The sequence below is a fragment of the Rutidosis leptorrhynchoides genome, chromosome 3 (genome assembly GCF_046630445.1).
Source record: "Rutidosis leptorrhynchoides isolate AG116_Rl617_1_P2 chromosome 3, CSIRO_AGI_Rlap_v1, whole genome shotgun sequence".
Taxonomy (NCBI): Eukaryota; Viridiplantae; Streptophyta; class Magnoliopsida; order Asterales; family Asteraceae; genus Rutidosis; species Rutidosis leptorrhynchoides.
The window spans coordinates 582619651-582691739 of record NC_092335.1 but is presented as its reverse complement, the minus strand read 5'-3'; the positions used below and the strand labels follow the sequence as shown (position 1 = coordinate 582691739).

The 72089-nt window shown below is 33.7% G+C and overlaps 1 protein-coding gene across 1 annotated transcript; it reads right to left on the bottom strand.

Moving 5' to 3' along the window:
• Positions 1-39956: 39956 nt before the first annotated feature.
• LOC139898711 (zeatin O-glucosyltransferase-like) lies at positions 39957-41606 on the bottom strand. Its single transcript, XM_071881470.1, has one exon. It carries the CDS (start codon positions 41526-41528, stop codon positions 40146-40148), a length of 1383 nt encoding a protein of 460 aa, XP_071737571.1. The 5' UTR covers positions 41529-41606; the 3' UTR covers positions 39957-40145.
• Positions 41607-72089: the final 30483 nt, after the last annotated feature.

Here is a 72089-nt window from a genome sequence, read left to right as displayed (position 1 = left end):
ACATGTCCGTCCGTTCGAGTAGGTCAATGGTGTATTTGTGTTGGCTAAGAAACAGCCCTTGTGTAGATGGAAGGACTTCAATGCCCAAGAAGTACGACAAAGTGCCTAGATCTTTAAGAGCAAACTTCTGAGATAGACAAGTAACAATGTCATCCAGCGCACGTTGATCGGGAATCGTTAGGACAATATCATCAACATACACTATTAGATAAATAGAAGCTGCCCTCGAGTTGTTAATAAAAAGAGACGCATCCGCCAGCGAACATTTGAAACCAAAACCAAGAAGAAAAGATGTCAATTCAGTGTACCACGCTCTTGGAGCTTGACGAAGACCATATATAGCTTTGCGGAGTTTGCAAACATGGGACGGAAAGGCCGAGTCCGTGAAGCCCAGGGGTTGAGCCATGTAGACATCCTCATGAAGAGTACCATTGAGAAATGCGTTGTTGATATCCAGTTTCCGAAGAGACCAGTTGTTACTAACCTCAAGTGACAAAACAGTTCGGATGGTGGCAGGTTTAACTAGAGGACTGAACGTTTCGGTATAGTCAATACCGAGGCGTTGTTGGAACCCCTTGGAAACTAGACGGGCCTTGTAGCGTTCAATTGAACCATCCAATTTATATTTAATCCAGAATATCCAACGGCATTTACCAATATTTCGAGCAGTACTAGCAGGCACAAGATCTCAAGTGTTAAGTTTATGTGTAGTGACCCGAACTTTTCCATGTTTATATATATATTAAATAAAATTGTTATTTACATGATTAAGTGTTTCCAACATGTTAAGCAATCAAACTTGTTAAGACTTGATTAATTGAAATAGGTTTCATATAGACAATTGACCACCCAAGTTGACCGGTGATTCACGAACGTTAAAACTTGTAAAAACTATATGATGACATATATATGGATATATATATATAGTTAACATGATATTATGATAAGTAAACATATCATTAAGTATATTAACAATGAACTACATATGTAAAAGCAAGACTACTAACTTAATGATTTTGAAACGAGACATATATGTAACGATTATCGTTGTAACGACATTTAATGTATATATATCATATTAAGATATATTCATACATCATATTATCATGATAATATAATAATTTAAAATCTCATTTGATATTATAAGCATTGGGTTAACAACATTTAACAAGATCGTTAACCTAAAGGTTTCAAAACAACACTTACATGTAACGACTAACGATGACTTAACGACTCAGTTAAAATGTATATACATGTAGTGTTTTAATATGTATTCATACACTTTTGAAAGACTTCAAGACACTTATCAAAATACTTCTACTTAACAAAAATGCTTACAATTACATCCTCGTTCAGTTTCATCAACAATTCTACTCGTATGCACCCGTATTCGTACTCATACAATACACAGCTTTTAGATGTATTTACTATTGGTATATACACTCCAATGATCAGCTCTTAGCAGCCCATGTGAGTCACCTAACACATGTGGGAACCATCATTTGGCAACTAGCATGAAATATCTCATAAAATTACAAAAATATGAGTAATCATTCATGACTTATTTACATGAAAACAAAATTACATATCCTTTATATCTAATCCATACACCAATGACCAAAAACACCTAAAAACACTTTTATTCTTCAATTTTCTTCATCTAATTTATCTCTCTCAAGTTCTATCTTCAAGTTCTAAGTGTTCTTCATAAATTCTTCAAGTTCTAGTTTCATAAAATCAAGAATACTTCCAAGTTTGCTAGCTTACTTCCAATCTTGTAGAGTGATCATCCAACCTCAAGAAATCTTTCTTATTTACAGTAATATATCTTTCTAATACAAGATAATACTCATATTCAAACTTTGATTCAATTTCTATAACTATAACAATCTTATTTCGAGTGGAAATCTTACTTGAACTTGTTTTTCGTGTCATGATTCTGCTTCAAGAACTTTCAAGCCATCCAAGGATTCTTTGAAGCTAGATCCATTTTTCTTATTTCCAGTAGCTTTATCCAGAAAACTTGAGTTAGTAATGATTTTTATAACATCATTCGATTCATACATATAAAGCTATCTTATTCGAAGGTTTAAACTTGTAATCACTAGAACATAGTTTAGTTAATTCTAAACTTGTTCGCAAACAAAAGTTAATCCTTCTAACTTGACTTTTAAAATCAATTAAACACATGTTCTATATCTATATGATATGCTAACTTAATGATTTAAAACCTGGAAACACGAAGAACACTGTAAAACCGGACATACGCCGTCGTAGTAACACCGCGGGCTGTTTTGGGTTAGTTAATTAAAAACTATGATAAATTTTGATTTAAAAGTTGTTCTTCTGGGAAAATGATTTTTCTTATGAACATGAAACTATATCCAAAAATCATGGTTAAACTCAAAGTGGAAGTATGTTTTCTAAAATGGTCATCTAGACGTCGTTCTTTCGACTGAAATGACTACCTTTACAAAAACGACTTGTAACTTATATTTCCGACTATAAACCTATACTTTTTCTGTTTAGATTCATAAAATATACTTCAATATGAAACCATAGCAATTTGATTCACTCAAAACGGATTTAAAATGAAGAAGTTATGGGTAAAACAAGATTGGATAATTTTTCTTGTTGTAGCAACGTGAAAATTGGTAACAAATCTATATTAATCATATCCTAGCTAACTTATATTGTATTATACATGTATTCTAATATATTTTGTAATCTTGGGATACCATAGACACGTATACAAATGTTTTGACATATCATATCGACCCATGTGTATATATTATTTGGAACAACCATAGACACTCTATATGCAGTAATGAGGGAGTTAGCTATACAGGGTTGAGGTTGATTCCAAAAATATATATACTTTGAGTTGTGATCTAGCCTGAGACGTGTATACACTGGGTCGTGGATTGATTCAAGATAATATATATCAATTTTTTTCTGTACATCTAACGTTGGACAACTAGTTGTAGGTTACTAACGAGGACAGCTGACTTAATAAACTTAAAACATCAAAATGTATTAAAAGTGTTGTAAATATATTTTGAATATACTTTGATATATATATGTACATATTTGTTATAGGTTCGTGAATCGACCAGTGGCCAAGTCTTACTTCTCGACGAAGTAAAAATCTGTGAAAGTGAGTTATAGTCCCACTTTTAAAATCTAATATTTTTGGGATGAGAATACATGCAGGTTTTATAAATGATTTACAAAATAGACACAAGTACGTGAAACTACATTCTATGGTTGAATTATCGAAATCGAATATGCCCCTAAGTCTGGTAATCTAAGAATTAGGGAACAGATACCCTAATTGACGCGAATCCTAAAGATAGATCTATTGGGCCTAACAAACTCCATCCAAAGTACCGGATGCTTTAGTACTTCGAAATTTATATCATATCCGAAGGGTGTCCCGGAATGATTGGGATATTCTTATATATGCATCTTGTTAATGTCGGTTACCAGGTGTTCGCCATATGAATGATTTTTATCTCTATGTATGGGATGCGTATTGAAATATGAAATCTTGTGGTCTATTGTTACGATTTGATATATATATAGGTTAAACCTATAACTCACCAACATTTTTGTTGACGTTTAAAGCATGTTTATTCTCAGGTGAATACTAAGAGCTTCCGTTGTTGCATACTAAAATAAGGACAAGATTTGGAGTCCATGTTTGTATGATATTGTGTAAAAACTGCATTCAAGAAACATATGTTGATGTAATATATTTCTATTGTAAACCATTATGTAATGGTCGTGTGTAAACAGTATATTTTAGATTATCATTATTTGATAATCTACGTAATGCTTTTGAAACCTTTATTGATAAAATAAAGGTTATGGTTGTTTTAAAAATGAATGCAGTCTTTGAAAAACGTCTCATATAGAGGTCAAAACCTCGCAATGAAATCAATTAATATGGAACGTTTATAATCAATATGAACGGGACATTTCATTATGTAGAGCACATAACTCACTAACCATAGCCTTTTTCCATTGTGGATCACGCAATGCTTGGACAACACTCGTCGGTTCAAGGGTGCAGGAGTTTATGGTGGTGGAGTTAGCATATTTGGGATTCGGTTTGTATATGTGATTTTTGGAGCGTGTGGTAATAGTAGAAGTGGTGGCGAGCGTAGGGATGGCTGGAGGTGTGTCTACGGCACGATTCGGAGTTGTGGAAGTGAGAGTGGGCGAGATAGGAGTGAGATTGATGGTTGGAGGTGTGTCGTCAACAGGAGACAAAGTAGAGGGCTCGGTGTGAGTGGTGGAGGAGGTAGATGGCGATGGATAAGGTGGCGGTGTAGGAGGCTCAATGGACAGAGAAGGTACAATTGGTACTTGGAGAGAGCACCAATGATCAGAGGAGGGTAGTGATAGAGTAGCGGAAGTGTTCGAAAGTGATGGGTATGGAAAAAAGTGTTCGACATGGCGAGAAGTGTAGATTTTTGTGGTTTTGGGGTCAAGACAGTGATAAGCACTCTGAGTTGACGAGTACCCAATGAAGACACATGGTAATGATCGGTTGTCGAGTTTATGGGAGGTGTAAGGTCGAAGCCAAGGGTAGCATAGGCACCCGAAGCTACGAAGTTTTAGGTAATTGGGTGATGTTCCAAATAACGATTCAAAGGGTGATTTGTTGGATAAAGTGGCATTGGGAAGATGGTTAATGAGGTACGAGGCCGTGGAGAATGCTACGGACCAGAAGGACGTGGGTAGTTTGGCATGAGTGCGAATGGAGAGACCGGTTTTGACAATATGCCAATGTCATCGTTCAGCGAAGCTATTGTGTTCGGGAGTATGTGGGGGGAGGTTTTGTGAGAGATGCCACTAGTAGCCAAAAATTCTCTCAAGGCAATAAACTCACCACCATTGTCAGAAAAGAAGGTTTTAATGGACCGAGAAAAGAATTTTTAGATGAGAGATTTAAAACGAATAAACACGTCTTTAGTATCAGATTTCTTTTTAAGTGGGTAAAGCCATATATAGTGTGTGTAATGATCAACAAATATAATATAATTTTTGTAACCATCGAAAGAGTAAACTGGAGACGTCCAAACATCAGAATAAATGAGATCAAGTGGTGCAATAGATTGTAAAGAGTTATTTCCAAACGATAATTTGTGACTTTTATTGCTACAGCAAGCATTACAATGAAATGAACTAGAATTTGAAAACCTAAGATCTAAAGATGAAACAATGGACTTGCAAATCTATTGTGTTGGATGACCTAACCGATGATGCCAGTCGGAAATAGTAGCACGTACGTATGAGTATGCACAAATAGAGTTGACTGCATCGGAGATAGGATAGGTTCCATTTTTAGGTATGCCCGAGAGAAGAGTGTTGCCCGTCATGCGATCCTTCACAACAAAACAATCAGAGTCAAATGTGATTAGTAAGTGATTGTCAAGACAAAGTTGATAAACAGAGATGAGATCACGTTGTATATTAGGAGCATATAACACATTAGATAAAGAAATAGACTTGTGAGGTGTTTTGATAGTACTGTTACCAACTCGGGTAATGGATAACCCCTTACCATCGCCAATGATTATCTCATCGGTACCATCATATGGGTGATGCAAGGAGAGATTGGCGAGATCTTGTGTCACGTGATGAGACGCTCCAGTGTCTAGAAGCCAATGAGGAGTAGACTTCGAAGCTTGCACCGTAGCCACATTCACTTATGGACAGTTGACCCGATGAACCGGTGGATTAATAGATGGGTGGCTCTCCGCAAAAACTGGACACTTTTGAAAGGAATGACCTTTAGCATTACACCATTGACATTTACTAAGGAAAGGACGAGATCCTGTGAATGATGAGGCAGACTTGGACGATGGCTGAGTGCGAGGTGGATGGTAAACCGCCGGTGAGTTGGTCCACTGTTGGGTCCGAGTGAAAGTCGGATTGGCCGTGATTGGAAGAGCCGCTGGTAGGAATTGTTGTTTGATGGCCAACTCCTGATTCAACAATTTCTCATGAAGTTCTTCAAACAAAATAGCTTTGTCACGAGCATTTACCCCAACAATAACACATTGATAAGACTCATCCAAACCCTCTAGGATACGATCGGTGATGTCTTCGGGGTCGATGTTCGTACCAAGCATAGTGAGGTGATCGGTGCAGGCTTTAACCGCTTGCATATATTCCGTTATTGACTGTGGACCTTTGGTTAGTTGTTTGAGACGTAGTTTGAGTTGTTTAATGTGACCACGGGATGAGCTCGCATAAGTAGACGCAAGTGTGTCCCATATGGCCTTGGTAGTAGTTGTCAAGGACACCAAAGGCACGCTGTGCGAGACAAGGGTGCCGATAAGAGCACCAAAAAGTAGTCTATCTTGGTGAACCCACGTAGTATACGCGGGATCTGGGGTAGAACCAGAATTGTCAGCGGTTGGAATCGTGGCAGGAGGTGCCGGGTGTGTACCGTCTACGAACTTGAATAGTCCATAGCCATCTAGCGTCACTTGGACTTGCAACTTCCAGGAGATATAATTAACCGAGGTGAGTTTAATTATATTCGAGAGAGAGACAATGATTATCGGACTTTTAGGATCAATTTCATTAGGAATGGTGTGAGAAGACACGGTGATCGAAAGTTTGATCGGAGATGGGTTCCAGTGATCGGAGATCGGCTAAAGAGTGGGCCGAAAAAAAACTGATACCATATAGAAGGTGTAAACCGTATTACTTTCATTGAATAGAACAATTACAATATATAGGAGATTACAAGGAACTAACTACAAGGAAATAGGATCTACAACATAACAAACACCTATAACTAAGGAAAGGATATAAACTAAATAAATACAAATATTATCTTTTCCTAACAATATTGAATGATAAGAAGGCACGATTTTCACAACTCACAGTATTAAATATTTCGAATGCTTTATCTAAGGGTTTCAATAGTATTGGGAAAAGCTACAAAGCTTCTTGCCGGGTTGAGTGAGACAACATTCAAAAGTTTAAGGATTCACATCCGGACCCTTCGGCTAGTTTTATTTATAGTCTTATAGATGCGGAGGGTAAGGAAAACAAGAAGAATAAGAAAAATGATGTTGCCGATGATGATATTGGTAGTCTTCGGGATCTTGATAACGATATTCTTTTTGGTACCGGAATGCAAAAGTCCCTCGTTCTAAAATTCCATCTCATATTCGCTAACTTGAAACCATGTTTCGTTTTGTAGCCGTCACACCCATTTTTATTTTCTTCTCCACTGTATCATCTTTATTCATCGTCAGTTTGGTGTTGGTGCTTTCTTTGCCTTCTCCAGCCACGGGCATCTCATAGGTGTCTTGGCTCTATTCCTCTGTCTTATTTTTTAGGATATCATAATTCTGTTGTGACCTCGACATCATTTATTTCTTTTTCGGCGATCTATGCCACTCTCCACCACCGTTCTCGAGGTGGGAGTGGTGTTGGGTCTTTGGATCTCTCTGAAATTGGTGACATTGACGTGGATTCAGAATTTTTAGATATCATTTTTTGCTCTCATGTTGTGTATTCCGACCAGTAACCACCCTCGTTATTGCGATGGGTGTTTGGTTGAGTTTTTAGTTGACTGACGGGCTTTTCTTGTTTTGATGGCCACTGATTCCATCTATTCTCCTCGATGATGCTTTCGATCTAGGTTATAGCCAGAGCTTTATTTTTTGGCTTCCGGTTCTTTAAGCGGACGTTCTCTCGACCGCCGGTGATCATTAATTATCTCTCCTCGTAAGGATTTGGGTGTTGAAGGTTGTCTCTTTTGGGGGAAAATTTGTGCTCTCTTACCGAAATATTCTGCTCCGGTTTCTTTTATGCTCGGGTTCCATGAGGCGAGTTCCTTAGTTGAACTCTGGATCTTGTGGTGGAAGGTTGTTGGTGTTTTTTAGGGTTGGTTATTCAGCTCTTGGTGGTGTTTTGGAGGTGTGGTAATTTTTTTCGCCCTTTTCTTGCCGATTAATGTTTTAACTTGTTGGATGTCGGGGTCTTTGATGTGTTCTCTAAGGTGTGTATGAAACGGCTATCAGTTTTATATTTATTTACTACAGGCAATCACCTAAATTAAACTAAAACACAAAAGGCAAGTATACCTATCGTGTAATAATATAGCTAAGGTAAAGTCCGGGAGGTTGATCCGTGGACACTATTATTGGGTGTCTTACTAGGTCAAATTAGTTAATTAAGTAGTTAAACTAGATATAGTAATTATAGGTAACTTTGGGGGGATTTACCGTTTAATGACCGGTTTGTCGATTTTATATTTTAAGCGTACAGATAAATGACGATAATTAAAGTGCGTAAAATAAATAACAATATTAAAATGACAATAAATAAAATTGCGAGTAAATGAAAGTACGATGAGAAATACAATAAAAGAATTATGCTTATTTAAACATCCGTAATCATGATGTTTGACGTTTTGATTTTAATTTATTATGATGGGTTAATTGTCCTTTGTCCTGGATTTATTTGATACCTATATGGTTTTTTGCCCATAATAGTTCATCGGTCATAATTATAAAATGATCGTCAAATTAACCTTATACCCGAAGTCAAATATTCCAACTAATTGGGGATTCAAACTGTAACAAAGTCTTAATACTTTGTTAATAATTACACCAGGTTATCGACTGTGTGTAATCCAAGGTCTTAATACTTTGTTAACAATTACACCAATTACCCTTGTATGTAATCCACCCTTGTTTTAATTAGTCCATGATTATTAATTTACCCACTTGGCCAGAATGAATAATAAATTACCCAACCCAATTGATTAATTAAATGATTGTAAAAGATGTCGTATAAACGTCACTAAATAGGACATGCATAATCATTTAATAATTATTAGATTAACTAATTTGAAGATAGGTTCGACAGACTCCAAAGAGTTGTCATTCGATTAGAAAATACCCCCCATCTATTAATGGTCCATGGTCCAATGTCCACAAGTGTCGGTCTTTTGTCCATACCCTAATTATGGTACAAAATCCAATAACCCAATCTTTAATATTTAGTCCAACATCATGATTACTTCGGCTCAAATAAGCATAATAATAATTTAGTTACGAGAAATTAATTTAAAAAGGAAAAACATAGCTTACAGTGATTATTTATCGCGTAGCGTTACACGGACAGAATTCTGACTTAAAACCCGTAAAACATTCTTACAATAACCCAATTATTATTAAACTTAAATTAAAATTATAATTATAATTATATATATTATGTTTACAGAGAAAAGAAAAGAGAAAAAGGTGTGTCTTTCTTCATTCTCCGTAGTCTCGTTTTATAGGCAAATGTTGATTTGAAATTTTCACTTATGACCCCTTAACTATGCTCAATTAACAACTTTTTATTATTTATTATTATTCTTATTATGAATTATTTAAATATTATATTATATTCTTGTGCATAGTTGACTTGTACTTTCAGCTCCGTTGCGTCGAGCGTTGAAAGTTGGTTCATGTCTCGGTTCCGAATTTTCGAACGCCTTTTCGTATAATTTAATATCTTGTACTTTGCATTTTGCGGCTTGTACGTTTGTAATTTTTAGACGTTTCTCATCAATATATTGAACCACTTGGATTGTACTTTGTACATTTGAGCTTTTTGGTCGTTTGCGTCTTCAAATCGTCGAATCTGCCTTTTGTCTTCACCTTTTATTATTTAAACAAATATCACTTGTAAATAGAACAATTGCAACTAAAATCTTGTCTTTCTTGAGGGATAATGCTATGAAATATGTGTTCGTTTTTAGCATTATCAGTCTTTTTGGTTCGACTGTTGGTTTGCTTCCCTGTGACGTTCTCTTGCTTTAGAGCATGACTGTGGAGTGTTTCTTTGAAGGATGTCTTTTTCAGCAGCTCTCTGGTGGGTTTCTGGCAGTTCCGTTGTGGTCGCGAGCAGTGTTCTCCCACTTGGCTCCCTTAATTTTTCCGATTCCTGCAGGTTTAGGGTCTCCGATGTCGTCTTCGTGGCCTTTAGACCCGTTGGAATGGTTTAGTATAGTGGCATTGTGCTCTTCTTGTTATTATAGCTCTAGTCAAGTTTTAGTTTCTAGCGTAATGATTGTTTCACCTTGTTGGTGGGTCATTTTGCTTAGGTCGTGTTTGACTATTGCTCGATAGTTGGTTTTTCACTATATCGCTTGTATATTTGTTAATCTTCGAATATTTTGTAATGTTATTATATTTTTTTCAAAAAAAAGTTTATATATTTATTTAGAATAATTTAATTCACCTTTGTTAATTTATAGTTTATACTCCAATTTTTTATATGAGAATAAAAAAAACACAAGGTTTCACAACCTACCGACCATAACTCCTGTCAACACTCGCATCTCTACAAAACTTCGATTGAGGGATTTATATAGGTTATGATTTAATTATGTTTAGGGTTTCCAGAAAAAATAAATTTGACAAGGTTAAAATGGTTTGAAGTAATGACTGATGACAACTATACATAAGTAGGTTTAACTAGGATCATCTTATCTCTTGTTGTAGCACTCCATTCAACATTGAATGGACAAAGAAACTGTTAGTCCCTTATAAACTTAAATTAGTGGCTAACTAATATCTCTCACCATAGTTGTTAGTTAAAACGTAGTCTAGTAAGTCCATTGCTTTAGATATGAGGGGTTGTAGTCTCTCGGATTGTGTCGGGCAAACAACTCATGCATCCCACTGGTAAACATTTACCATCATTTTAGTTGGTATCAAAGTCATAGCCTTTCTGGTGTGACGGACACACAACTCATGAATCTCCTCAGGAATGGTTCCTGAGTATTGTTTCGGTGTGACGAAACGTCAAGGGTTTAAGTTTGGGAGTTTGTAAAACCCCGTCTTACAACAGAATGATAAAGAAATTATGAGTCCTTTATAAGGTTGGCAAAGAAATTGTGAATCCCTTATGATTTTAAAGTAGTTGCTATATGTTATAATTTTAGTAGTTTATAACTACCTGTAATGCCTATTTTCAACTAATATTAAAGAAGAAAGAAGATAGTAAATTCTTATTCAAGAATGGTGTACATATCCTTACAATTGAGTGAGTATTTATAATATTAAAAGTTAACTGTACATTACTCGTTTTCAATTATAGAGTAGGTGAAATAGTAAACTATAATTATTGTCATCCAATCTTGACTTTATCAAAACATATTTGTCGGCCACCTTTATGATTTATAACACTCCCCCTTTGACGACAATTTTGTTTCACTGGCAATCAACTACAAGTTATTGCCTCCTTAAAAACCTTGCTAAAGAAAAACCCAGTGGGATAAAAACTTTAGCCAAGGAAAAAAGAGTGCAGCATAGAGTTGACTCCCCCTCAAGTAGACATCGCTAATTCGTCACATTTTTTGATCTTGCCTCATGCCAATATTGTGAACGTGTGTTCTGAAAACAGCAGTTGACAGTGCTTTAGTATAAAGATCAGCAGGCTTGTTGATTGAATGTATCTCATTTTAATCTTGTTGTCTTTTATGAGATCTTGAGTATATGAGAAGAATATGAGGTTTTCATCTGAAACTGTATCATCTAAATCTTTTATGTACAAGTTTAGCCCGTGTGATTTGTCTACAGTCTCCTTCATGATTTGCTCAACATTGTTTCAATTCCTATTCCCTTTCAGTCTTTTTCTAAGCTTCACCCACATACCATTCTTTCCAATCAAACTTATGACCGTTAAGACCGTCTATGGCTTTAGCGCCTCGTCAGCATTTATGTTTTGTTCTGTAACTTTTGATACTCTTTTTTCATTTGTACTATGCAAGTTGCATTATCTTCATAGATAGTTGTTGGGATTTTATAGCGTTCTAGTCCACAAGAATCAATAATGATTTGTGTCATTGATCTCAACCAAACACATTTTCGAGTGGTTTCATGTATTGCAATCACTTCGTCATGATTTGATGATTTTGCAACAAGTGTTTGTTTTAAGAACGCCATAATTTTGTGGTACCTCCATTTAGGAATACACATCCAGTTTGAGATTTATCTTTATGAGGATTAGATATATGACCTGCATATACATAATCAACCAAATCTTGTTTTGAATCGTTAGAATAAAATAATTTTAAATCAGCAGTTCCCTAAAGGTATCAAAATATGTGCTTGATCCCATTTCAATGTCCCTTTTTGTAGGGGCTGAGTTGAACCTTGTCAACAAATTAACTGCAAAAGAAATGTCAGGTCTTGTATAATTTGTAAGATACATAAGAGCCCCAATTGAACTAAAATATGGAACTTCTGAACCAAGAAGATCTTCATGATCTTCTAGAGGATGAAATGGATCAATATCAATATTAAGATCTGACAACCATAGGAGTACTTAATGGTTTTTGTCTTGTCCATATTAATATGTTTTAAAATCTTTTCGGTATGAGTTGTTTGATGTATAAGTAAGTCATTAGTCATATGCTCAATATGTAAATCAACGTAATACTTGATTTTTCCATTTCAAAATATTTCTTTAGAAGTTAAATGACTTCATAGATTTCTTTATTTAAGATAATTGATATAAACAGCAATGATCGCATATCTGAACATTGTTTTTTATAAAACATACGTGCAAATAAGTTTATATGTATACCCTTTTCTTATCAAGTAGTCATTTAATCGGTTATACCATACATCCCGATTGTATAAACCCATTTAAAAATCTTTGTGATTTAATGGAATACATTCCCTTAGGTTTTGCATTAGATGCTTATGATACCTTAAACCCTTCAGGTATATTTATATATATCACTGTCAAGTGATCCATACATATAAGTAGTAACAACATCCATGAGATGCATTTAAGTAACTACCAGGTTGATTAAGTATCTAGTAATTGTATCCATTACAGGAGGATAAGTTTTTCTCATAATTCATGTTTGTGGAAAATCTTGAGTTACAAGTCTAGTTTTGCCTTGTAACTTCATTTGCACATTTTTTTTCCGGATAAAAATTCATTTGTATCCCATAGGTTTCACATATTTAAAAATGATCACGATTGATCTGAAAACTTTTCTTTTATTGAGCGATTCTAATTCAGCTCGTATTGCTCCTTTCCATTGAGCCTAGCCATGTGTATTTTGACATTTAATGATAGATTTTGGTTCTAGATCATCATATTTATTCATGATGTCATTATATGAAAAATTCTCATCAATATTTGTCATTCCGTTTCGATTCCATAATATTGCATAATTTATTTCAATTTATGTATTTATTATCAATATCCTCTGTAGAAGGAGTATTGAAATTTGGTTCTTCTTGAACACTTTCTTTTACCTCATTATCAGCTGATTTTTCTTTTCGAGGATTTTTTTCTTTGGAAGCAATTGGTCTCCCACATTTCAGGCGTGGCAACGACTCATGAGTGACATTATTTTCAGCTTTTGGAATTTAAATTCTAGCTGAAGCATTACTGCTGATATATATGATTTAGTCACTCCTTTTTGTATCTGTAAATGCATCAGGTAATTTATTTGCAAGTTCTTGCATATGCATTATTTTTTAACTTTCTTTATTCTTTTGTACGATGATCAAGATACATTAATTTATGTTTACACCATGAAACATCTTTTTCTTTATATTTCATTTCTCCCCCCAATCTAGGGAACAATGACAATCAGCAAAATGCGCTATAAAAACATCACCCGTCATGGGTTCAATATATCTTATGATTGAAGATGTTTCATATCCAACATATATTTCCATCCTTCTTTGAGGAACCATTTATTGTGGTGGTTTAATTAAAAATACACTGCATAACCAAATGTTCTAAGATTGAAAATATTTGGCTCTCGACCAAAATTAAGTTGGTAATGGAGAATATTTATGACTTGCACTTGGTTTAACGCGAATTAATGTCGCATCATGTAAATTTACATGTTCCCATATAAATATTGAGAGTTTTGTACTCATTTCCAATTGTCTAGTTATTAGTTGTAAGCGTTTATCTATTGATTCAGCTAAACTAATTTTGTGTATGCACATGAGCAACTGGATGTTCAACAACAATCCCTGTAGACATATAATAATCATTAAATGCTTGAGATGTTAACTCACCAGCATTATCAAGTCTCATCCTTTTAATGGTGTAATCAGAATAATGTGTTCTCAATTTAATAATTTGTGCAAGAAACTTTGCAAATGCCATATTACGGCTTGATAACACACAAACATGAGACCATCCGCTAGATGCGTCTATTAGAACCATGAAATATCAAAATGGTCCACATGGTGGGTGAATTGGTCCATATATATAGCCTTGAATTCTTTCAAGAAACATTGGTGATTCTTTCTCAATATTCTTTTCATTAATCACCATATGTGCTTTTCATTAGTCACCATATGTGCTTTTCATTAATCACCATATGTGCTTTTCATTAGTCACCATATGTGCTTTTCATTAATCACCATATGTGCTTTTAATTAATCACCATATGTGCTTTTTCATTAATCGCCATATGCGCTTTTCATCTTATATCCTTTTCACCTTATGCGCTTTTAATCATATGCGTTGCGCTTTTCATCATATGCACTTTTCATCATATGCGCTTTTAATCATATGCGCTGCGCTTTTCATCATATGCGTTGCACTTTTCATCATATGCACTTTTCATCATATGCACTTTTAATCATATACGCTGCGCTTTTCATCATATGCGCTTTTTATCATATATCCTTTTCACCATATGCGCTTTTAATCATATGCGCTGCGCATTTCATCATATGCACTTTTCATCATATGCGCTTTTAATCATGTGCGCTTTTCATCATATGCGCTTTTTATCATATGCACTTTTCATCATATGCGCTGCGCTTTTCATCATATGCGCTTTTCGGTGCTACATAGGTATTTCTCATTTTCGGTTATCATTGACTGATAATCATATCCATTATGATATATATCAGAGAAACTTAACAAATTTCTCTTTTATTTGGGAGAAAACAAAGCATTATTTATAAGAAAATTCGTACTATTTGGTAACATGAATTTTGCCTTTTCCGTTCCTTTTATCAAGTTTACAGGAGCTGATATAGTATTTATAATTCTTTCAGCCGATTTCAAATTAATGAAATATTTCTTAGATTTAACTATAGTGTGTGTGGTACCACTATCTGCAATACATAGGTCTTTACCATTTAATTGTATTTCAGCAAGATTCATACTAAAACTTCAAATAAGATAATCAAATAATGAGTAAATATTTTAGCAAGATAATCAAATTATATTACCTACAAATAAGTTACAATTCGCAATACATAAAAGATAACACCTAATAATCATATATGTGTTATGTTCTAAAATTATTTATTTAGCAGTGACACATAATAAGGTAGAAGATTCAGATCATTTAAGTCTTAACTTAACCCATTGTCTATTTAATCAAGGTTATTGACAAGATTCATTATCGTTTCCTATTTAAGTAATTTTTTTATTTGACTATATTATGTTTCTACTTTGACACGCTTAAATTCTTTGATTTTTATACAAGACGTAACCAATATTTACTTAAAATATGTAATATATATATATATATATATATATATATATATATATATATATATATATATATATATATATATATATATATATATATATATACTCCCTCCGTCCCAAATCTATTGTCCATTATTCCATTTTGGAATGTTCCAAATTAATTGTCTAGATTCTTTTTCAACCAATCAAAAGAGGTTAATCTGGAAAGAGAAGATATATTATTGGTGGAGAATGAAGTTAGTAGGATTTCCTAAAACTGCGTGTTTTTTTGTCTGGGAACAATAGATTTGAGACGGAGGGAGTATATAATAAAACCATATGTGGCAAGTCATTGGGTGATCAAAAGTAGAAACCAATCAATCAAGTAATTGGAAATCCGATGTTGCAAGGATTGTTACTTTTTTGACTATTTGAGCCATTAGCAATTTTTTTTTCTTTTAACTTTTTATCACTATCATCATGTAGTTTTGTTCTTTATAATGACCGTTTAAAAAAAATGAATACTAGTGACTGTTTTATAGGGACATCTAAAACTCATGATTCATGGACTATTTATTTATTTTTACCAGCCAAAATCAAGACTTTATTTATAACTTACCATCCTCAAGACCAAACTCAAACATCTTGCTATAATTTTTTACACACACATATCCAATCAAACTAATGTTATTGCTATCACAAAAAAAAAAAAAAATGGATCGTCACCAACACAACACTCCGGCATACCACCAACAAACACCGGTGGTTGAACACGTGACCAAACCACCCACCAACACGACACTAAAATACACCGATAATAAACCAACCGTCAAGTTTTATAGTAAGATTAAAAGTGATTACTCAGTGACTACTCGTGATGGTCATGTTGTTCTTGTACCTACCAAACCTTCTGATCATCATCAGGTACTACCTAATTCTTCTTTTTTTTTTCTCTTTTTAAACCATTAATATGGAGTAGTCAAAAGTAAATGTTATTTAGTAACATTATTAATCAAACGGTCTTGTTAACTGCTTTAGAAACAAAATGAAATCAAAACCAATCATAAAACTCATCGTTACAGTGGTTTTATCCAAAAGTTTCGAGTCCTAAAATATATAATTTGGTAATCGGTACTTTCAAATTTTATAAAAAATACTCTATTATATAATACGATTAGTTTTACTATGGAACTTGTTTGAATCAATATATCATTTCAAGAATAAATTTTCAAAGGTGCCGTATGTAATGGCGTCAGGGAGGAGCAGGAGGGCATTGTCCTCTGGAGCTGCGACGGTATAAATTTCAACCGTGAGGTAGCTACTCCGGTGGTGATATGACGGTTTATAAATAAATGTAAGTTACCATAAATAGATGGTTGATAACATAAATATAAATGTTAGATAACATAAATATAAATGTTAGTGAAGTTAATAAGAGTTAGATTACAGAAATATAATTCAGGCGGTATAACCGACCATATATAACTTAAATAACATAAATATAAATGTTAGTGAAGTTAATAAGAGTTAGATTACAGAAATATAATTCAGGCGGTATAACCGACCATATATAACATAAATATAAATGTTAGTGAAGTTAATAAGAGTTAATTACAAAAATATAATTTTACTTATGATGATAATAATATTTACCTTACTAATAAATAATAGAAGATATCGTTAAAGAATTTATTACCTTGATTAGTGACTTGTGCTTGCTTAGATAAACCTTGATTATACGGAGCACTTCGTGCTGATAACGTGTTATAATTTTAGTAGTTTATAACTACATGTAATGCCTATTTTCAACTAATATTAAAGAAGAAAGAAGATAGTAAATTCTTATTCAATAATGGTGTACATATCCTTACAATTGAGTGAGTATTTATAATATTAAAAGTTAACTGTACATTACTCGTTTTCAATTATAGAGTAGGTGAAATAGTAAACTATAATTATTATCATCCAATCTTGACTTTATCAAAACATATTTGTCGGCCACCTTTATGATTTATAACACTATATAATATCTTTCAACATGATTTTTAGTTGAAACTTGAAGATACTCAATTAATTCGAATGATTTAACTATGATGAGTAATAAACTCACTAGGTGTGACTGGCAGGCGGCTTGTGCTTGTAAGTTAACTTTGAGGTTGTTTCACCCGTAAATTGGGTGTACAAATAATATAAAAGTTTTTGTTTTTACCTGTGAAATAAAAATTTATCCAATTAATTGGAGATCGGATAAGGCACCTTCTTTTGAGTTGTGCGTTTTACTTATCTAGTTTATATGCTTGTTACCTATCTATTTATTATCGACTCGAATAAAAATTTACTAGCAAATTAATTTGAGTGATTAACTAGTTAAGTTTTTTAATCGATAAATCCAAAAACAAAGTCACTCGAGAAAGTTATATAGGGATGAATCACAACAATTCGTAAATCAGTTTTTGCTTCACTATTCATTTTATTTTTATATTTTTATGTGTGAATTTTATATTGAGTGTATTTGACGCACTACTTTTTGAGAACTTATATGAGGTTAAACTTATGACTTTAATTAGCTTTAAGAAATAGACTTCGTTCAGTAAACATAAAAGTGAAGTTTATAAAAATCATAAGCTCTCAAACAAAGTTTATGAAAAAAAGTAGAGCATAAGATTTGAAAATTACTAAAATGTCCTTTATTATTTTATTTTACATATTATAATGAAAAAATTACACGAATAGTCCTTGTGGTTTGCTAAAAGACACACGGATAGTTCAATATTTTTTTCAATTAAATAGTTCCGATATATAGACTTATTCTATGGATAGACCAACTTTCTAAGGTCCGTTAATTCTCATCCGTTAACCCTTGGCATATGCCACACACATGAGGGTATTTTGTCATTTGACTTTTCCTCATCTTTTCCATTTCATTTACCCTTACATGTTCATCTCCACCAAATTAAGAACTCTAAATTCTTAACGTTGTATTCTTGAGTTTTTATTTTAATGGAAAGAAAAGGAGATTAGTGGATAGTACACTAATTAACAATTTTTGAGTTTTTTTTTTTTATAGAAGAAAGGAATGGATAGGAGAGGGGTAGGAGTGATAGTAGGTGAGTTTTTTTGTTAAGAGACTTATCCGCCCAAAATTGAGAAGATTGGAGTGGAAAGCTTTCTTGTTTGTGTACCATCTTTATTAAATCCTGTTATTTAATTCTATTTTTTTTCAACTCTTAAGAACCTTTGCAGGTAAACATACATACTACGTAGTAATAATATTTTAATCGTTAAACATAATAGCATCTGCATGCACTATTATTTTGATAATGATAATATTCTTTTTCGTACTCTTAAAAGTCACCAGATTATTTACGAACGTATGTTGTGATATGATTATTATAAATGATAATTGATTATATATATATATATATATATATATATATATATATATATATATATATATATATATATATATATATATATAGTGGTAGGATCAAGAGAGAAGTAACCAATCGGGGGGAAACAGGAGGAAGCAAATTTTTATTTTTATTTTTATTTTTTTTGAAAAAACTTTGTTCACGAACATTATAGATTGGATGAAAATATGAACATTTAGTAGAGACACTTTGTGATAAATGTTTTTATTTTGGCGGAAAAACGCTCGAAGAAGTAATATATAACAATTATCGTGTTTTTCGAACGTATGTTGAGGTTTTAGATATTAAGGTTTAGATATTAGGGTTTATAGGGTTTAGATATTAGGGTTTAGAAATTTAGGGTTTAGGGTTTAGATTTAGGATTTAGATTGAGTTTTTAACACGAACGGTTTAGAGTTTAGGGTTTAGGGTTTAGGGTTTGGTGTTTTGGGTTTATGGAATAAACCCAAAACACCAAACCCTAAACCCTAAACCCTAAACCCTAAACCCTAAACTCTAAATCGGGCTAAATTTTTACTTCATAAAACATGAAGAAAAAAAACGTTCACATTCTGCAAGAACAATATTATCTTGAATGTTATTTTTGTCGATCGTTTTCACGCCAAAAAATAACATTTATCACAAAAGTGTCTCTTCTAAATGTTCATATTTTCATCCAATCTATAATGTTCGTGAACAAAGTTTTTTCAAAAAACGAAAAAAAAAAAAAATTTGCTTCCCCCGATTGGTTACTTCCCCATTGATCCTGCCCCTATATATATATATATATATATATATATATATATATATATATATATATATATATATATATATATATTGGTAGGATCAAGAGGGAAGTAACCAATCGGGGGGAAGCAAATTTTTTTTTTTCGTTTTTTGAAAAAACTTTGTTCACGAACATTATAGATTGGATAAAAATAAGAACATTTAGAAAAGACACTTCGTGATGAATGTTATTATTTTGGTGGGAAAACGATCGAAGAAGTAATATATAACAATTATCGTGTTTTTCGAGCGTATGTTGAGGTTTTAGACATTAGGGTTTAGATATTAGGTTTTAGATATTAGGGTTTATAGGGTTTAGATATTAAGGTTTAGAAATTTAGGGTTTAGGGTTTAGATTTAGGATTTAGATTGAGTTTTTAAAACGAACGGTTTAGAGTTTAGGATTTAGGGTTTGGTGTTTTGGGTTTATGGAATAAACCCAAAACACCAAACCCTAAACTCTAAATCGGGCTAAATTTTACTTCACAAAACATGAAGAAAAAAAAAACGTTAACATTCTTTACGAACAATATTATCTTGAATGTTATTTTTGTCAATCGTTTTCCCGTCAAAATAATAACATTCATCACGAAGTGTCTTTTCTAAATGTTCTTATTTTCATTCAATCTATAATGTTCATGAACAAAGTTTTTTCAAAAAACGGAAGAAAAAAAAATTATTTCCCCCCGCTTCCCCCCGATTGGTTACTTCCTCATTGATCCTGCCCCTATTTATATATATATATATATATATATATATATATATATAACAAAAATATATATAAAAATAATAAATATATAATAAGTAATATGTAAGCACTATCCTTTCTTTTCTTTTAACTCGAGAATTCTAATAAAATATTTTATACTACTATCTTTTTCATTCTTATTCTCTCTTCTCTTTTCCACCCCACTCCTTTTTCACAGAAAAAAAACTTGAGAACGCAACTTAAAATTAAAATCGATAATCATTTACAAAACCAATAAGTTAAAATCTCGAGAAAAGAAAAGCAATCACGAAAAAGTCGCCGGAAATTATAGCGAACCTCACCGGAGAAAAGGCACACATGCTTGCTAGAGTTTGTTTTCTTCTAAGCTAGATACCATCAATCAATCAATTATGTATCAAAATAAATGAACAACTCAATATAACGTATGTTGATAAAAAAGAAACCCCAACATTAAACCAGTAGTAGCAGCAATATTTATCCGTCAATTGTGTACAACCACCGTCGATTTCCAGATCCGGTGAGTTTAGTACTTGCCGTTGATTTCGAGATCCAGGTATGAGGTTGTCGTCGATTTCCATATTCATAGATCTGTAGTATTTCCACTACTGCAATATCCATATATTTGCAACTCAATTTTACATCCAACGTCTAACATTAAGAGAACGAGTGAGTATATTTTCTCCTAGTTGTAATGTTTATACACCTATATATATATATATATATATATATATATATATATATATATATATATATATATATATATATATATATATATATATATATATATATATATATATATATATATATATATATATATATATATATATATATATATATATTTGCTGTTGAGGTTTTATGATTTTGAGATTTATGAATATGAATATGAACGTGTGAGTAACGATTGGATGTGGGTTTTGATGTGTAGGTAGATATTGGTGAAGAAAAGGATGAAGATGAATGGGAAAAAAATTCACCTAACGATGAAGATGAGGTTTGATGACTGCTGGAAATTGGGAAAGATGACATTTTGCTGTATGATGACTGCTTGCATTTTTTGCAGTTTTATATTTATATTTTAAAACACAAAAATATAAAATTTGATTTAGTTTTTAGGGTCTTGATTGTATTGATTTGGAGAAGATGGAGATAGTTGGACTTTAAGAGTACTGGGAGTGATGACTGAGGTCACTTGGCATGTCAGGCCTGACTTGCTGAGTCAGAAAAAGTGAAGAGTGGTGACCTCTGTCAGTTAGGTATGTCAGTTTATATTTTTATTATTTTTTTATGATTTTAAATATAACATAAATGAATATAATTATAAAAACTAACATAAATAGAAATAACTTCCATTAAAATAAAAATTAAACATTACAATTCCTAAAAAAAAAAACATTACAATTCCTAAAAAAAAAAACATTACAATTCATAAATAAATAAAAAACATTACAATTCCTATTTATTAAAGACAAATACGAAACGCTTCAATTTCCACTTCGAAGCTTGGCCCTTCGCCCGACAATCAAACATCACCATAGGGTACTTCCATTAGGAACGTCACCCATATCAATAACATGCACAACATAATGCATTTAATAAACTCAAACTCAACGGCGCATAATAATTAATCAAAGGACATATTTATTTAAAATGAAACGTACCTTAACGTCTCCTTGCCGCACCCGTCCCCGCTAACTTGGGACATTCCGACTTACGATGTCCTTCCTCTTGACAATTGAAACACACCATGCCATCACCCTTTGGTACCGAACATTCCCAAGACTTGTGACCCCTCACGCCACAATTGTAACATCTAGACGCACTAGAATCCAATATACCCGTCCGCGTACCACCCGTGCTCACACTCGGACCCTTAGTCCTCTTACTCGGAGCACCATACGAAACAACTCTTCCCTCACTTGAAGGTTCACCAACCTTCGATCGCGAATAAGACTCGAAACCTCTAGCCAAGGCGAATAACTCCACAAATGATTTCGCTTGACCCCCGGCTAATTTTACTCTTCAAGTTATTATTCAAGGTCCGATAGAAATCCCCCATCAACAAACGATCATTCCCCAAATACTCCGGGCAAAAACGAGCCTTCACCATAAAGGTCGTCTTGAGAGTATTCAAATCCATAGATCCTTGTCGCAAATTTCGCAACTCATTACGCAACTCCCACAAATCAGCTGAAGTTCGGAACTCCTCGAAGAATTCCTCCTTAAATTCGTCCCACGATAAAGCCATAAACGTTTCGCCACCGACAAGATCAATCTTACCATCCAACCAATCCTTTGCCCTACCCCGCAACAAACTAGTAGCGAGTCTCGTCTTCTTCTCAAGAGGGCATTCAATAGTACGAAAACACCCTTCGAGATCCGAGATCCAAGTTGTGCTTACCAAAGGATCCGGTTTCCCATCGTACATCGGAGGTTTAGTCCTCATGAAGCTCTTAAGACAACGCTCCATTTTACTACTACTCCAAAATTCGGAATACTTCCTATCTATTTCTTCTCGAAACGCACTCATTTGCTCCGCAACGGCGGTCGCAACTCTAGCGTTAAACTCCACGTCGTTCGTCTCGATCCCATTTCCCGTCGCCATTCTAAGGAATGCAAAGCGATTAGATCACGAACGTATAAAGCACACACACAATACCGTCCCCATCTTGCTAAACACTAGTCGTACATCACTTGTTAGACACGATTTGCACCCGTAATAAGGTTTGCAAGTCCTTATTACGCACACACGCCGTATTGACTTGTTAGTACAACGACCGTCTCGCTCGATGCTATAAACAAACACAAACGAAATTCTACGCGATATAAACACACGCGAGAATTATCATCACAACACAATCATATATTAATAATATCCGCATTACTAATATGAACGTTAGTCAACCTATAAACAAGGCACTAAATAAACCCATTTCGACCCGTAATCCTACAAGTCCTGCAACAAATTAAGCACACACAAAAGTCTAAGTCTAGGCACCTATCTCAAGTCACCTAAATCCCTTAGACCATGCTCTGATACCACTTGTAACAACCCAACCCGTATTAAAACCGGCCCATAATTTTTTTTCCTTTTAATACGCTTTAAATAACACTTTAGGTCCTAATTGTGTTTCCATAATCATCTTTAATACAATAGAAGGTTTAATAAACCTTAAAACATTTAATACATTGATTAATTGTCCAAACGGATATACACGACCCGACTAGTTTAGTTTCCAACCAAAACCGAGCATGGTGATTTGGGACTACGCTACCCAATTCCTAACCGAATGCAAAAGCAAGATCTTCTAAGCAACCTAGCCAAGATCTCTAATCCCCAAGCTTACCCGAGCCACCAAGCATGCGAACCTATAAAAATAGCAACAACGAGAGGGTAAGCTAACGCTTAGTGAATGATAATATACTACATACATATATATGTATAAAATGGACACGCCACACAAATATCAAATACCGCATACCGAAGCATCCATGTATAAGGCAACTACACTAAGCATACCGTACGATCTCTAAGCAACAAGCTAAAGATATCAACAAAGTGTAAGTTCACCAACGACGATGTGAACAACGCCAATAAGCTACACCCGGAGGGTTAGCGACAACACAACAATACATTAATATATATAACAATATAAAAAGAATAAGTTTAACCCCTTAACCCATTACCAAATACCAAACGCCACAATGAATATTGGCCGAGCTACACGAGCCTTAGAAATCCGAACCCACACGAGATTACTATCTTCACAACATCGAGGTTGGCCGAACTACACGAGCCTTAGTAATCCGAAACCACACGAGATTACTACCTCAATAAGATGACCGAACTACACGAGTCATCGTGAATCCGAACTACACGCAATTCACTTCTCAACAATATCAACCCTTCGCCATTGGGGTTATAACATCCAAATCACAACCACGTGTGATAACGTACACACAAGCGTGTACCTCGCCAAAGGTGGTCAACCAAAATGCACAAACGTGCCAATTGGACCTATACACAAGTCCATCAATCCACCTATATGTGAAGTGAGCTCTATGACTGAGAACCACTTCACCCGACCCGCACCCATCCTACACATACATATGCATATAGGATATTAACACTCACCTTGTTGCCTTGAAGAATGCTTCCCAGTAATCCGCAACTCGTCAATGAAATGTACCTATTCCATTATCACAAATTCAACAACATACTTAGATTGGATTTACAAACCAACCCAATTCGACACTTAGTGCAATTTCGACCCAAATGCACTTTCAAGCACAAACCGCGCCCAAACTAACCAACATTCACTAACACAAGTGAAAATGGTCCTAATATGCCAATTAAACCCAAACACAAGTGTTAAACACTTATCGTTCTCAAAATCGCCCAAAAACCCTAATTTTGACCCGTAAAGTCGAAATCTCCCCATTTACAAGTTTTGACACCAAAACATGTTTATCTCGGTTTTATACTTCAACTTAATCCATTTTAAGTTTACAAACCTCATCGAATCGACATTCGGGTTATAATCCTCAACAAACCCTAATTTCGACTCTAGTCAAAATTAGTCAACCACAAGAACCCTAAAGTCTCCAAAACATCAATAATCACTAATACTAGTGATTATACACCATTCTCAAGTCTTAAACGTGGTTAAATCATTAACCAACCCAAAACCCGCCTTTAACACTTACAAACCCGAATCTTGGTGTTAATCTCCAATTAACAACTAAATGGATTCCATCTATGAACATACAAGCCAAAAGCCTCAAATTTGAATGATGAACACGAAAATGAAATTCGGAGTTAGAGCTTACCACTAGTATCACCGTGTAGCTAAGAACAAGGAGAACAAACTTGTCAACTACGCCAAAGATCAAAACCCGCTTCTTTCTTTCTAAAATCCCACTTGAATCACTTGAGGATTTTAAGTTTCGAGAGGAAAATAGGAAAGAAAAGGAAAAAGAAAATAAAGAAAATGAATGAGTGGATGTGGTTAAAGCCTCAAATCTGGCTCAAACGTGAAAAGACCAAAATGCCCTTGCTTCTCATTTAATATTACAAAAATCCGGCAACAGTTTGCCAGAATGCCGCGCCGCGGCCTTAATCGTCGCGCCGCAACCTTTGCCTAGGTCTGGGATCATTTTTTGTCAAGCTTCTGATCTGGATTCCAGTTAAATGCCGCGCCGCGGCCTCCTTTGTCGCGCCGCGACGTTCAACGTGGTCTGACTCATTTCCTTGCATACGAGACCTCAACACCCGAACATGTCCCGAACCCTTCATACGCCTATCGTACATACACAATACACCTATAAATCATGTACGGAGAAAAACGGGGTGTTACAACTCTCCCCCACTTAGATTCGATCACGTCCTCGTGATCTTCGTCACTTAACCAAACGGACCACACTTCACGGTCCTCAAACATAAGTCCCAACCGACTTTCCTAAGCAATTCTTCCCAATGAATTGCCTTCGACAACTAAATCGTCAACCGCGATTTATCAATTCCACAATCCAAGCACTAAAACTTGCTCAATCCCTCACATCGGGAAAACTCAACCAATCTCGTACTGAGATATCAACCCCTTAGCGTACCCTTACCGAGTACAACGCTAAAAGCAACCAAGTCTCAACCTAAGGTCAACAATCCGAAACGATGAAGACCGATCCAAACAAATCCTGACGGATAACACCAATCACTAAGCATCCCTTGTAGTGCGCAATACGACCAATACGCAACTACCGTAACATCATAATCCAACGGCTAAAACCGATAGCGCCCAAAACGACTATGGAAACGCAAATCTCAAGGTGTACAAAATCAACTATCGTCACACCCGTAACATCATGTGAGCGAAACACGGCTATCGCCTCACTAATCATACAACATGGTCCTCACGACCCCACCATCGGCGTATAAAACTCCCGATAGTTCCTGCAACATGGTCCTTACGACCCCACCATTGGTGTATCAAACAACTAATAGATCACACGACATGGTCCTTACGACCCCACCATTGGTGTATAAAACAACCTATAGATCACACAACCCGAAGGCTGGCCGAAAACACACGCGCCTTAGTGAATCCGAACTACACGCGACTCACTTCCTTCACCACAACAACAATCGGGATTGGCCGAACTACACGCGCCTTAGTGAATCCGAACTACACGAGAGTCACTATCCCAGAGGAATGACCGAACTACACGAGTCATTTTTGAATCCAAACTACACGAGACTCACTCCTCAATACAATGACCGAAACCACACGAGTCATTTGTGAATCCGAAACCACACGCGATCCACTACCATGATGAAGTCAGCGGACCCGAAGGTCATGCTCCACCAATCTCAACACCGGATGAAGTCAGCGGACCCCGTCAATGGTCATGCTTCACCGATATAACACCACGCTCATGATGAAGTCAGCGGACCCCGAAGGTCATGTTTCACCAATCGCATTACTCCTATGATGAAGTCAGCGGACCCCGAAGGTCATGCTTCATCAATCACATACGCACTTTTGGCCTCGAACAACGAGTAGTGCAACATCGCGCTCTGCTACACTATAGTGAACCCTAACGGATACCACTAACCATCCACACAATCGAGCAAGAACCACCTATATCAAACATAGGCACAAAACAATAATTCTCTAAAAGAGAATCTACCACGCACATCCTTGAATCGAGGGATTTCACCTTGCTCGCCAACCACGTCCATTGTCTCTCAACGAAATTTACCACATTACCACCTCGGTGATAATTCAAATCCAAAATCATAAGTACAACTTAACCGAAATTGTACTCTACCACAAATCGACCAAAACTAGGTCCCAACACAATTTTCGGACCTACTAAAAACGTCATCCGAAATCTCACACTAGAACTTCCTCGTGCGGGAGTGTAACTCCCCCACTTGGAACTACGTTCCATCACCGCATCTCGTACAACCGTACAATGCTACCAAAGGTAGACTTTACCAACAATTGGGTTCACACAACCCATCACCATATCTTGCTCCAACCTTGAGCATACTAAGGATCTTAACCTATCCTTAAACTCTTCGAACGAAAAAGGTACCACAATTTCACAAACTACACCCTCGCAATCATCCAATTGCTTTAGTTTGTCAAATTTCACCCGATCACTCATGTACCTAAGGGTTTCACTTCGGTACCCTAAGTACAATGTAACCGCAACACAATCGGAGTCGAACACCACGCTAGTAGGTATGAAAGAGGCACCTAATGTCGCGTCACGTAGACTCCTTTACCAACATACATCGAGATCAAACACTCGATCTCTTTTGGGTTCCAAACCACCCGACGAACCTCATGGTTCATCAACTTCAACACAAAAGCGAACACGCGCTTAACAACCGAACACCAAAACTCATTTCCATGGCTTGGTAGAAACATTTCTCAAATACTAAGGAATGCTTGGTTGCACCAAGTCTTACGCCCTTCGCCCGACAATCAAACATCACCATAGGGTACTTCCATTAGGAACGTCACCCATATCAATAACATGCACAACACAATGCATTTAATAAACTCAAACTCAACGGCGCATAATAATTAATCAAAGGACATATTTATTTAAAATGAAACGTACCTTAACGTCTCCTTGTCGCACCCGTCCCCGCTAACTTGGGACATTCCGACTTACGATGTCCTTCCTCTTGACAATTGAAACACACCATGCCATCACCCTTTGGTACCGAACATTCCCAAGACTTGTGACCCCTCACGCCACAATTGTAACATCTAGACGCACTAGAATCCAATATACCCGTACGCGTACCACCCGTGCTCACACTCGGACCCTTAGTCCTCTTACTCGGAGCACCATACGAAACAACCCTTCCCTCACTTGAAGGTTCACCAACCTTCGATCGCGAATAAGACTTGAAACCTCTAGCCAAGGCGAATAACTCCGCAAATGATTTCGCTTGACCCCGGCTAATTTTACTCTTCAAGTCATCATTCAAGGCCCGATAGAAATCCCCCATCAACAAACGATCATTCCCCAAATACTCAAGGCAAAAACGAGCCTTCACCATAAAGGTCGTCTTGAGAGTATTCAAATCCATAGATCCTTGTCGCAAATTTCGCAACTCATTACGCAACTCCCATAAATCAGCTGAAGTTCGGAACTCCTCGAAGAATTCCTCCTTAAATTCGTCCCACGATAAAGCCATAAACGTTTCGCCACCGACAAGATCAATCTTACCATCCAACCAATCCTTTGCCCTACCCCGCAACAAACTAGTAGCGAGTCTCGTCTTCTTCTCATGAGGGCATTCAATAGTACGAAAACACCCTTCGACATCCGAGATCCAAGTTGTGCTTACCAAAGGATCCGGTTTCCCATCGTACATCGGAGGTTTAGTCCTCATGAAGCTCTTAAGACAACGCTCCATTTCACTACTACTCCGAAATTCGGAATACTTCCTATCCATTTCTTCTCGAAACGCACTCATTTGCTCCGCAACGGTGGCCGCAACTCTAGCGTTAAACTCCACGTCGTTCGTCTCGATCCCATTTCCCGTCGCCATTCTAAGGAATGCAAAGCGATTAGATCACGAACGTATAAAGCACACACACAATACCGCCCCCATCTTGCTAAACACTCGTCGTACATCACTTGTTAGACACGATTTGCACCCGTAATAAGGTTTGCAAGTCCTTATTACGCACACACGCCGTATTGACTTGTTAGTACAACGACCGTCTCGCTCGATGCTATAAACAAACACAAACGAAATTCTACGCGATATAAACACACGCGAGAATTATCATCACAACACAATCATATATTAATAATATCCGCAATACTAATATGAACGTTAGTCAACCTATAAACAAGGTACTAACTAAACCCATTTCGACCCGTAATCCTACAAGTCCCTCAACAAATTAAGCACACACAAAAGTCTAAGTCTAGGCACCTATCTCAAGTCACCTAAATCCCTTAGACCATGCTCTGATACCACTTGTAACAACCCAACCCGTATTAAAATCGGCCCATAAAATTTTTTCCTTTTAATACGCTTTAAATAACACTTTAGGTCCCAATTGTGTTTCCATAATCATCTTTAATACAATAGAAGGTTTAATAAACCTTAAAACATTTAATACATTGATTAATTGTCCAAACGGACATACACGACCCGACTAGTTTAGTTTCCAACCAAAACCGAGCATGGTGATTTGGGACTACGCTACCCAATTCCTAACCGAATACAAAAGCAAGATCTTCTAAGCAACCTAGCCAAGATCTTTAATCCCCAAGCTTACCCGAGCCGCCAAGCATGCGAACCTATAAAAATAGCAACAACGAGAGGGTAAGCTAACGCTTAGTGAATGATAATATACTACATACATATATATGTATAAAATGGACACGCCACACAAATATCAAATACCTCATACCGAAGCATCCATGTATAAGGCAACTACACTAAGCATACCGTACGATCTCTAAGCAACAAGCTAAAGATATCAACAAAGTGTAAGTTCACCAACGACGATGTGAACAACGCCAATAAGCTACACCCGGAGGGTTAGCGACAACACAACAATACATTAATATATATAACAATATAAAAAGAATAAGGTTAACCCCTTAACCCATTACCGAATACCAAACGCCACAATGAAGATTGGCCGAGTAGAAATCCGAACCCACACGAGATTACTATCTTCACAACATCGAGGTTGGTCGAACTACACGAGCCTTAGTAATCCGAAACCACACGAGATTACTACCTCAATAAGATGACCGAACTACACGAGTCATCGTGAATCCGAACTACACGCGATTCACTTCTCAACAATATCAACCCTTCGCCATTGGGGTTATAACATCCAAATCACAACCACGTGTGATAACGTACACACAAGCGTGTACCTCGCTAAAGGTGGTCAACCAAAACGCACAAACGTGCTAATTGGACCTATACACAAGTCCATCAATCCATCTATATGTGAAGTGAGCTCTATGACCGAGAACCACTTCACCCGACCCGCACCCATCCTACACATACATATGCATATAGGATATTAACACTCACCTTGTTGCCTTGAAGAATGCTTCCAAGTAATTCGCAACTCGTCAATGGAATGTACCTATTCCATTATCACAAATTCAACAACACACTTAGATTGGATTTACAAACCAACCCAATTCGACACTTAGTGCAATTTCGACCCAAATGCACTTTCAAGCACAAACCGCGCCCAAACTAACTAACATTCACTAACACAAGTGAAAATGGTCCTAATATGCCAATTAAACCCTAACACAAGTGTTAAACACTTATCGTTCTCAAAATCGCCCAAAAACCCTAATTTTGACCCGTAAAGTCGAAATCTCCCCATTTACAAGTTTTGACACCAAAACATGTTTATCTCGGTTTTATACTTCAAATTAATCCATTTTAAGTTTACAAACCTCATCGAATCGACATTCGGGTTATAATCCTCAACAAACCCTAATTTCGACTCTAGTCAAAATTAGTCAACCACAAGAACCCTAAAGTCACCAAAACATCAATAATCACTAATACTAGTGATTATACACCATTCTCAAGTCTTAAACGTGGTTAAATCATTAACCAACCCAAAACCCGCCTTTAACACTTACAAACCCGAATCTTGGTGTTAATCTCCAATTAACAACTAAATGGGTTCCATATATGAACATACAAGCCAAAAGCCTTAAATTTGAATGATGAACACGAAAATGAAATTCGGAGTTAGAGCTTACCACTAGTATCACCGTGTAGCTAAGAACGAGGAGAACAAACTTGTCAACTACGCTAAAGATCAAAACCCGCTTCTTCCTTTCCAAAATCCCACTTGAATCACTTGAGGATTTTAAGTTTTGAGAGGAAAATAGGAAAGAAAAGGAAAAAGAAAATAAAGAAAATGAATGAGTGGATGAGGTTAAAGCCTCAAATCTGGCTCAAACGTGAAACGACCAAAATTCCCTTGCTTCTCATTTAATATTACAAAAATCCGGCAACAGTTTGCCCAGAATGCCGCGTCGCGGCCTTAATCGTCGCGCCGCGACCTTTGCCTAGGTCTGGGATCATTTTTTGTCAAGCTTCTGATCTGGATTCCAGTTAAATGCCGCGCCGCGGCCTCCTTTGTCGCGCCGCGACGTTCAACGTGGTCTGACTCATTTCCTTGCATACGAGACCTCAACACCCGAACATGTCCCGAACCCTTCATACGCCTATCGTACATACACAATACACCTATAAATCATGTACGGAGAAAAACGGGGTGTTACATTCATTTTCATAACCGACCCACAAAATGCGGTTAATCCAAAAATGTTACCCATATCCACGGTTATACATTGGGTGCGGTTAATTCGGTGCGGTTTTAACGGTTAATATGGTTGCGGTTTGGTTATTGCGGTTTTTTGCTCACCCCTACCGTATTTAGCAAACACAATATTTGATGTGAATGGACAAAAATACTCTCACATGCCTCACACATGACTTGAGTTAACAGATCAACGCTAATGTCCGTGAGGATTTTGAACTATTCGTGAAATTAGTCCATACTTTTGAATTATTTAGTTAAAAAAATAAAGTTTGGACTATTCATGTGTTTTTGAACAAACTAAAAGGACTATCCGTGTAACTTAATCTATTATAATTATTGTCATTTTTAATTAATTTACAATCATAAGTTACATCTCTACCAATTTTATCACAGTCTTTAGCTATCACATTCAACTCCCCCCATAAGCTTCAAGATTCCCAAAATTGTTAATTAAACAATTAATGTTAAACCATTTCCTAATGCGTCATGTTTAGAATACAAAATTGTTAAAGTCAAGCAATAATTTTAAAGAAATCACGCTGACAAGATTCCCAAATTATAATTTCGAAATTAATGTTAAACAATTACCTAATGACCGTCAACTCTTTGAATCGCGATATTATAGTAGATATAAATATAATCGATCGATAATTATATTAAAATATTGATAAAAATTACTATATAACTATAACTAATAATAAGTAATGAACATTATAGCAATGAAATAGTATTAAAGAATTGAAAATGGAATCTTGAGATTAGGAAGAGAAAATTGCGCGGATAGTCTCTGTGGTTTGTAGCACCCAGCGTGGATAGACAAAGTTGGTGATTTAAGTGTGGATAGTCCTTGTAACTTAAAAGTAGAGCAATGATAGCCTACTTCACTAACACTGTTAACCTTTTCCGTTAAAACTGAATCATGTGTCAAGCATGTGAGGGTAAATTCGTTATTTTGCGTACCTTCTACCCCATTTCATATCCTTCTATCATTCTTCATCTCTTTCATGCTTTTTTTTTTCAGATCTGTAATCTAAACTACATCTACATGTCTCAAAAATTAAACACTTAAAAAGGCCAACCTCTTTATATAACAACCATAGGTTGTATGCATACACAAGATCGAAAATATCATATAATTGTAACGACTAAGTTGGAAAAATCATAGTTAGAAACATAAATTAAAGAATTAAAGTTGAAACATTGGTACAGCAATTAAAGATTAAAGATATGGGTAAAATAAACGAACAAATTAGAAGAAGCTTAATTTTGGAACAATAGAAAAAGTAAAAAATGAAACTTACCGAATACACTCGATCCACCTGAACCTAGCGTCATGAAATTGATTATACAAAAGGGTTGAATTTGGGTCTGATTTAGATATCAGCAGTTTTAATCGAGAAAAAATTCGAATAAGAGAAAAATAGGAAGATGTGGATGGGGAATAAAGATGAACGCAAATTGCTCGATCTGCCCAACCATCATGAAACCCGGTGAAGATGTGGATGTGGATGGACAATTAAAAGTTGTACAGATCTCAGTGAAGGCCGGTGGTTTAAATCGTACATCCGTCACCAACCACCATGAAACCCAACCATCGACCACCAAAAAATCCGGCCAACAACCACGAATAAATCCGGTCAGATCTACTATTTCAGTTGCCGAGAACGAAGTTTTTGTCACAGTAAAATCCGGTCAATCGACCGTCAATTGTTTACAATCGAGAATCCGTTGTTTACAATCGACCATGAAGAATATCTACATCGAGTTGCAATTTTCTGGTAATGATCAAACTTAAACCCATTTGTTAAAGATAAGGAGGTGTGGCAAAGACGAATTTTGATTTTGTGGAAAAGACAAAATTAATATAGGTGTTTGATTTTGTTGAAAAGATAAATTATAATTTTGTTAATGATATTTGATTTTGATTTGGTCTTAAGAAAAAAAAATTGCAGTTGGTTGTGCTCCTGTAAAAAATTTAGAAAGAAAAAGAAGAAAGATGAAGAAGGGACCCAACACAGAAATTATTTGGACAATTCTGTCTATTTATTAAATATAAATATAAATAAGTTTTAACGAAAAATACCCTGTAAATGATGAAAATACCCTCACATGCTTGGCACATGATTCAGTTTTAACGAAAAAAGTTAACAGTGTTAGTGAACTGGCTATCTTTGCTCCACTTTTAAGTCACAAGGACTATCCACACTCAAATCACCAACTTTGTCTATTCATGCTGGCTGGTACAAACCACAGGGACTATCCGCGCAATTTTCTCGATTAGGAATGACAAAAAACCTTATGACCAAGCAGAAATCGATTCGATCGATCCACTACTAATGTATTGAGATTATATAAACTACCGTGTATATATATATATATATATATATATATATATATATATATATATATATATATATATATATATATATATATATACATACATACATATAGGTGAGGATCCATGAAGAACTAGAGGGTGTAGAGAACCGAGAGAACCAGTAGATTGACCTTCATCTTGTTGCAGCCCAGATTGACTCAATCTGCGTGCAGACTGACCTTCATCTGCGTGCAGATTGACTTAATCTCCGTGCAGACTGACCTTCATCTGCGTGCAGACTGACTCAATCTGCGTGCAGATTCAACTTATTTTGTGTGCAAATTGATCGAACAAATAGAATCAACATATGAACTTTAATCAGTGTACATATTGAGTTCATCTACCAAATTCACCTACTCAATCTAATGTGCAGATTCTTAAATCAATCGAATTAATGTTTGAAATTGATGTTACCTTGTTCCAATAGCAGCGACTAGAAGATTTTGTGAAGGAATCAAGGTCTGAAAACAAATGAATCGTAAAAATCAAAGTTGTAGTTCATCTTCATCATTCGTTCACTGTTCATCATGAATTAAAGAAATTGCTGATGATTTGGAGTATAATCCTTCAAGGAAGTTGAGAATCGCTGCCTAAGAATCTTGTTTCAATCGATTTTAACTTTCAATTTAATTGTTTGTGATGAAACCTTAAAATCACGTACTGGTTCGCTGGGTTCTCTCCTATGGAGAGTTCTCTCATGATCCCTTCACTATATATATATATATATATATATATATATATATATATATATATATATATATATATATATATATATATATATATATATATGGGCTGGATCAATGGGGAAGTAACCAATCGGGGGGAAGCAAATTTTTTTGTTTTGTTTTTTTTTTTTTTTAATTTTTTTTCAGGCATCAAGATCACATGAAAATATGAACATTTAGAAAAGATACTTCGTGATAAATGTTATTATTTAGACGGGAAAACGATCAACAAAAATAACATTCAAGATAATATTGATCGTGAAGAATGTTAACGTTTTTTTTCTCTCCATGTTTTGTGAAGTAAAATTTAGCACGATTTAGAGTTTAAGGTTTAGGGTTTAGAGTTTGGTGTTTTGGATTTAGTCCCTAAACCCAAAACCCCAAACCCTAAACCCTAAATTCTAAACCCTAAACCCTAAACTCTAAATCGTTCGTGTTAAAAACTCAATCTAAATCCTAAATCTAAACCCTAAATATAAACCATAAACCCTAAATTTCTAAATCCTAATATCTAAACCCTATAAACCCTAATATCTAAAACCTCAACATACGCTCGAAAAACACGATATATAATTGTTATATATTACTTCTTCGAGCGTTTTCCCTCCAAAATAAAATTTTTTATCACAAAGTGTCTTTATTAAATGTTCATATATTCATCCAATCTATAATGTTCGTGAACAAAGTTTTTTCAAAAAACGAAAAAAACAAGTTTTGCTTCCCCCCGCTTTCCCCCGATTGGTTACTTCCCCCTTGATCCTACCGCTATATATATATATATATATATATATATATATATATATATATATATATATATATATATATATATATATATATATATATATATATATATATATTCAGCGCAAAAAATGAATTAACATCAGAAACAAAAGAAAGTTCATCTAAAAAATGAAACCACTAAGAAACTTACACACCAAACCATCGAGCTAAACTATACAAAATCGAAACATTACACACTAAGCTCACAACAAACAAGAATTCGAGATGTTCTACAATCTATATGACGAAAACGAAAGATTAAAGCACATATACCTATCGAACTAACAAAGTCAAACGGAAAAAGGTCAAAAAACACATGACTGAGGACCGAGGACTCACATGTCTTTGATAAGAATGCCAAATAACTTCATTTCAGTGCTTGGAACTATCATTTTCTTTTTTTTCCTTCTTTTGTTTCTTAAGATTCACCGAATCGGGAGGCGGGCCATTAGGATTGACAACACCACCTTGTTGGACACCCTCCATGTTATTCTCGACCTCGTTAAAGGCTGCGTAAAAGTCAACATCGTTTCGCCCACTCGACATCGACACAATTAGCTTTTTCCCGAGTGATGTATCAAATTTAAATACAACAGAGTCAAAACCATCTGGCTCTTAAAAACGCCCAAGCTAGGGATAGAATCAACTCAAGAAGTGGGCTGAGCATCAATTGGGCCAGAAGGAAGGGAAGCCGAAGGGCTCGACCCAGAATCAATTACAAATAACCCTTGTAGGTAACCCTTAGTCAATTGCACCAGCAAGAGATTTAACCTTCGAAGCATAACCCGAAAATCAACATAATCCACAGAAACATCAACAAGCTCATTAACCGAATCGAAGACCGAAAGATTAGCATCGATCTGTAAACTACCTTCTATATAAAGGATTTGGACAAGGTTGTAAATGATAATAAGAATGGATGAGAAAGCTGGTGTTACTCGTAAAGATAAATACAATCATTTCTTATACCCTTAGGTAGGTTATAAGTTATAGTTCTATCGTCGAATCTTGTTTACTTTTTAAAGAGTTTTATCTTTTAAAGGTGCCCTTTAATCTATCTAGAAATAAGATAACTGTAGTAGGTAAGAAACGACCAAAGTAAAACTAAATTGTGAGAACGATTAAACAGTATTAATCGATCAAATCTTCAATATTGAGTGCAGAATATCTCGATATTGGATTTTATATAAAAAAACAACTCAATTACTATGATCGAATTGATTAAATCGACTTTTTGATGTTATAGGTCAATAAATCAGAGTACTAGACCTTCAGGGAATCGAATACACGGCTAGGGTTGAGTTTAGGTTCGTAATCCTAACAATGAACCCGAAATCTACATTAAATAGAGTATGCACGTGTAACCGTGTGGTTGCAGCATGCAACTGTGCGGTTACACTTGTATCCGTACAGATGTATTCTGCATCCGTTCGGTTACACAGACTGACAGACAGTAAATATTTTAACATTAGTTGCATACAATCGATCGTAAACGTGATAGTAAACGTGATAACCAACCAACCAATTGTCTACGTACTTACATTGTCTATATAAACACGAACACACGATAATGAACTAGGGACTTACGTTTATGCACTAACATAAATTTATCATCATTAAAGGTTCATTACCTAGCGATATTGAAGAAACCCCTTCGAATTATGAGGCTATGAGTTCAAGTTCAGAGGTGGACATTTTTAAATATTCTTGATGAATTCAAGCTGTGTAAGCTTTTATAATGATATTTGAAACTTACTATAAACAAGTTGTGAATCATCACAAAATCATGAAAACAACTACGCCGTATAATATAGCATTGAATTGAATATGATATAAATGCATTTTTGTTTAGAGTATTTACTTAATTTCATGTGCATTGCGTTGGTAACCATTCATATTTCACCTCAATATCACGTGGATTGCGGTAATCACGGTTAAACAGGTAATCATGGTTAAACAATGGATTGAATAATTAGCCAACTCTTTTTATTAATTTGCTCAAAATTAAGTGATTAATTTCGTACATCGCTTAAATGGATTTCTTGCATAGTCATTAATTATGTAAACAACTATTGCATCATATATCCGGCAAAGCCAGCCAGTTTTATAAAGGGTCATTCAAGAGGCTTCATATACTTTGATAAGCCTTCACATAAGTCGGACTTGATGCATATCAATCATTAGAGTTGCGGGGTACTGTAGGGAGTATTTTCTCTCCGTAGGAGTTACAAGCAACGATAGGAGATTTCCCCTTTTAAGGCAATGGAAACGTAGTTAAATGTAGGAGTGTAGATAGCTTATACTTCCTTCGTCTCAAATTAATGCCTAGTTTGTTGTATGATACACAGTTTTAAGTCGAGTACAAGGATTCATTCTTACTAGTCATATGTCATTTTTGCTCTTTACTTTACACAGACTTGTATGAAACAATGTTAGAGGGTAAAAGGTAAAGTTGAATGTCAATTATTGGAGTGGACACTTACTTTCGACAAACCAAAATAGAAATAAAGACACTTATGTGATGTGTCTTATCGTGTTCTCCAATTTGTAACAAGAAATACGACTTTGAGCCCGATGGTAAGGTCCCGTTAGCTTTACACCACAAGGCTGATACTAGGTCTTCGATCTTCCACTTTATTTCCGATTTGATTGAATGTATTATGTCTTAGACAAAGCATGAAACAATTTTTAACTTGATTAATCGAAAGCAAACCAAGGTAACTTATGCTAGCTTACCGAATACATACACATCCAACACATATAAAACTCTTTAGAACTAGCTCAAAGTAAGGATGAGTATGATACCTTAACTACATTATCGACACTACGATACTCGCTTCTGCACTGGATCTAGTGGCAAATCCAGGATAAAAATTCAATAGGGTCCCGAGCTTAGTATCAGTGTCAACCGGTGTCCTACAAGAGTTACAATGTAACATATGAGCTTTCTCAAGAATCTTGATAATATACTTAGTCTGGGAGAGAAACTAACTAGTGGAAATGCATGTGATAGAAGTTCTCAAAGCAGTTCAACAGACCTAAATCTGTCATGAAAAATTCTCCATTAAGAGATTTAATGGCCCACTGAAGAAATTCTGGGAAACTGTCAAAACTATATATGTCATCAACATTGAACAATAACTAAGCCATGTCAGACTGTCGATAAATTAAAAATAATGTGCCTCAACGAATGTGTGCAAAGCAATGAAAGAGGCCAAATTCTTTTCTATGTAAAGGATTTTATCCGGTAAATATAACCAAACCACATTCTATATATACTTGTTTACCACTGGTAAATTGTCAAAACAGACACGAGGTTTTTGATAATATTAGATGACATGAACATTATGAAGATGTAGGGTTGATGTAAAGTTGGTAAAATGTATGACCGGTGTTAGTGACATGGATAAGAGTTTTGTCACCAATAACGGCATACGAATAAATACAATGATAAAAGATGCAACTTATAGATTATTAATAAATGAGAGAAAACACTTGTGTAGAGCACTTGTGTCCAATTTCACCATAGACATCTCCAAAATTATGCATAGGTTGTTCAGTTTCTAGACTGAGTTTTAACGTCCATATAGGGCCCAAGGTTGCTGGGCTGTTGATTAATACAAGCTTGACAAGGCCCATGAACATAAGATTGTGCAAATGTAGCCGGAATATGTGTAGAAATTGGGGTTCTGAGGAGTTCATCTGTAACCTGTGTCGAAACTCGAAATCCTAACTGTAAAATCCCATTAATTCTTTTATACGCCTTGAGTAATTTGCAAAATCAAAAGCAAAAATAAGAATATTTAATTTTAATATGAATATATAGAAGGAATTGATGAAGGATATGTTGATCAGAAGGAATATCAATCGTCAGTTGATCAATCGATCTTAATCTTGAGGGGTATGTAAATCTGACCAAAATTTTCGAGTTTATTTCTGCATTCGTAATCGTTCTATGCGTATATATCGACACATTGTGTTTACTATGTTTGTATGCATGACTGTTTTTGCTGTTATTAGTGTGTGACATGACTCATGAGCCTCGTTTTTGTTTCAGAAATTAGTAACAGTGTAATGATCTTGTATCTATGTGTTTGTAACTACTCACTTCTCTGTTAGTTGTTATTCTTACTTTATTACAGCAGTGGTTTATTGTTGTTTACTCACATTTGTTATATATACTTGAAATTAAGTGAGGTTGATTATTGATTGAGTCAACAACTACTTTTAATGAATTTTTAATTACAGTACATGTTAATTATGGTTTTTAATCCGAAGACAAAAGCACATGCACTTTAAAATTGACGTGTCTAACGTGAACCCTTTCAACCAAACAGGAAACAACAATAATAAAAGACATAAAAACGATCACCTGTTAACAATTTTAATGACATGGAAAACTTTAACCCCATGACCCGCACACGTGGGATTGAGTTATGTTGCTGTTTTTTGGAAAACTTTAAATTCGTTTACATCTACATATTACCTACGAAAGTAAGAAATAATTGAATCCAATTCTTTACGAGTAACACCATCTTTAGCCACGGACATCCGTAATTGACCACCCAATTCCTTCGCTTTTTTCCTTATCGCCGCCCCTTCACTCGTAACCATTAACTTCCTCACAACATTCTCCACAATATCAGACGCTAACAACTCATCTTTACGCGCCCAGTCCCTCATTACCAACGCAACACCTAATTCATCCAACAATAATACAGCATTGTACGGCTGATCGGTATGCATTGGCCAAGTCGCAATCGCAACCCCCGAGGTTAAAGCTTCCATACACGAGTTCCATCCACAATGACTCACAAATCCACCTGTCGACGAATGACCCAAAATTTCCAACTGTGGGGCCCATTCTCTTACAACCAACCCTTTTCCCGCGACCCTCTCTTCAAACCCATCGGGTAACTCGACTTGTTTATCGTCCGATTTTTTAAAAATGTCACCTTTATCGGCTTCTCGTAACACCCACAAAAATCTTTGCTCGCTTTTCTCTAGTCCAATTGCGAGCTCGTTTATTTGATCATTCGTGAACGTTGTCGTTGTCCCAAACGAAACATAGACCACGGAATTTGCTGGTTGCTTGTCTAGCCATTTTAAGCAGTTGTGACGGTTAAGGGAATCGGTACTATTCGATTCGATCTCAACCGGATTAAATGGTCCAACGGCCCAATGATTCTTCCCATATGTCTCCTCTTTTTCTAAAGATTCTAGAAACTTCCCTTCTACGACTCTCGATGAATCATATATATTTCCAACATGAAACGATTGTTGTAAGAATTGAAGTTTTACAAACTCCAAAAATTCTTGGCTCATGGTTTCGACCGGTTTCGGTAGCTGACGTATCGATTTCGGTATTTCTTTTCCTAGTTTCTCAAAACTCAAGCAGAAAGTAAAGAAAACAGAGAGACCACGGAAGATATAAGTCTCGGCATTCGGTATAGTTTTCACGTCTTGAACGACGTAAGACATGAGCGAATCGTGCACGACAGCGACTCTCCTAGTCGTTTTCGAGAGCGAGCGGATGATATCTGCGACTGGATGACGAAGAAGGAGGGTTGCGTTGAAGGAAGGTTGAAGGTGTGTAAGGCATTGGGTGGGACCCCCATTGGGATTAGGAGGTGGGGAAGTGAACTCAGGATCCGGGATTTGATGGAAGTTGATCATGTGGTTGTTTGGGGTGTTCCGGCCTTGGAGACGGAGGCGGGCCTGTCGGCTGTGGGTGGCGGTGCAGACGAAGTGAATTGGGATGTTGTAACCGGAGATTATAAGGTGGGAGAAGTGGAGGAGTTGGTTAAGATGGCCTTGTGCAACAAAAGGAACCATCACCACCACCACATCATCACTAGTAGCCATTTTGAAGATTTTGATTTCTTGATTTTATTATTAACTAATGTGCATATGAATATGAATCTTAATATAGAGAGTGATTAGTGTGTGACAATTATGAAGAAGTTCATTATTATTAAATGATTGAACATGATTGTTAGTGACAAGTCAAAAACGGACTGCTAAATTTGGAATTTGTTTTTGTTCCAAGTGCCGTGATGCTCTTTAATCTCTTTCTGTTTTCTTTCTTGACCGGCTATATAAATTGAACCGTACGATGGATATAAATAAGAAGCCATCTGAATGGCAAGCTAGTGAGTTACTTAACTTCATGAAGAGATCTACGTCCACTAATTTAGTTGGTATTTATTACGTAGTAGTTTTTAGTTAAGTGTTATTGTTAGTACATTTGAATCAGTATTGAATTATTGACTCTTGACCGAGAGTTTAGGACAGTGAGGCATGTAAGGATTTTTTTTTTTTAAAATAGTAATTTTTTTTAACCTTCTTGCGAAAATGGAAAAATCGTTTTTTTTTTTTTTTTATTACAAAAATGGTAAAACCGAAGTTTGGAACTTCGGTTTTGCCAAATCCGAAGTTTCAAACTTCGGTTTTGTTTTTTTTTTTTACTAAAAAAAAAAAAAAAAAAAAAACCGAAGTTTCAAACTTCGGTTTTTTTTTTTACCCTATGCCCATATAATTAATGGGGATGATAATAATAGGATAACATTGATTTAGGTAGAGCCCGAGTTCGAGCTTAAGGTAGAGCTTGTTTTATAAACGAGCTCGAGCTCGAGCTTCATATGTCGAGCTCGTATAAGCTCGCGAGCCTAAATGAGCTTTCATAATATATATTTATTTTTAATATATATTAATAAAAAAATATGTTTATATATATTTTAATTATTTAATTTTGAATTAAATACAAAATCTACGATGAGATACAAAATATTAAGTTTGATTTTCCAATGAGAAAAGCCAATTAAATTTAATGTTTACTCCTCATTCCGATTTAACTACAGACGTTCCCATATCCGATTCAAGTTACAAAATTCGTTCGAACTTTTCATTATGTCAACCGTCAATATCAACCAATAGAATCATAAATCAATAATACTTATTCTCGAGATAAATTTTGACAGTGGTCATTTGCTTCATCTAGCTTCCTTCTAATTCTTCATGCATGTTTAAACTTTTAACATTTTAATAATTAGGATAATAACTACAACACGGTAATACTTTGCATTTCATCTATTCAATATCTATCTACGGTTTTTATATATAGTACTGTTAGCCCCAATTCTTGCTAAGGTCGATCGGTTTAGTAAGTGTACGTGGGTTTAGTTGTTAAGAACATGTGTTATAATGATAAGGTTGAGAGAGAGAGTTGCAAGTAGTAAGAATGTGTGAATAACTCAACTAGTGATAAAATGGGTGGGAGGTTGCTTATATACTAGCAACCTCCAAGTTACAAGAGTGGTAAAATACATTTACCATGGTTAAACTAGCTAATACAATAATAAGTAAATAATCTATTACATTAATACTAACAAAAATCGTATGCCACAAATAATAGACAATATTCATTGTCAACAATCTCCCCCTTGGCATGGGGTTTTTAAAACCGTGTTGGTTGTCAACAGTCTTCCCCTTGGTTATCAATCATCAGTCCTTGGCGTGGGGTTTTCAAATGATGTAACCCTCCCTTGATCATTTTCTTGCAATTTCTTGTGCAACCTTCTTCTGGACTTTTGATTTCGATTTGAAGCTATGAAGCTTTTGATGCTCTCAGCTTTGAACACGAACTTGCACTTAGGATGAACTGATCTGGGAGTGTTATGATTGATTTGTTTTGTCATCTTCTTTGGTTCGGGCGATGGGGTCTTGATCTTTGACTTTCGACTAACTTTGTGAATTGAAAGTAGCTTGATATGATATTGTGTAAACCTCTTTTGCTTCCCCTCAAATGTTGAGTCGTCTTTTTCGTGACCGTGATTGGTTTGTTTTTGACTCGTGTGTCATTCTCTCCGCATGATGAATATGGTGTACCGTGTTCAGCATGTGTAGCACGAATATGGCATCCCGTGTTCATCGCAAAATAGCAGAAAGAGCATATATGATTATCATTAGAGAGGAAATGTGTACCTGCTAAGAAGAAACAAAGAGGTTAAGGTAAAAGTTTGATCCTCGGGGAAAACAAGATTTTTTAGAAACCGTTTTTGGTTTTGTAAAATTCAAGCTAGTTGTTATACTAGACAAGTTTAAATCAGGCATGCTAGTTGTTACACTAGACAAGTTTTCTGAAACCAAAATGTTTCTGAATTTGGGGACCTCACCGGTATTGGTAGGTCCAAGTTTATCCTCGGTGGATGTTGAGGATGACTGGTCACCGAAGTTCCAGTCGGCGTTAGCAAGCTATCCACCTCCATGATTAAAGTATCATGGGACTTTTGTGCGACTATGCCGCTCTTGGTAATACCAAGTCTTCCAACTGTACCTAACAACGCATTGGTGTCGGTAGAAATCAATGTAATGGAGGAAGATGTTACATCGCGTCCTGAATTCATTGATATGTCATGAGGTGACACATCTCTTTCAGTTGTTGCACTCTCTAAGGAGTGTGTGTGGTCAGGTTTAAATGCTGACTAATCGTTAAGGTGATCATCCTTTCGGGGGTCTGATAAATCTACCAAGGTAAGCCTAAGTATTGTCATATTGCCTCTCCGTTGAACTAGACAGATCTCCGTCATCAAGATAAGTCTGACCTCTGGACCCTGTTTGAGGTCCCACCTTCTAAAGTAAGGTGTTGATAGAGGATTTCCGGTTGATACGCAGGGTTCCTATTCATGGTTTCTCGGAACCCCTTCGGCAGTTCGAGACACCAACCACTTAATTTGCATCAAGTTGTTTAGTCATTCCGTATTTGAGGCAGTCATCTAGACACATCCTCTTAAGGCAGTCACTAGGACATATCCTCCATCATTTGGTGACTGTTGTGGTTGAGGAAGTCATCTAGACACATCCTCTTGAGGCAGTCACCAGGACACATCCTCCGTCATTACTGACATTTGAATCTTTAAACTCCCCCTTGATAGTTACACATTTTAGCTTTGGTTTCTTGGGAGAGTTATGTGTGAAAATACGGGTTTTACACTGTTATTTGTGCAAAAGCCATTTTGATGTTTAACACCACCTTGAAGTGTGTTTGACACCACATTGAGATGCGGGTTTCACACAGAAGTATGTAGAAGCCATTTTGGATGGAACTCATGTTGGTTTTAATCTTTTTACCCTCCCCCTCAATATATGACGTGTCATGTTTTGATAAAACCTTTATTTTTTTGATCTTTTTCTCCCCCTCAAAATATGATTTATTTGGAATTAAAATATATTTTGACAATTTGCTACACAGAAAATATAGGTTTTGGTGATAAAGGTTGTAAGGCAGTTGAGACGCGGACCATATAAGGTTTTGGTGAAAATCTTCGTTGCAGGTCCATTTGGATAAAACCTTCTTTGCAGTGCGGTTCCCATACAGATCTATTATGGGAACCATCATGATCTATATGGGAACCCACATTCCCTCCTTCTCCCCCTAAAAAAAAGTTTGACGTTTTCATTGAAATGTTTTTAAGAGAAAGAGTGGAAGACAATTGAGGCGTTAGGTATACACAGATATATGAGCATACACCATATAAGGTTTGGGTGAAAACCTTCTTTGCAGTGCAGGTCCCATAGAGATCTATTATGGGAACCATCATGATCTCTATGGGAACCATCATTCCCTCCTTCTCCCCCTAAAAAATTTTTGACGTTTCTCCACTGAGATATTTTTAAGAGAAAGAGTAGAAGGCATTTGAGACGTGGGGCATACACTGAAATGTGTGCATACACCATATTAGGTTTGGGTGAAAACCTTCTTTGATTTGCGGGTCCCTTAGAGATCTATTATGAGAACCATCATTCCTAGGGACTTCTTTGGTTTGCGAGTCCCATAGAGATCTATTATGGGAACCATCTGAAAGGACCCGTCCTAATCCATCCGGACAAAGTCCATATCGATTATAAACAATTCACAACAGTTGATTACATCGCAAGGTACTTGACCTCTATATGATACATTTTACAAACATTGCATTCGTTTTGAAAAGACAATCTTTCATTACATCTAAAATTGACAGACATGCATACCATTTCATAATATATCCAACTATAATTGACTTAATAATGATCTTGATAAACTCAACGACTCGAATGCAACGTCTTTTGAAATATGTCATGAATGACTCCAAGTAATATCTTTAAAATGATCAAATGCACAGTGGAAGATTCCTTTCGTACCTGAGAATAAACATGCTTTCAAGTGTCAACCAAAAGGTTGGTGAGTTCATTAGTTTAACATAAATAATCATTTCATAATTTTAATAGACCACAAGATTTCATATTTCCATTTCTAATAAACATACGTCCCATGCATAGAGACAAAAATATCATTTATATGGATTGAACACCTGGTAACCGACATTCACAATATATATATATATAAGAATATCCCCATCATTCCGGGATCCTCCTTCGGACATGATATAAATTTCGAAGTACTAAAGCATCCGGTACTTTGGATGGGGCTTGTTTGGCCCGATAGATCTATCTTTAGAGTTCGCGTCAATTAGGGTGTTTGTTCCCTAATTCTTAGATTACCAGACTTAATAAAAAGGGGCATATTCGATTTCGATAATTCAACCATAGAATGTAGTTTCGATTACTTGTGTCTATATCGTAAAACATTTATAAAAGTAGCGCATGTATTCTCAGTCCCAAAAATATATATTGCAAAAGCATTTAAAAAGGGAGTAATGAAACTCAAGCATATAAATATTGTAAAACATTTAATAAAGCATTTGCATGTATTCTCAGCCCAAAAACGTAAAGAGTAAAAAGGGCAAATGAAAACTCACCTAATGTATTTTGTAATAAAAATACATATAACGATATTGAACAAGTGTTGGGTTGGCCTCGGTTTCACGAACCTATATCATTTATATATATATATATATATATATATATATATATATATATATATATATATATATATATATATATATATATATATATATATATATATATTAAAACATATAATCGTAATTAAACAAATTTGTATATATATATATATGTGTATATATATATATATATATATATATATATATATATATATATATATATATATATATATATATATATATATATATATCTTTTGTTTGCAAAAATAATAATTGTAATATTTTTGGTTTAAGGATAATAATAATGATAGTGTTAATAGAATTTTTAAATAGTCATTTTGATGATGATATTAATATCATTGTTAAATGAGAATTTTATTAATAATAATGATATTGATACTAATATTAAAGAAAGATACTAATTTGTATTATTTTCATATTGATAATAATAACAATAATAATATTAATCTTAGTAGTATTGCTAATACATATATTAATAACATTGATAGATCTAACCTTTTAGTAATACACTTTTAATGATATTAGTAAGGATAACAATAAAAATCTTAACAATAGTAATGATGATATAATAACAATATTCTTGTTAATAATAATAATAATAATACTTTTAATAATCTAGTATCATTAATAATACTAAAAAAAAAAACTTATGATAATACTTACTTATTCTTAATACATCTAAATCTACACATGTTAATAATAATAACAAGTGATAAATAATAACATTAGTAGTTATAATACTAATTATAATAACAATAATAATATTAATAATAATTTTGGTAATGAGTATACCTTTAAATGCGTTTTCTAAAAAAAATGCACCGAGCGAGGCTTGAACCCGCGACCCTTCGTTAACCTCTCTAACACACAAACCGTTTGGGCTGTTGCCCTTTTCTGTTTTAATGTCTCGTTTAATTTATTAAATACCATATTTTCTAGTACTCATGTTCTCCATCTTCTTCCTTCTCAATATCGATCCAACTCCTTCCCAAATTAATATTAAGTATCAAAACGAATTAAGGATATAGTATCCAATACCGAAAATTTTATTCACGGTTTATTGAAAAAAAAAAAAAGAAGCAGCATCAAACTGCCCGTCGCTGTTTGGGTTTAAAAAAAAAAATTTGATTTACGAATTTATCAAATATTACATTTTTATTATAACATAAAGTAGGTTGATAAACATATATAAAAACTATTGGAATCGTTAATTGCTCTTGAAATACAAACACAAATTCGAATTTCTGCAAGAACACATCGGTTGACTTTTGAATCATAAAACTTTGACTCTTAAATTCGAAGTTGTTTGAAAGAATTGAAGGTTGAAATTTTAGAGAAAGTTTACATACTCGATTCCTAACACATCTACATTAAAGGATTTTGAAGTTTAATACGAATTCAATCAATTGCAAATTATGTTCAAGAACAGAGGTATTTGAAAGAAAAAAAAATAAACTTTGACTCTGTGTTTTTCTTATGAATTGCTACTTATTATTTGTAATGTGTTTGGAGTGAATTGATAATGGATACCAGTTGGTTTGTACTGAAAATGAAATTCGATATCTCCACTTGTGCAGACAAGAGTACGATATATAAAAAAAATAAATAAAAAAAATGATGTTGATACATAACAGATTTTGGATATATCTGTTTGTATCAGATTCTTAGTACACTATTAGAAGCAAAGAAACAAATTCATATACAGTTGATATGGATTGAAACATATTTCGTGCCTTTTTCCTTTTATTTGTTTTATATAGTTAAATTTAATGATTAATGATTTAGTAATTATATAAATAATAATAATAATAATTATATTATTAATAATGTTAAGTAATAATAATACAGCTAATAATAGAAATGTTATTAATAAAATTTTTAATATTAAAATGTATTAACTTCTAATAACAATAATAATAATGATAGTAATAATTTAATATAATAATACTAATAATTATTAATAATTTTGATAACAATAATATCTAATAATAATAATACTAATATTAATCATAATAACTAAAATTGAAATACTATTAACAGTTAATCTGATATTAACAATGATAACGATAATACTATCATTAACTTTATTAATATTGATATTAATAACAACTTATACATATCTTATTTTATTTATATTAAAATTGATAATATTAACAATACAATTAATACTATTGTTAATAGTAATACTAATAATAATATTGATATAACAAATTATGCTTATCGAAGCTCAAATCTATATATTAGGTATTTAAATTAATATTGTTAATAATGCTGATATTAATATTAATAATGAAAGTAATGTTCATTAACATAATAACTATTCTGTAATTATATTTTATATATTAACATTACATATTATTTATTATGTAACCTTCATATAACAAATTCTAATTTTTAATACAATATACATAGTATATTAATTGTGTACAGAAATCATATATATATATATATATATATATATATATATATATATATATATATATATATATATATATATATATATGGATTCATTCTTCATAACAGTTTCATTATTTTGTATCAGACATTACGTATTTGATTCTAAGGTTTCATTTATATTTTGTAAATTTCATATTGTTGTATATATATATATATATACATAAAATATACATTTTTATTTACACTCAACTGTTCGTGAATCGTCGGAACTGGTCGAGGGTCAATGATTTCATGAAATAGTTCAAAAATTTCGAGACTCATCATAACAGACTTTGCTTATCGTGTCGAAATCATATTAAGATTAAGTTTAAATTTGAGCGGAAATTCCCGGGTCATCACAGTACCTACCCGTTAAAGAAATTTCGTCCCGAAATTTGAGTAAGGTGGTCATGGCTAACAATAAAAAATATTTTCATGACCAATATGAGTTGATAAATAGAGTTTTATCATTATTGAGTAATACGGATAAAATAATTCGATTACTCGAATAGTACGAATGAAGCTATCATCAAATAGGGAAATGAGAAAGACATGTTTCATCATAACTTTTGACTAGTCATGGTTGAATTTAGAAAATAAGGTTCGTCTTAACTTTTGACGTCGTCTTGGTTGAATTCCGGAATTCAAGGAATTTAAAGAAAATCTTCGAAATCTAAAAGATTTGATTCTGCGGCGAATAAGGAAATTAAGATCTCTATAATTAAATACCGTGATCTGCCTCGATTACTCTGTCTGATTTTTCCATTATAAATCAAACTCTTCCGTTTCATTATTCTCACCATTCCTATACTTTCTTTCTTAGTCCATACATCCAAAAGATTGTGAAATGTTTAATCCCGTTCTAATCATTGATGTTTTCTTAATCATCATTTCTGTCATCCTTCTTTCCAATCTTCCATCAGAAGAATCCTGTTTACTCCTACTATTACCTTGGAGTAATACTATTCTTAATTATTCCATGTCTTTATATTGTTATTCGTGTTAATATCCACGGTTTGTAACCTCTGTGTTGTTATTGGGCTTTATATTTTCTCTTATATTTTGGAGCTTTGTCCCTTCGTTTCTTCTTCTTGCGATTAAACACCGCTTGTAATGGTTCAGAATTCGCAGATATAAACTTCAGAATGAACATTGTTAATGTTCTAAGAAGGAAATTGTAATGGCACGATTTGATTTGTCGAATTACCAGAATCACTGAGAATAGAACTATCAAGAATATATTTTCTTGATATGTTCAGAAGTTAATTTGAATGAAAGAGTTATGTAACATGGCACATGATGACGTTATGATCTGTGAATCATCACATTCCATTAGAAACTCAGCATGACTTACTATAATATAATTACGTTGATCAAGTGTCATTATATTATACTAACTCATGCATCAGTTTCCAACATTACTTCAATAACATTCATATCTTAAGCTTGAAAGTTTACAGAATATAGAAACTAACAGTTTCTATATGGTGTAACACTGATAGCACAAATAGATTAATGATTTCGGATAAGAATAGTTATGAAAATATCTTCAGAAATATGGAGGATATTTATAATGAAAGATACGATGGTATCTTGGAATTTCTAATATCGATGGATGATGAAGAAGATTTATTCGTAAGGGTTTAGATTCAGAAGCAAGGTATTTGTTAACGATTTCATCAGAAACAGAATCATTTAGATTCTTTGAAGTCAAACTTATTCCTTGTGATTTGTCCACGGCTTCCTTCATAGTTTCGCATAATCCGCTTTTCGGTACTAAATTTTCTATTGAATATTTCCAATATAATGATACACAGGAAGCACGAGGAGGTATATAATTTCGGACGAGAATATTTATGAAAATATCCTCAGAAATATCGAAGATATTGATGATGATATTTTAGAATTTCTAAGTTCGATGGTTGATGGGGAAAGATTTTTCGCAAAATTTTAACATGAGTACGGAGCAAGATATTCATTGAAGGTTTCATCGGATCCAGAATTACCTGGATTCTTTGAATATATGGTATGGTCCTTGTATTTGTCCTTGGTCTCCTTCATGGTTAACTCTATCCGTTTTCCAGTTCCAACATTTCTGAGCTTTTCCAACATATTATTCTTTATTATCAAACTTCTGACGACTAAGGTCATTTAAGGTTGTCTATGGTTTCTGCTGCTTCATTCAGCTTTTTCAACATTCAGAGTATTGATTTGTGACTGAGTGCTTTTCAAAATTTCAGAATGAGAGATCATAATTCTAAGAGATAAATTGCTGTGAGTTTTCAAAGTACTGATTGCTGATTCCCGATAATTGTTATGGCAGTTCTCGTTACAAGATGCGGATGAATACATGACGAGACTTCAATAGGTAATTATAGTAATTTGTCGGAGGGATTTAAACTAAGGAGCGACAAGGTTGCTGGTACATTTGCTAGTAATGTGGTGGAATATAAAAGGATTCTCCGGTATCAAAAGGGTAATTGTATATATCAGGATTATAGTAAGGCTACTTCGAATGAAAAGTCGAAGTTGATTTGCTGGAGCTGTGACAAAATTGACTACTTTGAAAAGGGATCGCAAAGTTATTTTTGCTAATAAATGCCAAAGGATCTGACGCGGCTACGTGTTAAACTTTTACTCAGTTGCCGAGAGTTTTTCAGGTGCATAACTATATGCATAAATCTTTCCTTCCGTAAATGAAGTGCGGTTGGTTCATCCTCTCGATTGAGGTGTTTTCAAAAATCATGAAAGGTTTGAACGCAGATTGGAATCGTCAAGATACAAATGAGGTTTAAGCTGAAATCAAGTGGCAAACTTGAAGAGATGTTTAGTTTCATATGTTATAATCAATATTTTAATTCATTTTTTTTAATTGTCCAATCTTGATAATCCACAGTTGATATTCCACAGTTAACAGTCCAATAATTCATATATAGTTTAATATATAATATTCGAATTAATTAATACGTATCGCGACCCGTGTATATGTCTCAGACTCGATCACAACTCAAATTATATATATTATTGTAGAATCAACCTCAACCCTGTATAGAGAACTCGATCATTACTACATATAGAGTGTCTATGGTGATTCCAAATAATATATATATAGATGCGTCGATATGATATGTCAAAACTTTGTATACGTGTCCCGATATTTAAAGTGCGTAAACTAAATAACAGAAATTAAATGACGATAAATTAAATTGCGATAATTAAATTGCGATAAATAAACTGCGATAAATAAAACGTAATCAGTTAGCTAGGAACAGTTAGCGTGGATTCTTAACAAAATTCTTCATAGTTAATTTGTTTGTTTCTAACAAATTTTATTTTGTCAAATGTTTTCTTCATTATGCCACTTGTTGGATTGTGATAAATCAAAATCCAATTATGAAATTGAATAATAATAAAAAAATGGTTATTCTGCGGTGAACGGATTTGTATCTCTGTAGATGTAAGTAGGATAGTAAATGGATGTTGAATCAGATTCGAAGAATGTACAGTATAACCTATTAAAGTGAAATCTAAATATTCCTCGGGTATTACCTATCCGTTAAAATATTTTCTCCATTAACAGTTTATATGAAAGAATTTTTAATTACAATCTTTATGAAACTATACTTACAGATATATTTTCTTCAGATGTAATCATAGATTTAATGAGTTAATATGATATTAATCTCATTTGATTTACCGTTAGAACTAGAATATATAATCTCTAAAACATTGAAGATTACATAATCGTCATGTCGAACGAAGATAAATGATGTAGAACGATTCGCAGATTGATGATTATGCTCGAGGTACATAATTAGATGTTGAGGTGTATGATGTGAACTTGAGTTGTTGGTGGTACTGGTATTCATGTTGGTGCTGGTGATGTTGCTGAAGCTGGTACGTTTTACACCATATTCTCCAAATTGATTACTAGAGCGCGAAGTTCATTGACTTCTTGTATTACTCCGGGATGATTGTCGGTCAGAACGAGCGGATGAATAAGGTTTAGAATCTGGGTTATGATATAGTCGTGGCGAGATATTCGAGAAATGAGGGTGAAAATGGAGTTACGAACAGGTTCGCCGGTAAGTGCTTCAGGTTCTTCGCCAAAAGGTGAATTCGGTTAGTGGAAAGGATTGCCTTCTGCGCGTCTCCATTTATTAATTCGACTACGAATCCATCAGATGAATTGGGGATGACTAATTGGTTGATTCATTCTGCTGACGTTGCTTCCGGAGCTTAGATGACTATCCATTCGGAATAACTGTCGGGATAACTATCGGAATAGCTGTCGGAATCCGAGGAACTCGAACTAGTTGAAGGATTCATCTCGTACGATCAGATGAAGGATTTTCGATAAGAAATAGATTATAGGATGTAGATTAGTACCCTGCAATACATAATTTACATATGCATATATAATACTAAAAATCCCATAAGTTATGGAGGAATCTACGGAAGCTGTCAGGCAAAGGTAATAGTAACAGATATGCTAAGATATGAATTAGCAGATATGCTAAGATATTAATTTGTCTATACACTATTAATGCAATCAATGCAGTAAGATGTGTCTAGACTAAGAATGATAAGCAGGTAATTTCCTAAGGATGATAAGCAGATGATTTCCGACACGAAGTGATAAGCAAAACTTTTGACATACAGGCACGGTCGAAGTCCAGACTCACTAATGCATCCTAACAACTATCAGTTAAACACACTAATGCAAGACATGGTTCGCTAAGACCACCGCTCTGATACCAACTGAAAGGACCCGTCCTAATCCATCCGGACAAAGTCCATATCGATTATAAACGATTCACAACAGTTGATTACATCGCAAGGTACTTGACCTCTATATGATACATTTTACAAACATTGCATTCGTTTTGAAAAGACAATCTTTCATTACATCTAAAATTGACAGACATGCATACCATTTCATAATATATTCAACTATAATTGACTTAATAATGATCTTGATAAACTCAACGACTCGAATGCAACGTCTTTTGAAATATGTCATGAATGACTCCAAGTAATATCTTTAAAATGATCAAATGCACAGTGGAAGATTCCTTTCGTACCTGAGAATAAACATGCTTTCAAGTGTCAACCAAAAGGTTGGTGAGTTCATTAGTTTAACATAAATAATCATTTCATAATTTTAATAGACCACAAGATTTCATATTTCCATTTCTAATAAACATACGTCCCATGCATAGAGACAAAAATATCATTTATATGGATTGAACACCTGGTAACCGACATTCACAATATATATATATATAAGAATATCCCCATCATTCCGGGATCCTCCTTCGAACATGATATAAATTTCGAAGTACTAAAGCATCCGGTACTTTGGATGGGGCTTGTTTGGCCCGATAGATCTATCTTTAGAGTTCGCGTCAATTAGGGTGTTTGTTCCCTAATTCTTAGATTACCAGACTTAATAAAAAGGGGCATATTCGATTTCGATAATTCAACCATAGAATGTAGTTTCGATTACTTGTGTCTATATCGTAAAACATTTATAAAAGTAGCGCATGTATTCTCAGTCCCAAAAATATATATTGCAAAAGCATTTAAAAAGGGAGTAATGAAACTCAAGCATATAAATATTGTAAAACATTTAATAAAGCATTTGCATGTATTCTCAGCCCAAAAACGTAAAGAGTAAAAAGGGCAAATGAAAACTCACCTAATGTATTTTGTAATAAAAATACATATAACGATATTGAACAAGTGTAGGGTTGGCCTCGGTTTCACGAACCTATATCATTTATATATATATATATATATTAAAACATATAATCGTAATTAAACAAATTTGTATATATATATATGTAATATTTTTGGTTTAAGGATAATAATAATGATAGTGTTAATAGAATTTTTAAATAGTCATTTTGATGATGATATTAATATCATTGTTAAATGAGAATTTTATTAATAATAATGATATTGATACTAATATTAAATAAAGATACTAATTTGTATTATTTTCATATTGATAATAATAACAATAATAATATTAATCTTAGTAGTATTGCTAATACATATATTAATAACATTGATAGATCTAACCTTTTAGTAATACACTTTTAATGATATTAGTAAGGATAACAATAAAAATCTTAACAATAGTAATGATGATATAATAACAATATTCTTGTTAATGATAATAATAATAATACTTTTAATAATCTAGTATCATTAATAATACTAAAAAAAAAACTTATGATAATACTTACTTATTCTTAATACATCTAAATCTACACATGTTAATAATAATAACAAGTGATAAATAATAACATTAGTAGTTATAATACTAATTATAATAACAATAATAATATTAATAATAATTTTGGTAATGAGTATACCTTTAAATGCGTTTTCTAAAAAAAAATGCACCGAGCGAGGCTTGAACCCGCGACCCTTCGTTAACCTCTCTAACACACAAACCGTTTGGGCTGTTGCCCTTTTCTGTTTTAATGTCTCGTTTAATTTATTAAATACCATATTTTCTAGTACTCATGTTCTCCATCTTCTTCCTTCTCAATATCGATCCAACTCCTTCCCAAATTAATATTAAGTATCAAAACGAATTAAGGATATAGTATCCAATACCGAAAATTTTATTCACGGTTTATTGAAAAAAAAAAAAAAAAAAAGAATCAGCATCAAACTGCCCGTCGCTGTTTGGGTTTAAAAAAAAAAAATTTGATTTACGAATTTATCAAATATTACATTTTTATTATAACATAAAGTAGGTTGATAAACATATATAAAAACTATTGGAATCGTTAATTGCTCCTGAAATACAAACACAAATTCGAATTTCTGCAAGAACACATCGGTTGACTTTTGAATCATAAAACTTTGACTCTTAAATTCGAAGTTGTTTGAAAGAATTGAAGGTTGAAATTTTAGAGAAAGTTTACATACTCGATTCCTAACACATCTACATTAAAGGATTTTGAAGTTTAATACGAATTCAATCAATTGCAAATTATGTTCAAGAACAGAGGTATTTGAAAGAAAAAAAAAATAAACTTTGACTCTGTGTTTTTCTTATGAATTGCTACTTATTATTTGTAATGTGTTTGGAGTGAATTGATAATGGATACCAGTTGGTTTGTACTGAAAATGAAATTCGATATCTCCACTTGTGCAGACAAGAGTACGATATATAAAAAAAAAAAAAAAAAAATGTTGATACATAACAGATTTTGGATATATCTGTTTGTATCAGATTCTTAGTACACTATTAGAAGCAAAGAAACAAATTCATATACAGTTGATATGGATTGAAACATATTTCGTGCCTTTTTCCTTTTATTTGTTTTATATAGTTAAATTTAATGATTAATGATTTAGTAATTATATAAATAATAATAATAATAATTATATTATTAATAATGTTAAGTAATAATAATACAGCTAATAATAGAAATGGTATTAATAAAATTTTTAATATTAAAATGTATTAACTTCTAATAACAATAATAATGATAGTAATAATTTAATATAATAATACTAATAATTATTAATAATTTTGATAAAAATAATATCTAATAATAATAATACTAATATTAATCATAATAACTAAAATTGAAATACTATTAACAGTTAATCTGATATTAACAATGATAACGATAATACTATCATTAACTTTATTAATATTGATATTAATAACAACTTATACATATCTTATTTTATTTATATTAAAATTGATAATATTAACAATACAATTAATACTATTGTTAATAGTAATACTAATAATAATATTGATATAACAAATTATGCTTATCGAAGCTCAAATCTATATATTAGGTATTTAAATTAATATTGTTAATAATGCTGATATTAATATTAATAATGAAAGTAATGTTCATTAACATAATAACTATTCTGTAATTATATTTTATATATTAACATTACATATTATTTATTATGTAACCTTCATATAGCAAATTCTAATTTTTAATACAATATACATAGTATATTAATTGTGTACAGAAATCATATATATATATATATATATATATATATATATATATATATATATATATATATATATATATATATATATATATATATATATATATATATATGGATTCATTCTTCATAACAGTTTCATTATTTTGTATCAGATATTACGTATTTGATTCTAAGGTTTCATTTATATTTTGTAAATTTCATATTGTTGTATATATATATATATACATAAAATATACATTTTTATTTACACTCAACTGTTCGTGAATCGTCGGAACTGGTCGAGGGTCAATGATTTCATGAAATAGTTCAAAAATTTCGAGACTCATCATAACAGACTTTGCTTATCGTGTCGAAATCATATTAAGATTAAGTTTAAATTTGAGCGGAAATTCCCGGGTCATCACACCATCATGATCTCTATGGGAACCTTCATTTCCCCCTTCTCCCCCTAAAAAAAATTTGACGTTTCTCCATTGAAATGTTTTTAAGAGAAAGAAAGAAAGAGAGACATTTGAGACTCTGAGCATACACAGAAATGTGTGCATACACCGCATAAGGTTTTGGGAACCCACATTCCCCCTTTCTCCCCCTAAAAAAAATTTGACGTTTCAGATTTTGATAACCGTCATTTCATTGCTGGTCTCATTGCTCCCCCTAAGCACATGCATTACTCCCCCGAGGAATATGCATTGCTCCCCCTAGACACATGTGTAGTGACCCGAACTTTTCCATGTTTATATATATATTAAATGAAATTGTTATTTACATGATTAAGTATTTCCAACATGTTAAGCAATCAAACTTGTTAAGACTTGATTAATTGAAATAGGTTTCATATAGACAATTGACCACCCAAGTTGACCGGTGATTCATGAACGTTAAAACTTGTAAAAACTATACGATGACATATATATGGTTATATATATAGTTAACATGATTTTATTATAAGTATGTATCTCATTAGGTATTTTAACAATGAGTTATATACATAAAAATGAGACTATTAATTTAAGAAACTCGAAAACGATATACATAAAAATGAGACTATTAATTAACAACGTCTTACTAGGTACATATGAATCATATTAAGATATTGATACACTTGGTTAATTATGTTAAATGATAAGTAAATATATTATTAAGTATATTAACAATGAAATACATATGTAAAAATAAGACTACTAACTTAATGATTTCGAAACGAGACATATATGTAACGATTATCGTTGTAACGACATTTAACTATATATACATCATACTAAGATATATTATATATATCATAATATCATGATAATATAACAATTTAACATCTCATTTGTTATAATAAACAATGGGTTAACAACATTCAACAAGATCGTTAACCTAAAGGTTTCAAAACAACATTTACATGTAACGACTAACGATGACTTAACGACTCAGTTAAAATGTATATACATGTAGTGTTTTAATATGTATTCATACACTTTTGAAAGACTTCAAGACACTTATCAAAATACTTCTACTTAACAAAAATGCTTACAATTACATCCTCGTTCAGTTTCATCAACAATTCTACTCGTATGCACCCGTATTCGTACTCGTACAATACACAGCTTTTAGATGTATGTACTATTGGTATATACACTCCAATGATCAGCTCTTAGCAGCTCATGTGAGTCACCTAACACATGTGGGAACCATCATTTGGCAACTAGCATGAAATATCTCATAAAATTACAAAAATATGAGTAATCATTCATGACTTATTTACATGGAAACAAAATTACATATCCTTTATATCTAATCCATACACCAACGACCAAAAACACCTACAAACACTTTCATTCTTCAATTTTCTTCATCTAATTGATCTCTCTCAAGTTCTATCTTCAAGTTCTAAGTGTTCTTCATAAATTCCAAAAGTTCTAGTTTCATAAAATCAAGAATACTTCCAAGATTGCAAGTTTACTTCCAAGTTTTCTAAATCCATTCCAAGTAATCATCCAAGATCAAGAAACCTTTGTTACTTACAGTAGGTTATCTTTCTAATACAAGGTAATAATCATATTCAAACTTTAATTCAATTTCTATAACTATAACAATCTTATTTCGAGTGGAAATCTTACTTGAAATTGTTTTCGTGTCATGATTCTGCTTCAAGAACTTTCAAGCCATCCAAGGATCCTTTGAAGCTAGATCTATTTTTCGCATTTCCAGTAGGTTTATCCAAGGAACTTGAGGTAGTAATGATGTTCATAAAATCATTCGATTCATACATATAAAGCTATCTTATTCGAAGGTTTAAACTTGTAATCACTAGAACATAGTTTAGTTAATTCTAAACTTGTTCGCAAATAAAAGTTAATCCTTCTAACTTGACTTTTAAAATCAACTAAACACATGTTCTATATCTATATGATATGCTAACTTAATGATTTAAAACCTGGAAACACGAAAAACACCGTAAAACCGGATTTACGCCGTCGTAGTAACACCGCGGGCTGTTTTGGGTTAGTTAATTAAAAACTATGATAAACTTTGATTTAAAAGTTGTTATTCTGAGAAAATGATTTTTATTATGAACATGAAACTATATCCAAAAATTATGGTTAAACTCAAAGAGAAAGTATGTTTTCTAAAATGGTCATCTAGACGTCGTTCTTTCGACTGAAATGACTATCTTTACAAAAACGACTTGTAACTTATTTTTCGGACTATAAACCTATACTTTTTCTGTTTAGATTCATAAAATAGAGTTCAATATGAAACCATAGCAATTTGATTCACTCAAAACGGATTTAAAATGAAGAAGTTATGGGTAAAACAAGATTGGATAATTTTTCTCATTTTAGCTACGTGAAAATTGGTAACAAATCTATTCCAACCATAACTTAATCAACTTGTATTGTATATTATGTAATCTTGAGATACCATAGACACGTATACAATGTTTCGACCTATCATGTCGACACATCTATATATATTTCGGAACAACCATAGACACTCTATATGTGAATGTTGGAGTTAGCTATACAGGGTTGAGGTTGATTCCAAAATATATATAGTTTGAGTTGTGATCAATACTGAGATACGAATACACTGGGTCGTGGATTGATTCAAGATAATATTTATTGATTTATTTCTGTACATCTAACTGTGGACAACTAGTTGTAGGTTACTAACGAGGACAGCTGACTTAATAAACTTAAAACATCAAAATATATTAAAAGTGTTGTAAATATATTTTGAACATACTTTGATATATATGTATATATTGTTATAGGTTCGTGAATCAACCAGTGGCCAAGTCTTACTTCCCGACAAAGTAAAAATCTGTGAAAGTGAGTTATAGTCTCACTTTTAAAATCTAATATTTTTGGGATGAGAATACATGCAGGTTTTATAAATGATTTACAAAATAGACACAAGTACGTGAAACTACATTCTATGGTTGAATTATCGAAATTGAATATGCCCCTTTTTATTAAGTCTGGTAATCTAAGAATTAGGGAACAGACACCCTAATTGACGCGAATCCTAAAGATAGATCTATTGGGCCTAACAAACCCCATCCAAAGTACCGGATGCTTTAGTACTTCGAAATTTATATCATATCCGAAGGGTGTCCCGGAATGATGGGGATATTCTTATATATGCATCTTGTTAATGTCGGTTACCAGGTGTTCACCATATGAATGATTTTTATCTCTATGTATGGGATGTGTATTGAAATATGAAATCTTGTGGTCTATTGTTACGATTTGATATATATATAGGTTAAACCTATAACTCACCAACATTTTTGTTGACGTTTAAAGCATGTTTATTCTCAGGTGAATACTAAGAGCTTCCGCTGTTGCATACTAAAATAAGGACAAGATTTGGAGTCCATGTTTGTATGATATTGTGTAAAAACTGCATTCAAGAAACTGATTTCAATGTAACATATTTGTATTGTAAACTATTATGTAATGGTCGTGTGTAAACAGGATATTTTAGATTATCATTATTTGATAATCTACGTAAAGCTTTTTAAACCTTTATTTATGAAATAAAGGTAATGGTTTGTTTTAAAAATGAATGAAGTCTTTGAAAAACGTCTCATATAGAGGTCAAAACCTCGCAACGAAATCAATTAATATGGAACGTTTTTAATCAATAAGAACGGGACATTTCAACATGCAGTTGTCAAGTTCATCCAGGAGAAGAAAGTCAGATGAGTCATTTTCAACGGATGGTGATTCGCCTACAACTATTGAAGTAGGTGTACCAAAGGATATGGATTCGGGCGGGGATTGGACGAGGTTGGAGGAAAGAAAGGTTCAAGCAACACATCAGGTCATCTGAGGTTGTGAGTGGGTCATGTCTGAGCGTACATTCAGGTGTCAGCGGGTTAAGTCCGGGTCTTGAACCATTGTGTCCAAGAACCATTTTGAAGTCAAATCAATTTTTGAAAGTCAATATATAATACCATTTATAGGCATTGTTGATCTGACTTATGGACATTGAATTTCACTTGGGTCTGATACACGGTGTATCTTTAGAAAGTTGATTTTGTGGAATCAAGGATGGTTGAAAATCTTTTGACATAGCCAGAGAAATGGATCTCGGCTTAAGTTTAAGTAACTCAGGCGAATAGTACTTAATTGGTTTTGAAGAAGAAGTGGATCTTGGTGTTGAAAATGGTTTGGTTGTCCACTTCTTATTTGACACTTGTTTAGAAGAATTATCCTTTGAGTGTTTAGAAACAAGGTCAATTTTGGTGCGCGGGATATTTCTCGGACCTATGGATGGCTTCATGGGTTTGTGTGGAAGCCAACCATATTGATCGCGAAGCCCCGTAATCTCCCCATTTTTCCCATAAGTTGTTTCCAGAAATGGACGGTTGAACTTGGTCTGGTAACCAGAGTAAATCTTTTTGCTTGGGGAACTTGGATGCTACGAGTAGGGCAACGTTAGGTTCGTTTGGTTTGGGTTGAGTAACATTGGGTTCGTTTGGTTTCGAGGATGTTTTTCTCAGAGTCACCATTGACTTTGGAGAACCTCGTTCTTTTGGTTTGGGGTTAGAGAACCTTTTGGGTGGAGTATCCAGGAGAACTTTTGGTTTCATGGGGGTTTTCCTCAGTGTCTGTGTAGACTTAGGAGGACCATTGTCTTTTGATTTTGGAGCCTCCAAGGTCTTTGGTGTTTTACGTACAGCAGTCTTTGAGTACATTGAGGATTGGTACACTATAGGTTTGGGATTGGTCTTGGCAAAAGTCACCTGCTTTTTCTTAGTCTTGGGTGTAGACGTTAAAGCATTGGACAACTCAGACTTAGTAACTTGGGAACCAACTATCACGTTAGATTTTGAAGTGTTAGTGGAGGTCAGTATGGTCTCAGTACCAGGACAGATCTTGTAAGAACCAGGTTTTGAATATATGGTCTTGGTCACGAAGTCTATACTTTCCAGTGAATCACATTGGTCATGCAAGATCTCATTCTCTTCCTTAAGTAGATTCACATGAGCTTTTAACTCCTGAATTTCTAAGACAAGGTCATCAACAGAAACTACTACAGAGTCTTTAAAATCATAAGTGGGTTCTACTTTGGGAACTACAGGCATCTTCTCAATTATTGCTAGAGTTTTCTTGTAGGTCTCACATTTAACCTGAAGATCTATGTTTTCTCGTTCTAGTTTATCAACAAATTGCGTAAGGTCAGCCTCAACATCCTGAGCTCCTAAAGAGATAGGTTTTTTCTCGGGTTGTGGTTCTACCTTAACTTCTGGAATCCTGGGTTGAGATTCTAAGAAGTGATCTAGAGATTTGGACCTAGATGATTCTAACATGCGTTCAACAATGTCAAATTTGGTCAAAAAAGAATCACTAAAGTCTTTGAGTTCTTGTGCTAGACCTTCACAATTGATGGTGTCATTCACGGATTTTGGGTTTGAGTCCCATGATTCAGTGTTCTTTGAAATCAATTCACAAAAATTAACAACTTGATTTGCAATTTGATTTTTAAGTTTATGAACATTGGAGACCAGTTTGTTGTTTTGGGATTCAATGACAGAGTTTTGGTGTTGTAAAGCCTTAATGATCATTTGAAATTTGAGTTCGTTGTCAAAATATTTGATTTTGTTTTGATCAAGTTCATCCTCCAGACTGATGAGGTATCTTTCTAAAACCAAGGTTGGTAAATAGATTATACGCCTTTTAGGACTATTTTGAGCATTCAAACTTTCAAAATCATTGAATAAATCGAGAGGTGTGTTATGATATGAACCATCTTTTCTCATGTAATTTGCATTTATTTTGTCATAAATTAACGACACTTCACGTTTTATTTTTGTTGATCGATTGGCTATTCTCTCCTCAATCTCACTTTCATTGGCAAAAGTGGGTCTCTCTGGCAAACCTATCTTAATGTATCTACCATCATATAAACAAGGTTCGGCTTTGGAGATCTTGGACTATATTTGAGGATTTTCAAACCCTAACCCCTGGTGTTTTTGGTAGGAGTTTTTGGGTCGATTCAAGAACAGAGCCTGTTTAGAAATGTGGCCATCTAAGACTACTTTAGCTTGGTCAGTTCTGTAAAGTTTTTCTTTAAGTAAACTTAGTTGGGTTTTCAAGTCTAAGTTTTCTGTAACTAACTTAGAGCATTCAGAAGTCTTCTCAGCCAGGTCACTCAAAGGCTTTCTAGTGTTCTGTTCTACAGTCTCTAGGAAAAGTTTCTTAGAATCATTAAGCTTCTTAAGTTCTTTTTCAGCGTTGTTAACTTTTTTCGTGAGAACTGCATTCCTCAGTTTAAAATCTGTCCTTTCTATCCGTAGGGGTTTCACACTACCTTCTAGCTCTCTTAATTCAGTTACTTTGTCAGCTAGATCTTGTTTTAGTTTCAAATAAGTATGATTTGACACTTTCATTTCCAATTCAGATTTCAACCTAGAGTTCTTATTTTTCAGTTTGCTAATTTGACTAGCAAATGATCTAAGTTCTCTATTCATCTTACCAAAGTTGTCTATATACATATCAGGTAGTATAGGAAACATACATTCATCATTAAAAGGCACAGATTCAAGTTTAATGGGCAGTTTCATTTGGATAGGTGGGAGTGGGGTATGACAAGCAGAGCTACATGCAATTGTATCATTTTGATCAAGAGGTGTTTCAGGACAAGTTTGCAATACATCAGATATAAGCACAGAATTAATATGCACAGAGTTGTAATATTCATGAGTAATATCAGTGTATAATTGTGCCTCTTCCTCAACATTAGAGGACACGTGATCATCACGATTTGCCATGTTAACAGGACGAGTGTTCAACAAAGGGGTTAAGACAGACAAGGTTTACGAGCAAACCACGAAACAACAAATAAACTTAAGAAATATCACTTTTCTCCCCCTCAAAATATGATTCACATGAATCAAATTTTGAAAATGAGGTTTCGTTGGTTTTCGTTAACTTTTCCGTTAAGTGTCCGTTAAGTGGCAGATATGAATTTCCCTCCAAAATTTATCGACAAAAATTTATGTCGTAAACTTTTGAGAAATGAACGTATGAGTGTTCGGGAGGTTGAGAAAAAATTTTGAAATTTTCGAAAAATTTTCGTGAAATTTCGTTCAAAATTGTGCGTTTTCCAATTTTAAAAGGGTTTCAGGCAGGAGGTTTTCGGGCAAGGTGTATTCGTGTAATAGTTTTCGAGTAGGAGTTTATCGTGTAGAGTTTTTCGAGCAGATGCTCTTTCAAACAAGTTTTCGAACAGGTGGTTTCAAACAGGTTTTCGAGCAGATAGATTTCGTGCAGTAAATTTCGAGTAGATGATTTTGATCAGGTTTTCGAGCACCCTTTTAACTAAGTTTTCGAGCACTATGTTTTCGAGCAGTTAAACACAGATAAGTTCAAAGTCAAGATTTTCGAGCAGTAAATTTTCGGGCAGGGTTTTTGGTCCAATTTTTTCGAGCACAGGACAGTCAGCTTTTCTGTACTTTAGTCCTTTTGTCCCTTGTACTTTTTATGACACAACAAGATCAAAGATGCCTTTCGGTGGGTAATATCCACAAAATAATTAATTTTCGGTGGGTATTATCCAAAGGACAAAATTATGGAGCCAAAACTAAGTCAAACTTGGAGCCAAAATCATAAGGTTTTCGGGCAAAAGTGGCACAAACTCATATTTTCGAGCAGCAATTTGTCACAGAGGCTGGTTTTCGAGCAGCTAACTAGACAAATTCCAGGTTTTTGAGCATTTAATTTCGAATGAAAACACACTAAACTAAGTTTATTCAGGTTGTTTTTAGCACTTTTTTATGTTCTAAAGCCTTTAATCAGTGAGTTTAACGTGTTAATGTGTTGAACGAATCAGTGAGTTTTATTAAGTTAACTTCAAGATTCAAACATAGAGTTCAAGTGCATATAAATACACATAAATTTTAACTTCAAACAGTGGGTTATATGCATGTATATAGGTTCGATTTTAAGCAAATCAAGTAGTTTAAGTGGTTTATCAACAAGTATGTTAAGAAACAAGTATTAAACCAGCAAAAATAACAAGATGAGTTGAGTTATTTAGGTACCTAAACCGAAATAGAGCACAAACACATCAAAAATGCGATGGAGACCTTCGAGCAACAGATCTTCTATGCAAAGAGCTTAGACCCGCTCTGATACTAATTGTTAGCCCCAATTCTTGCTAAGGTCGATCGGTTTAGTAAGTGTAAGTGGGTTTAGTTGTTAAGAACAAGTGTTATAATGATAAGGTTGAGAGAGAGAGAGTTGCAAGTAGTAAGAATGTGTGAATAAATCAACTAGTGATAAAATGGGTGGGAGGTTGCTTTATATACTAGCAACTTCCAAGTTACAAGAGTGGTAAAATACATTTACCATGGTTAAACTAGCTAATACAATAATAAGTAAATAACCTATTACATTAATACTAACAAAAACCCCATGCCACAAATAATAGACAATATTCATTGTCAACAAGTACAATACCTTGCTTTAATTATATAGGTATAGGGTCAAAAAAAAATCCGAAGTTCCAAACTTCGGATTTGGCAAAACCGAACTTTGGAACTTCGGTTTTACCATTTTCGAAATGATTTTGATAAAATTTCCATTTTTGCAAGTCTCTTTAAAAAAATTACTATTTAAAAAAAATCGGCATGTAAGACTACTCTTATTTATTTCCTATAAATGTCTTCACAATCACATCCTATCACATTTCCACAACAACAACAACAAAACCCAATACCACATAAGTGGTGTATGTAGAATGTGAGATGTAGACAATCTTTCTCCTATCCGAGAATAAAGACAAGTCATTTCTCCACCCAGAGTGCAAACACTCTCAAAAGTAGAGAAAGTCATCCCTCTCTTTATTTGACGGATAGAGAGATTGCTTTCGAGTGGACCTCCGATCAATAAGTAGGAAAATGTTTTTTAATAAATAAAATAAAATTGAGACGCCATGAAAATTGTAAAATCAAATTTCCATGAGTTTTAAATCCTGCATGAAATTTAATTTAGGCTCCAAGAGTCAGTCAAGTCGCCAATAAATCGACGCTTCCTGTCGACTCAATAACTAGAGCCGTATATCACATTTCCACAATTCTACAAATTTAGCATTTCTTTTACATCACTGACTCATTACGCTACACTGACATTCATAACATATATGTCTTCACAATGACACTAGACCCACTTTTATTATCTTATTATTAAAATAAATAAAATATATAGATAAGAAAAAATGATTGATTGAGAATGATTGAAGCTCCATGAATGAAATTATGAAAATGCTATACAATGATGCAGACCATCATTATGAATTTGGCTAAGGCAAGGGCGCTTGCTGGTGTTGGTGGCGTTGAAGGGTTGCGCATTGGCAGTCTAAGTGGCGATTCAAAAGAAAGAAGATAAATTAATAAACAGCTTAATAAAGTTTATATATATATATATATATATAAGGGTAGGATCAAGAGGGAAGTAACCAATTGGGGGAAAGCGGGGGGAAGCAAAAAGTTTTTTTTTTCGTTTTTTGAAAAAACTTTGTTCACCAACATTATAGAAGAGATGAAAATATGAACATTTAGTAGAGACACTTTGTGATAAATGTTTTTATTTTGGCGGAAAAACGCTCGAAGAAGTAATATATAACAATTATCGTGTTTTTTGAGCGTATTTTGAGGTTTTAGCTATTGGAGTTTATATATTAGGGTTTAGATATTCGGGTTTATAGGGTTTAGATATTAGGGTTTAGAAATTTAGGGTTTAGGGTTTAGATTTAGGGTTTAGATTTAGGATTTAGATTGAGTTTTTAACACGAACGGTTTAGAGTTTAGGGTTTAGGGTTTAGGGTTTGGTGTTTTGGGTTTATGGAATAAACCCAAAACACCAAACTCTAAACCCTAAACCCTAAACTCTAAATCGGGCTAAATTTTACTTCACAAAACATGAAAAAAAAATGTTCATATTCTTCACGAACAATATTATCTTGAATGTTATTTTTGTCGATCGTTTTCCCGCCTAAATAATAACATTCATCACGAAGTGTCTCTTCTAAATGTTCATATTTTCGTGTGATCTTGATGCCGGAAAAAAAAAATTCAAAAAAACGAAAAAAAACAAAAATTTGCTTCCCCCGCTTCCCCCCGATTAGTTACTTCCCCATTGATCCTGCCCCTATATATATATATATATATATATATATATATATATATATATATATATAAAAGATGATTTCATACAATAGCATTACCATCTCTATTTGTTTTCTTCTTCCTTAAATAATCTTGCACAATACATGACTATTTATTCATGAGTCTAACATAGATATAATAATTTTACTTAGAGTTTTAGGACCCTTTTTAGTTTATATAACCGCCTTACAGGAGACACTAGTTATGAGGATCATTTCAAGTAAAAGCTCCTAATAAGGCACATTTTAGGATACTTTTAGGGTACTAAATAGTCATTTTTTGTAGTGTCTAATTTAGGGATAAAATGAATCGTATATGGATCAGGTGATGTCATATTCACATCCATATCCATTTAATTTTTGTTCATCCATATCCGTATCTGTTTAATTTTATTTCATTCATCTATATCTGTATCCAATAGATTAAGCGGGTTAATGAATATCAATTGTATATTCAATAAAAAATTTGTCTAACGATGATTTAGGAAATCAAATATAGATTATAACAAATGTAAATGTATAATCTCTATGTTTTTGGTTTATTACACATGTTTTGATTGTCGTTTGTCGTAAGTTTTATAATCCTTATTTTGTCAATAGCTTCAAAGTTATAGGTTATATGTATATGTATATCGATATGTAGATGTATATGCATATATTTTAGTATATATATATATATATATATATACATAATATATATATATATATATATATATATATATATATATATATATATATATATATATATATATATATATATATATATATATATGTGTGTGTGTGTGTGTGTGTGTGTGTGTGTAGATATATTTCGAGTGATAATGAATATATTAATGGATTATAAATTGTTATATATATATCGATTCACAAAATATTTAGATCATCCATATCCATATTCATTATTCGTCCATTTAGATCATCCATATCATTTATAAATGGGTCAGATCGGGTGGATATCCATGGACGGAACATCCATTGCCATCTTTAGTGTCTACTTCAGTTTTAAATATTTTAAATTTATCTAATGCTTTATCCTTAGTATGTAACAAATAAACGTAGTAAAACCTACAAGCATCATGAATAAATGTCACAAAATACCCTGTGATCCCTAAAGTATGAGTTGCATGCAACTCACATAAATCACAAAGTATTAATTCCAAATTTTCAGTATCACGATATATACATTTTAAAATGATTTCTTGGTGATCTTTGTCAACATACACGTTTTACACTTTTCTTTGAACATGTCAAAGGCCGGTATTAATCCACCTTTAGACATATATAGCATTCTTTTAAAGTGTACATGTCTTAGTCTAGCATGTCAAAGAGTATAATAGTTTATGCTAGCAGTTGACATAAAAGCAAAGTTAACATTCATGTGATCAATTGTAACAACCTGACTTTTTCCGTCAACTTTTACGTTAAATACATAACTACCGCTGATTTTGACTTTTGTATCATACATGAAATAGATAAAAAAAAAAATTATAAGTTATAATCATACATGAAATAGATAAAAAAAAAATTCTAAGTTATAATTGAATTATAAATATTATTTGTAAAATTTACGTAAAAACCCTGATAAAAAATTCCACTCTTCGTGATACGTAACACTGACAGGCGTTAAATGACTTTTAAGTCGCATTTTGGAAAATAACATTTCTATGTTAATAAAATTTAATAAATATTATTTTTCATATTTATTTTTATTATTACTAATAGGAACTATCATTCCGAATTTACTTGATTAAACCCGACGACCGTAAGAAAAATGGACGGTTAGTGAAAACTAGAAAAACTTCTTTAAGACAAGAAAATGAATGATAATTCACTTTTAATGATTATTTTATATAATTATTATGTTTTAAAAACACTTTGTATTTATTAGAATATTTATAAATTAAAAATGCTAAGAATTCGTCAAAACGCTCGGTTAACGTTCCGGTTTACAATTTTGGTTAACGACACTTAGCAACAAAATAAATAATTATTAAATAAAATAATTATTCTATGTATTTTATGAGAATTAGAATTTTTTTTCAAATTAAGGGAATTCAATTTAATTTAAGAATCCGATTGAATTAACGTTTAGCGATTCGGTTCGCGTTTTCGGTTAACGATTTATATGAATGAGCCTAGGAATTTATCTAGCTAGCCAAAAGAGCCCATGTAACTCAAACATGAACCCATTCGGCCACCCCATCACCTATTCCATTCATTTAATCTTAATTATGGATCGTTTGCATGATTAGCCCAACCCACAAACATAAATAAACCCTTAAACCAAACTAATACCTCATAAAAAAGGAAACGCAGCTGCTCTGACCCTACCTCACGTTCATAACAATCTCCAAGAACACCTTAACAAGTCGACATCTTCGTCCCTTGGATCACCATCAAAAACTTGTAGTTTGCTTGCGTGCTTTTGAGATAAATTGCTCTCCTCCTTCTCCTCTACACATTAGTGTAACTTATTGCTTGTTTAGGGGGAAAAAAATTTAAACCCTAACTTTTTATATTCATCTTTTTGATGTGTTATAGGCTTGTGTATAAGTCTAGTGCTCAAATCGTGTTATGTGTGCGTCTAATTAGATCGTTAAACATCCGTAGATGCTATTTGATGGTAAAATGGTATTTGTGCCGTCTGATTGTTGACTTTTACCGTATTTTGGGTCGTACTTGAGTTTAGGACTATGTGCAACCTATGGACCGAATTAGTTTACTAGACACATATTGACCAACTTATGTTCTTTAGGTTGAGTCTACGGGTCAAGGACATACATCTTGGTATCTATTGTGCTATTTGTAGCTGCGCTAAAGGTGAGTTATAGCCCCTTTTTCTCTACTTTTTTTGGGGTGAGAATACATGCTTGATAAGTTTTTCAAAGTTTACTATACAAGATTTCACAATCTTAATTTCTTTTAAACTTTTACTGTTTATGCATGGGATGTGGATACATACAGTATGTAACAGATTTTTACAACGAGACACGATAATTTAAACTGCGTAATGCATGACTTTAGACTAAAAATCCCTTAGCTCAAATATGTTAAATACTTTTGTAAGCGCGAATCATAGGGACGAATCCGTTAGGTTTGACAGCCTCACTTCTACATATTGTGGTGCTTATTACTTCTTAAATGGTACACTTAGTCAGTGTATACAATAGTATAGGGTAAAGGATTGCATAGTTCGCTATGTATTGGTTAAGCTTCATACTCCGACTGCTCAGGAAATTCATACACTTTTATGGTTGATAAATATCATGGTTTACAAGATTTAAACTGTAACATCCCGCATTTTTCCGTTAATTCATTTTAACGCCCGTCTTGTTTTTTATATATAATACATTTCGTATCTAGATTTGTATCTTTCGTTGACTAGCGTTTTAATATTTTCGTTATTTAATTATAACATCTCTCGTTTCCTCTAGCGTATTTAAAATAATTCGTTTGGTTAATTCACACACCCGCTTTCAAACTCGAGGGACTAATATTGTCAAGTGAGCAAATAGGTAACTAGTGGTTGACTAGTCAACCACCTCCTTCCCCACCATTCATTATCTTTTCTTTTCTTTTCCATTTTTCTCTCAATTTTTACTTCCAAACTTCCATCCTTTTGATCTTCATCACTAATTCGTCATCTAAATTCAAATCAAGAAGCTAACATAAATACAAATCTTACTTTTGGAATCCTCTCTTCATCCTCTACGTTTTGGTACCAATTTCACTACTTGGGGTAAAGTTTCTAAAAACTCTAGATTTCTCAAATTCATTTTATAGACTTGAAATAGTGTTAGTTAGTGTTTATGGCTCGTTTATAACATGAATATGTGATTTTGTTTGCTTGTTCTTGATGATTTGAGTAACTAGCATGAACTTGAAAATGGGTTTGTTTAATCCTTGATTTTGGTTGATTAAATGTTGTTTAAATGTTAAAGTTCATGTATTAAATGTGTTACTAGCATCAATAGCTTCGTTTTGATATGTAGGTTGATTTAGAAAAACTTCATAAAAATAATTGATGAATTCGCGATACTTGGTTAGGGTTTGATGAACTTTAAAATGAACTTTTGATGTTTTGAATACTATGAGACGTTATTGGTAAGTATTTAGTTATATTGTATGTTTAATTACCTTTGAAACGGCGTATCGTATGTTTAAATTGGATTCCCGAATCATCTTATGCGTTTATGAACTTTGAACTTTTGATAATGAACATTCAGTGACTTTTCGATGCGGATTTAATTGCTATAAATGCTAGTTTTGGTTGGTGATATGTTCTTAGTTGTATTCTTTGTCAAAATACCTTTCCAACGATATAAGATACATGTTTTGAGTGTTTGCGGTTCGTTATTTGTGAGTTGGTGATTTTTGGTTCGAGACTTAACAAAAATTCAGCAAACAACATCTTTTATGTAGTAATGCGCACCGCGCATTCTTGCGCGCGCCGCACAATTGT

Excerpts from the sequence above, each read along its gene's own strand:
- LOC139898711 (XM_071881470.1), bottom strand. The coding sequence starts at position 41,528 with ATGGCTACTAGTGATGATGTGGTGGTGGTGATGGTTCCTTTTGTTGCA.